The 65,839-nt window shown below is 37.6% G+C and overlaps 1 protein-coding gene across 1 annotated transcript; it reads right to left on the bottom strand.

The window, feature by feature from the left end:
- Nucleotides 1-10,485: 10,485 nt before the first annotated feature.
- On the bottom strand, nucleotides 10,486-50,525 carry TEX15 (testis expressed 15, meiosis and synapsis associated). The gene is given in 10 exon segments (XM_065900077.1): nucleotides 10,486-11,096; nucleotides 11,099-11,440; nucleotides 11,443-11,729; nucleotides 14,198-14,256; nucleotides 16,110-23,437; nucleotides 27,575-27,737; nucleotides 28,597-28,743; nucleotides 31,091-31,328; nucleotides 41,592-41,757; nucleotides 50,387-50,525. Coding segments are annotated over 10 exon segments (9,480 nt in total).
- Nucleotides 50,526-65,839: the final 15,314 nt, after the last annotated feature.

Raw genomic sequence — 65,839 nt, 5'->3', positions numbered from 1 at the left:
CTTCCACTGCAGGGGGTGCAAGGTTCAATCCCTGGTCAGAGAACTAAGATCCCGCATGCTGTGTGGCCAGGAAAAAAAAAAAAAAAAAGTCTGTGATCCTAATGTAATATTCTATGTATTTCAACCCAGACTTTTCCTATACATCACGTTGTTAAAATGTTACATCAAGCTTGGGGGACATAGGGCTTCCCCGGTGGCGCAGTGGTTGAGAGTCCACCTGCCAATGCAGGGGACACGGGTTCGTGCCCCCGTTCGGGAGGATCCCACGTGCCGCAGAGCGGCTGGGCCCGTGAGCCATGGCCGCTGAGCCTGCGTGTCCGGAGCCTCTGCTCCGCAACGGGAGGGGCCACAGCAGTGAGAGGCCCGTGCACTGCAAAAAAGCAAACAACAAAAACAAAAACAAAAAAAAGCTTGGGGGACATAAATATTTTTTCCAATATTAAACTGGCTGAAAACATATCAAGGAATATATCAAAGCAGGGTCTTGCAAAGATATTTGTGCACCAATATTCACAACAGCATTATTCACAATAGCCAAAAGGTGGAAGCAACTCAAATGTCCATCAGGAATGAATGAATAAAAATGTGGTCTCTACATACAATGGAATATTTTTCAGCCTTAAAAAGGAAGGAAGTTCTGACATGCTATATACAATATGGGCCTTGAGGCCATTATGAAATAAGTGAGTCACAAAAAAGATGAATACTGTACAACTTCATTTATGAGGAGTCTAGAGTAGTCGAAATCATAGAGACACAAAGTAGAATGGTGGTTCCCAGGGACTGGGGGAGAGGGGGAAGAAGGCATTGCTGTTTAATGGGTTTACAGTTTGTTTTGCAAAATGTAAAATACAAGTTCTGGAGACTGGTGGCACAACAATGTGAATCTACGTAACACTACTGACTGCACTGTTAAAGATGGTTAAGACGGTAAATTTCGAGGCTCAAGAGGGAGGGGATATGGGGATATATGTATACATACAGCTGATTCACTTTGTTGTACAGCAGAAACTAACACATTATAAAGCAACTATACTCCAATAAAGATGTAAAAAAAAAAAAGATGGTCAATTTCGTGTCACTACAATTAAAAATAAAAAGGGAGCCCTGCCAGGAATACCTTAACCAGGGATACGTTCTGTGGGATGAGCCTGTACTTCCTTTCGCTCCTGTGGCAAAGCCAGGGTTGGGCCAAGGGATGATGCCAAGTCACTGCCCTACACTGGCAGACCCTCAAGAATGTGAAGTCTATCATGTCTCTCTTTTTTTAAATTTATTTTATTTTTGGCTGCATTGGGTCCTTGCTGCTGCACACAGGCCTTCTCCGGTTGCGGCAAGTGGGGGCCACTCCTCGCTGTGGTGCGTGTGCCTCTCATTGTGGTGGCTTCTCTTGCTGCGGAGCACATGCTCTAGGCGCGTGGGCTTCAGCAGTTGGGGCACGCGGGCTCCAGAGCACAGGCTCAGCAATTGTGGCGCTCGGCCTTAGTTGCTCCGCGGCATGTGGGATCCCCCCGGACCAGGGATCGAACCCGTGTTCCCTGCATTGGCAGGTGGACTCTCAACCACGGCGCCACCAAGGAAGCCCCCTACCATGTCTCTTTATCAACTTAAATCATCCCATGGGAGGGGGGTGTGCCGTATGTCCCTCTCACTTCCCCATGATACCTACACCCACAAATGCCATATCAGTAGAATGCTTTATGTTATATTCTCATATGTGTTTCCTCCATCTAAAGACCTTATTCTCACCTTTCCAGCAGGTATAACTCAAACAGATTTTCAAGACTCACCTTAGGGTTGTCTTACTCATAAAAAGCATTCCTAAATCCAGTCGGATTCATTACATGATTAATTATATGGTAATCCTCTTAAGACCTGTACACCAAGCACTAGCATCTATCACACCTCACTTTATTTTCACGGTTGGTTTCTTGCATGCCTCTCTCACTCTACACAGACCTTCCAAGCGAGAAATGTCTCACTGATTTTTTAATTCCAAACGTCCAATCATACAGCTAAGCCCAGCAACAACAGAATGTGCTCCATAAAAACTGGTTGTTCGTAACTTGGTACTGTATCTACATTGAATGGAATGGATTTTCACTTCTGACTTTATGAAAGTAAACAAACTATTGTCATTCTCACCCTCAAATCTTTCTTTGGATTTTTTTGACTCTGACTTGTATCCAAAAGAAACACTCATGATGAAATGTCATTCATTAACAGATTATTTTTACTTTCTCATTTGATGGATACCAGTAGACGGTTATAGGAAAAATTTTTTTCATTATTGCAGGTTCCTGGGTCAAGAACCCAGAAAGCGGGGTAAGAAAATTAGTTTTTAGTCTGACCTAATATTTTACCCTGAAAAATTGGTGGAAGACCACAAAAGTAACCTAGCTGACTCAGCAGGTTCTACGCGTGCATTTTTCAATAGATGGCATATTTGAAACATTTTTTTTATGGTTGACCTGTAAGAAAGGTTAGGAGGGTGGGTGTATCTCTAGAAACTGTCACAGAAATTAATGGTCTTGAGATAGTTTTGAAAATAAGGAAGGAGGAATGGAAGGTAGAGAGCCTGCCTTTCACCAAACGTTACTGGAGGATAAGCTTCAGGATAGCATTTGAAGAAAGTGGGAGCACAGTCAATTTTGAGAAAATTGTCCTTTTCATTAATATTCAGATGCAGTTGTAAAACACCCTGGTTGAGAATCAGTGGATTAGGAGTCATTAGTTACTTGATTTAGCGTAACTCCCAATAGAAAAATACATTCACTTCTCAATATAACTAAAATAATCTTAGCCAAGGGACTAGAATTATTTGTATGCACATAGAGAAACTGTTTCTTAACCAAATGTGAAAAATCTCAAATTACTGTATTGCTCTTTGCACATTCTATATTCAAAATTTAAAAGAAGGGATTATGTATCAGGTTCACAAGCTGATGGCTGGAATTTAAAAAGCAAATAACATGTCAAAGGAGAGAGATTAAGACCAATCTTATATTCTTTTCAAACCAACAATATTGGAAATACTAACTGATGTTCATGACTTGAGGTGCAAAATATCTTGAAGGGCCTTCTGAATGAATGCATTCATAAAATAAGGAATTAACATTTTCCTTTATGGCGTTGATATAAAGATTAGTTGATACACACACAAGCAGAATAGCATACCTTTAACACAAATCAAATCATAGGTTCAGTAATTGCTGAGTGAATACAATCTTTAATTAACCATGCTCAATTAACTAGACCAGATTTCTCAAAACATAGATTCTCACATTTAAAAAAAGAAATGAAGGAATCCCTCGGTGGTCCAGTGGTTAGGACTCTGCGCTCTCACTGCCAAGGGCCTGGGTTTGATCCCTAGTCGGGCAACTAAAATCCCATTAGCGGCATGGTGTGACCAAAAAAAAAAAAAAAAAAAAATCTGTCATAGCTCTAAATTATTCTTACCTAACAAAGGAAAATAGACTTTAAAAATGAAAGGAATTACAAATCCTAAGATAAATGGAGTTTCCTGTGACAACAAATTAGAATGCAGTGTATTTTGAGATTTAAGGGTTCCACAGGATATTTCAAAGGAGACTTCTTACAAATACCAGAGGGATTCTTTTAACAGTTAAAAGATTCAGAAACAAGATGGTAACAGTAAAAACAGACAGCAGATCTTTCACCCCAAGAAATGAGTAAAATTTATATCCTCACAAAACGTTCCTCTCTTAATCTCTCTCTAATGAGTTCTTTTAAATCTTATTCCCACATGGCATTACTAATCAATGACCACTTAACTTCTCAGTTTCTCTTCATTAGCACAGCTAACTAAGAATTTGCAGTTACTTGGGGCTTCCCTGGTGGCGCAGTGGTTAAGAATCTGCCTGCCAATGCAGGGAACATGGGTTTGAGCCCTGGTCCGGGAGGATCTCACATGCTGTGGAGCAACTAAGCCCGCAAGCCACAACTACTCAGCCTGTGAGCCTACAGCTTGTGCTCCGGAACAACAGAAGCAACCGCAATGAGAAGCCCGCGCTGCAACAAAGACTGGCCCTCACTGGCTGCAACTAGAGAAAGCCTGTGCGCAGCAACAAAGACCCAACGCAGCCAAAAAAAAAAAAAACAAAAATTTGCAGTCACTGCTCCTAGAATTGTATCCATCAGATCTAAAGAATGCTTGTCTTCTAAGAATAACTTCATTTTCTTCCTCCACAATCCTTTTTTTCAAACTGCACAGATAATTGGGAGTTTATCATGGTACTCAAGCAATGTCAACATTGTATGAACTGAAATCAAACTATGCCCGTAAAAAATTTTAATAGCTTTAAAATACCACATAGACCTGAATGTAAGTTAATTTTTCTCCTAAAATTACTCCCATTGAAAAGAATATGGAGCCTTACTCTATTTTGAAGACTTAAACCCATTACTTTAAGGAAGGTCTTTGGGGAGGAAATTAGCTCGAAATGACTTCAGCCAAAAGTAATTTTAGATATGTTCACAGGTTTAAAAAGCATACATCTCGAAGAATTTAGAAGTGAGGATGATATGCTTTGGAAAACTCTGTCATAGGGCTCCAAAAAGCTCTGATGATGTCAAAGATGCATGAGAGGACACCGAATGAAACTGTTCTATGTGTTAAAAGAAGAATTTAAAGTATTTTTATATCACATACAATTGAAATTTAAATATTTATATCTCTAAAAGTTTATATATTTCAGCTTACCAAAAAACTTGTTTTGAGGAATCTTCTCATTGGGGAAATGGAAGTACAGCCTTACATTTGGCTATAGATTCAGAACCCAAGTTTTAGAGGCACTTTTACATTATGCATATTAACAGAAGGCAGACTGATGTAACTAAAATATATGAATATGAAAGTTAGTTTGATTACCTTATCAAAGAGGCTCCCCTGAACATCTCAGCTTACGGATCATCCAGTAATTCTCTATTACTTCGTTTTGTTTTGTGTATGTCACTTCTCACGATGTGAAATAAACTACTGTACTTACATATTTATTCCTTGTCTCTCTTGACTGGAATGAGAACGGCATGAGGGCAAGAACTTTGGCTTGTCCTATGAAACTCCGGGGAGGAATGAAGCTTGTCAGAGTCAGGGGAAAGGAAGGAAGGAGATGAAGGTGGAAGCAGCTGGAGTGGACGGAGTGTCCCAGCAGTTTATTTAATCAAATTCAGTTCTTTGTGGACTCTTTTTCTTATAATGAGTATACGTATAAACAAAAGATTATCCGTATATTTGCTCATTAGTCAAGAAACACAAAAGGAGAAAAAAAAACCCTGAAACTAGAAGGACTAGAAGGAATTCAGCTTATTCAGATAATTCTTCAAGTTCCAAAACAATATTTACAGACAAGCAGGTATTTTTAAAAATAACGTTCACTCAAATTTTAATTTGTTCTTTTTTTTATTTTTAGAACCAAGACACATACTTGAGGGGAAAAAACACTCCATTTTCCCATGTTCCACTTCAAAGTGCAGATTTTAAAATGTAACTAAGTATTTACAAGGTTTTTTTTTTTTTCCATTATCTTTCTTTCAAGAAAATAAAACTCAGGAAATAAAAACATCACAAAGACAATATCAACAGAATCTGCAAGTTGTTTAAAGCAAGCATCCTTAATTAGAATATTTAACTTTTGGTTTACCTAATAGAAACATTGTTAATACTAAACCCGTAATATCTTTCCATAACCAAACATAAAACAAATGGCTGAGGCAAAGTCATTCTTTGAATAACATTTGCTATTACTGCTTTAATACCTGTTCAGGAGTTCTGATTTTTACAGAATATTTCCAAATAAAACAACTATCTGGACCAAAAAATATGTTATTTTGATATTGCTTTAATTCTGTAGTATTTTTTCTAATTCCTGTTTTGTTCAGTTGCAGTTCTTTGCTTGACTTTCCCCTTTTAAGATCTGTTTGTTAGAGAAGAACCCTAAAGTACGCTGGACTCCATCCTATTTGGTTAATGTGATTAATGAGGCTTATCCTGGGGGATCTTAGTGTTTCTCTAAATTGAAAAATTAGCTACTCTATAATAAATGCAGCTGAATCACACTCTCTTTGGATGCCTGTACTAGATAACATAAAAAGTTTGCTAACACAAAAAGGCTGCGAAAACACTGAAGCTTTGCTACCTAGCTGTTTATTAGATTTAGCCAATGTAAATCTCTTATCACATTTTAGGGCCCACTAGCACTTGAGAGTCTATCCAGTTGTGAGGGATCTTTCTGACTTGGATCTTACAGAAACCAGGAATGGTTGCTGGTGGGCAGAGAGGTTGCTGAAGACCACGGTTACACACTACAGCCCTGTTGTTTACCGATGATTATTACTGACACTTTTTACTTTTTTCTTTTTGTTTTTTTACATTAATTTATTTATTTTTGCTGTGTTGGGTCTTCATTTCTGTGCGAGGTCTTTCTCTAGTTGCGGCAAGCAGAGGCCACTCTTCATCATGGTGCGCGGGCCTCTCACTATCGCAGCCTCTCTTCTTGTGGAGCACAGGCTCCAGACGCGCAGGCTCAGTAGTTGTGGCTCACGGGCCTAGTTGCACCACGGCATGTGGGATCCTCCCAGACCAGGGCTCAAACCTGTGTCCCCTGCATTAGCAGGCAGATTCTCAACCGCTGCGCCACCAGGGAAGCCTCAAACACTTTTTACTTTCGTGGAATGTTGAAAAGGAAAAAAAAATCTATGATCACAACATTAAAAAACTTGTATTTGTGCTGCATTATTTAAATTACTGAAATACAACTACACTAATGGCATAAGCTAAAGACATAATTCCCTATTATCTGCTATAAAATCACTAAAAGAAGCGTTTAAATTGTAAAATACAAATACAAAAGAAATAATCTTGTGGAAAGGGCCCTTATGGAAAAAGGTGTTAAAAGTGCTTTAATTTCAATATAATGATCTAAAACTGCTTCAAACATAAATATTTTAAAAAAATCTCTCCTCAAGGACAAACACTGAAAATATGTAAACCTAGTTCCCTATTAAAATATATTTTTCAAATAAAAATTAGGGCTTCCCTGGTGGCGCAGTGGCTGAGAGTCCGCCTGCCGATGCAGGGCACACGGGTTCATGCCCCGGTCCGGGAGGATCCCACATGCCACGGAGCGGCTGGGCCTGTGGGCCCGGAACCTGTGCTCCGCGGCGGGAGAGGCTACAGCAGTGAGAGGCCCGCGTACCACCAAAAAAATAAAAAAATAAAAAAAAATAAAAAAAATAAAAATTAGAAAATATTGGGCTTCCCTGGTGGCGCCGTGGTTGAGAGTCAGTCTGCCGATGCAGGGGACACGGGTTCGTGCCCCAGTCCAGAATGATCCCACATGCCGCGGAGCGGCTGGGCCCGTGAGCCATGGCCACTGGGCCTGCGCGTCCAGAGCCTGTGCTCCGCAACGGGAGGGGCCCCAACAGTGAGAGGCCCGCGTACAGCAAAAAAAAAAAAAAAAAAAAAAAAAAAAGAAAATATTGAAGTTAAAGGAATTTGTCACATTAGACACAGAATGGTAAATTACATAAAGTGTCAGGAATTATAAAATTATTGGTTTAATGATCAGTCTAAGTAAAAAAAAAAAATCCTACTTTAATCTAAGTCAAATGGCACGACACTATCATAAACAATGCATCAAAAAATATGAGACAAAAATCTTGTTTTGAAGATTTTACTACTATTGCTTACCCTTAATCATATTAAATGTTACATTTACTCTCCTTATTCCATTAGAATAATCCCAAATAAAATCTTATATAACTGTAATAGCTGTGATAGCAACTTTTCAAAAAAATTAAATTTCACAATATTGTTAATGTTTCTGAAGGCTAGGTAGGTACTGAAAAATAGCCTAGTACAAAGTCGCTACAATAACTGCATGGAAATTATTTTGGTATTTTAGATGCCAGAAATTGACTTCCTATTGCATTATATGATACACTTTTGCATCTAAACATTTTATCAAGGGCTATAAGGTTCATAATTTACCACATTTACGTTTATTTTTAAATGTTAAAATAAAAAAATATGTAAGTAAAAAGTACTTGGAAAAACTTGTTAAACCTCTTTTATTTCAGTAGACAAAAGAACTATCTTCAATGTCCTGGCTGAAAGCGTTCTTGATACCGTGAAACTGGAAGAAAAAAGAAAGCACAAAGATTTGAGATGAATTACTGAAGCAGATGGATGGTACGTAACAGGATAGTGGAAAGAACCCAGTTAAGTTAGAGCCAAAGAGATCAGAGTTCAAACTGCACATCTGCTCTTTACTAGCCATGGGATCCCAAGAAACTTAACAGTATTGCAGTATTTAAGGCTCTCCAAAGAGTATTTTCCTCATCTGTAAAAGAGCAATAACATCCCTGCATCTCTCCCATGTATCTTGTGAGAATTAAACAGAATAAAGGATGTAATGTGTCCCGCACACAGGGCTCTCTCAGCCCTTCCTTTATTTCCATTATGGTGCTGAATACAAGTATCATGAGCACAACAGCTGGAAGTGGGTCATAGGGATTTTCACATCTTCAGAAGGATGTAGTTCGTTGTAATACAACCAAAGAAATAACAACTAAAATTTTTGAGAATCAAAGCTGGATTTGATTCCAGATAGCTTTCTTAGCATCGCAAACAGCTTAATTATTAAGAACACAAGAAAGCTCAAACCATGAGACCTTTATGAAACAATTTCATTCAAGATTTCCTATTTCAAAAATTAAAATGTCTTTAATTTGTAGGTTTGCCGCATCTACTATGCTTGGTGCGCTTATCATTACAGCAGCTACAGCAATATGTTAATCAAAAAGGAAAAAGCAGTCATATACCTTGCCCCTGCTTTCTCACCTCCTTTATAGTTTTTCTTCAGGCTATGATTTAGCTGAAAAATTTCCAGTCCTGTTTAAACTCATTTAGTGGGGCAGGGAGGAAAGGAAAGGATACATAGATAATTACACCACCACAAAATACTCATATGTGAGAAATGCACACAAAAATACTGTGGAAGTAGAAGAGGCATTCTCACATGAGAGAACAGTAAGAAGTTCAATGTGGCTTGAATACAGAGTGGAAGTGGTGGGAAATGCGGCTGTCTATGCAGGGCTGTCAAGGGCCCTGTGTTCCAAGCTAAAGTATTTGAATTTTATCCCATAGGTTACAGGGCACCAGTGGCAACTCCAATGTAGAGACGCTGCTGTCAAAAGGTTTCTTAATTAGAAATAGAACTATACTAACAGCCTGCTTCTTGTCCAATTCAGGCTAAGGAATTAATTAATTCAATTAATTTTTTCTACTTATTAGTTTGTAAGATAACCCAGGACTGAGAAAGAACTTTTAAAAAAATACAATTCAGCACATTTATTGAACTCTAAATATTTTAATGAATACAAAACCTTGTTGGTTTTAATAGGTTTTCTTCCTTCTTTTATATTGCAGTTAATACCAAGTTGAGGCAAAAAGCCAAATCAAAGCTTTAAAAATATTTTTTGGCTGAATTTGCATGTGGTATTTTTTACCTTATATATATATACAGACACACACAACCTACAAAACTGATTTTCCTTGAGAAACAACTTTTCAATTTAAAGAAATTCCTTGCATTTCTCTGTTTAAGACATTAAGAGATGATTAACTTCATACACAGTACATTTTACCTCTGTTGGTAGAATATTTGGGTGCTAATGTAGTTTTTGCAGAATTATTAATAATTGTTTTAAAATTTTGCTTTAACTATGGTAAATATACATGACAATTTAATTAAAAATTATATTCTAATCATGATATTCCATAAACAGAATTGTGTTTCAGAGAAAATATTTCAAGTCCCTGTGGCAAACTACCAAGTTGTTCTACTAACACATTTCAATTAACTCCATTCACTTATGCCACGATACTATATTAGAATACTGTTATTAGATACTGTATTATCTGATTGAAGTTCCTTTTTCCACCTATTTACTCTATTTTTTTCCTTCATTTATCAAAAAATGTGTGTTCACAATAGGAAATCTAGAAAATAATGAACACTCTCCACAAACTCCAAATTTTATCACTCACAGGGAGACAAGTTAAAATGTTAGTGTACTTTATTTCCGTATCTCTATGCATTTCTTTATTTATGTAAGTAAATTTATACAATATAGTTTTTAAAATTGTCATTAAAAACTTTTATAAACCCTTCAATGGTTGCATATTTCAATAACTATAATTTACTTAACTATTATTCCTTGAAGTTGCGTTTTATTGAAGGACATATTCAGTGATATTACCAATTCTTTCTTTCTCAGTCTTTGACAACTAGTTTTCCACTGACAATGTAATTCAACTCTGCCTGATTTTAAACAATTCTACAAGTCTACACAGAAAAATGTGCCATCTATCACCACCTGCTGTAAATTCCACTTACATAAATGTACAAAGATAAAAGTGAAAACTCTACAAAGCAAGTACTAAACTTGTGAAACTCACCGTTAAGTCCAAGGAACTTCTGGAAGCACCTTCAAATCAGGAGAGCAAGGGTATGCAGTGACCGGTTGATAGTAAACATACTGTGAAAAAACTGGCTGCTGAAAATTGTAAACAGGCATTTGAGATTGAAAATGTCCACTCACTGGCACAAAGTCGTTTGCTTGTCGTTCCCCAGCAAAGTAACCAAAATATGGAGAGTACAAAAGATTAGAATGCGTATTTTGAACAGTACTTGTAACTGCAGTCAGCATCCCAAAAGGAGGTGGCTGTACTTCATAGGATGTTATTCCCTGGTATGTCGGGGTAATGGAACTGCCATTGCTGCTGCTGTAATGATAAACACACGAAGCAGAGTAAGGATGTGAAGTTCCAAATGACTGCTCAGAAGAATTATATACCGGGGTACATGCAGACTGTGGAATTTCATTCCAATATGTGGCAGCATTCTGAGTTAAAACTTTTGAGTTCTATTGTTCAGAAAAAGAGTGTTCTACTGTTTGATTCACGTTAAGGGTCGTGTTCTCAGATGCTTCAACAGGTGTAGTACTGGAATTCAATGTATCCTTCCTATGTTTTTCTTTTGACTCAGTTTTTGCAGGTTGTGTTTTATTTGCAGAACAGGAATTTTGTTCTGGACATGTATGGGTTCTGGAGAACTGGTGCATTTAGAATTTTTAATGGATGAATTTAATATTTCATTATCTTGAGGTTCAAAGTCAGTGTCATGCATTTCTAAATTGGTATTGATATCCCTCACAAATTAGAAAATAGGCTTTGAGAGCACTGATGCATTAGGCAGAAGAGAAGCATCAGTTTCTGGTTTTATGTCTGAGAGACAAGATTTCTCTGCAGGATCTGAGGAATTCTTAAGAAATTTCTGAGAAGTTGTCTCCTGGTCTTTTGAAAGTGTGCCATCTACACGTTTTTGGTCAGAAATTGCCAAAGGAGAACAATCTTATCACTTTTTGTTTCAGCAACACTAAAATTTACATTTCTTTCCTTCATGTTATTTAAGCTTCCCTGTTGTCCACTAAAATCTTCTGAAGTAGCAGATGAAATATTAGTTAAATCTATTTTGCCCTCTAACTTTGACATACACGTGTCTTTTAGGTTCTTTAAAGGTAAAAGTGAGCCAGGCACTGATAGCTGAATTTCAACTTTTTTTGGAGAGACATGGTTTCTTTTCAGATTGTCAGATGAACTTGGTCCTATTTCATTTTCACTTTCGGGATGAGATCTCATAGTCCTATTAAGTGTAACACACATACAAACAACTCTAAATATACAGAGTCACAAATTTTCAATATAAATATAGATTTGAAAATTTTATTTAGGAAAAGAATTCTTAAGATTCACATTTTCCTCTTTGTATTGGCATTATACAAGAAACATATTTCTCCAGTTTTCCTCCCTTGGTTTGAATTTAGATACTTTTCTTGCTGAAGGTGATATATTCCACATTTCAAATATATTTCCAATACATCTGAAAATACCGAGTGCTGCCAATATTGTAATAAATCATGTTATGCTTTGGACACTTCCTGATTTCAATTTTTTTGCAGTAGTTTCTAATTCATATACCTCCAACCTATTGACAATCTTCTTTACTTGCAAATAGCCATATATAGCTGGTGAAACCACTAGCTGTGACCCCTACCCCCAAAAGACTATCTTGTCACAAAGTATTGAGGTATTTTGTCTGTTCAAGGTCGAGAGTAGGAAAAGCAGACTTCAAAATTTTCTTGCCAAGTGAATATCCTTGGCATTCCTATCTAAATTTAGACAGTCTCAATCAGGGTGAAGGAAGCGTTCATTATTGAAGGTCTAGAGCCAGAGAGTTAATGCAGGTCTCCAGGGCAATTATATTTTTTTGGTGTCTCATCAAATTCTTCAAATTACAAGTGGAAAAGAACATGTTGAAAGAAAGAAGTAACCATTCCTCCACAGTCAAGAGAAATTAACCTTTGGCCTAGAATTTGTGTATCCCACTCACGAAACTAAAAGCCCCTATTTTACTTAACCCAGACTCCTTAAAAGGCACTTGAATGACAACCTACATCATCATCCAACCCAACAGAATACTTTGACAGTTTCCAGAAAGGACAATTTTGACTTTATCACATTTCCAATGATGTTTCAGTGATGTCTCAACCTTACAGATTGACAGCTGCCTGTGTGATCTATCCTTTTACCCATTCTCTTAGAGGATGTTCTTCCACGACCATGGCACCTTATATTAGAATTCATTTTCCTGCTAATTGAGGCACAGTTTGATTCTTTGAGCAGCAAATACTACCTGCACTTACAAAACTTAGTTTTGTAAATTAAGTAAAACAAATCATCTTAGTTACAAAACTAAGATGATTACAGAACTGGTTTATGTTATGCCTCTGATAGCCTATTCATCCTTATGCCACTACACAATTATTTAAAGAGTCATCTGTGCCAGGAAAAAGATTCTAGAAATGTAGTAAATTAAACATCATATTTAATTTTTAAAATAATTAATTTATTTATTTTTGGCTGGGTTGGGTCTTCACTGCTGTGCACGGGCTTTCTCTAGTTGTGGTGAATGGGGGCTACTCTTCGTTGTGGTACGCGGGCTTCTCACTGTGGTGGCTTCTCTTGTTGCAGAGCGTGGGCTCTAGGTGCACGGGATTCAGTAGTTGTGGCTCGCAGGCTCTAGAGCGCAGGCTCAGTAGCTCTGGCGCGCGGGCTTCGTTGCCCTGCGGCATGTGGGATCTTCCCGGACCAGGGCTGGAACCTGTGTCCCCTGCATTGGCAGGTGGATTCTTAACCACTGTGCCGCCACCAGGGAAGCCCTAAAGATGTTAGAGAAGCAAAACCAAATAAGACAGAAATGAGAATGCTTATCTTCTTTTAGTTCATATTATTCATTTTCCTTCATATGATGGAAAAAAAGATGGTAAAAAATGAAGCTTGTCATAAATTGAAAATCTTACAGAGTTGAATGAAACAAGAGATGGTCAACAAGTCCAGTGGTGCCACTTCACGTCAAAATGAGAAAAACATAAATAATGTAGTGGGTTTTTAATAAAAATAACTAATTCAAAAAGAATTTAAAGAACTAGCCTTTATTCTGAAATCATGTTCTTTCTATATATTGTGGTGTTAATACATCCTTTCATGAAACAGTAGTATACTTATAATATGTGAGTGTGTTTGACTAAGCTCCCACTTAGGAATAAAACTTGTCAATTTTTATCTTGTTAGCCAGTCTTGAAATTCGACAGGTCTATAAAATCCGCAAGTTTAAAAAAAAATCTAATCATTTGCCCCATTCTATGTCCTTTTTAGTAATAAGCCAGTCACTAAGCCCCATCAATTCATTAAATAATGTCTGTCAAATACGACTTTTACCTTCTTATTCTGTAAAGTGTCACTCTTTTCTAAGCCCTGGCTGACTTACTACTTTTAACTGTACTTAGAATCTCCTTACCCTTTAAATCACTGTGAAAACGCATTTCACAGGATATTACCTTTCAATCCTTACAGAATGAAATTCAAACTCCTTAGGCCTTACCTAAGACACTGCATAATCTGAACCTTCTTCTCCCTCCTTAGCTAACTCTTCTCCCCTAAGTTACATGTATAACCCAACAGAGGTAATAAATAAAGGTTTTAGTCTTGTTCCTTAATATGTGCTCAATTTTGTTTAGTTTTTCTTCAGACAGGGCTGATGGCAACTCCTACCTTGGATGCTTGAATGTTGCCTTTTCTCTGTTGATTTTTGTGACATCTTTCATGTTAACCTATGTTTAAAAAACACAGAGAAAACGTACATTGTTGATGGTTTAAAGTACAATATTTATTATTTTAATTATCAGACATTTGCAATTGCTTGTTCTGTCATCATCTAAAATGCACTGTCTGAAACTATATTCATTAATGATCCTCTCCTTCAAAACTCAGTGACTCTGCTGGACTTCCCATATTTCATAAATGTTTGGAGAAACTTTTTTAAAAAGCAATCTGCAACATTCTTTCTACCCACATCTTACAACACGTCTATTTATGACTGCTTCCTATTTTATGCCCTTTTTAATCAACCAGTCCACTCAGTGCCACTGTTAAGTAATGTCTGTCAAGTATGGATTTTCCTTTCCTATTCTGTAAAACAGCATCTTTTTCTAAGACCCAGATGACTTCCCACTTCTAACTATGCTCAAAATCTCTACTCCTTAAAATCACTGAAAAAACAGTTTACAGGACACTCCCCTTCAATACGTACAGAACGAAGTTCAAACTCTTCAGGCCTATATTTAGAACATTCTGTTATCTGAAACGATATGCTTCTCCATCTTTAGCTTACTTCTGTCCACTAAGTTAAAATGTTTGTTCCAGACTTAATGTTAAACTCATTTCTCAAATAATGTCAATAAGCATTGTGTCTCTGGTCACATTATTTTCCATAGCTTGGATACCCTCTTCATTTTTTTACCTTCATCTGATAACAGTTTTTCCTTTAAGGCAAAGCTTTGATCTGTGTCCTTCTACGAAATCAATGAATAAATCTGTTTTTTAAAAATTTTGCTTTTCTTCTCTATACTTACAACACCTTTTTAGTAATACCCTCATTTTACCCTTGATGTGGAGTACACAACTTGTGTTGTTCTTGTGTTTTGGAAGTATGTTTATAAACTGGTTGTTAATTAAGCATTTTCCCACAAACACAGTGCAATAAATGATTTGTTTCCTAGTCTCTAGAACTAAAGTTTAACTAACGAATACAATTAGAGTAAGCTGAGAAAGAACCCTGCTTTTCATTTTGCGTATAGGTCTCTCTTTCTTCGCTTCTGAAATGAGAAATTCTCAAAAAATTTTGAGTAGTCTCTGAGGGTGGAGTAGGGGCAATTATTAATATGGGCTCTGGAGCTAGACTGCCTTGTTTTATATGTAGGCGCTTCCGTTTACTAACTTTGTGACCTTGGGAAAGTTACTTAACCTTTCTATGCCTCAGTTTCTGTACTTTTTAATAAGATAATAACAGTGCCTACATCATAAGCATTCTGTGAAGAACAGAAAAAGTTAATGTTTGTACATTCATTAGAATGCTGCCAAGTATTTAATAAATGCTATATAAAATTTGTTAAATAAAATGTACTTATGCAGGACTAACTCCTTCATAATCGTCTATTTTAAAATATCTGTACTATTCCTCTGTGTGGATGATAATGGTCAAGAACACAGACTCCACTGTCAAGTTCTGATATCCACAACATTAAGTATAGCCTCATTATATAGAAGCTACTCAATAAATACTTGGTCACTTGCTTAACTCACATTCATAATATGTACTTTTCCTTTAGCCGTTATTAAAATTCACACCCTTCCAAGAAGTGTTTTCTAAATAAAACAATTAATTTGTAAGTTTAAAAGTAGACATTTGCAAGGCTCTCTCTCACATATACAATTCATTCACATCATTTTATAGATAACATGGATTGTTTAATCCAATAGTTCAGTTAGTAAACTCATTTTGCAAGGCAGTATTTAAAGCATCCTCAATTTTTACAATTCTGCAAACTACGTACTTGTTTACTTAAAGAGTAGCCTTGTTCTCAAAAAGAATACCTACACAGGTTTTGCTTAAAACATTTGTTACCTTTTGTTTTTTACAACTGGAAACGGTAGTATTTTCCTCTTGTTCCTGAGGGTCTTCACATTTGTCTACAGTGAAAGGTCGTTTTTTAGAGGAATTTGAAACGTTTTTCATTATGCACTGTGAAACTGAGGGCACCTTCACACAAGTACTGGACTTGTTGATATTCTTCCTAGGTTTTACATGAATATTCATTTCTTCCTTTCTCTCCAGGTGCAAAGTCTTCTTTCTGTTATGTCGCATTTGGCACAGGATAAAGGAAATGGTTAATTTAGCATTTTTAGCACATATTATCTTCATATCTTCAATAGTTTTCATGACTTTCATAACATGGGCCATTTTCCCTAAGTCCTTCCGAGGGGCAGCCATCACATTTTTGAGCAGGGTGGAAAACTGATTGTAGTTGTATTCTAACTCTGTCACAGTGCTTCCGTAATTTATGGATGCTATACATGGCACAAAGTCAATGTATGTGGAAAGAGAATACTTAGACTTCTTTAGAAGTGTTTTTATTTCTGAAAGTTCTTCAAGTTCTCTTGAGAGCAAATGAAGAGCATAGGAGCAATTAACAGCTTCATTATATTTGTAGATAATATCCAGATCGTTCTTAAGTTCAGAAATAGCAGTCTCTATCACTTTCCAAAGACAATCTGTTGAATTATCTTTAAGAAATGAGAAAGAAGTCATTTCTTCTTGGCACTGAACCAGTTCAGGAAGAAGTGACAAATCAAACCAAAGCATACCTCGAAACCTCTGTTTGTCTAGTTTCTTTGCCATTGAGTTTTTAAGAAAGTGAACTGTTTCTGAGAGCATGACGATTTCAATATAGGTTTCAATGGCCGCAGGTTTTAAAATTACTGCCTCATGGTTGCGGTTTTTCACCATGTCCAAAACATTTTCTTGTGTGATAAAAATATTATCTATGTTATCTTCTTGCAGTAACTGAAAGTATTTTTTTAAAATTTCTAAGTGATCGGTACATCTCAAAGTGAGTTCCTGTAGTTTTTTAAAGTCTGCAAATTCAGCTTGATCCAATATTTCACTAATACAACAGATATCTGGATGTGAAAGCAAAGTACTGTTAAACCTAGAGTTTTCTATGCTAATTGTTGCTTTGTTTACTAGAGCATTTGACTTTCTGGAAGCAATCATAGTATTCTCAAGCCCAGTACTGGAAATGCGTTCACTGCTTAAACCTTTAGACAACGTATCACATATCTTCTGCAACTTAGAAAAAGCATGTTGATTTATTTTGAGTAGTATTTCTTTGCTGTTCTTTCCTGAGTATTTTTTGCCGAAAGACTCTCTCTTTTCTTTCCAAACAAGACTTTTTGCAGCATCAAAAAAGATATGTTCCAGACCATAAAGAGATATTTTAATACTTACTGCCTCATTGCTCTTGATAAAATTAACTTTTGAGGAGATCAATTCTATAATAATCCATAGATGGTCTTGTTTTCCTGGACAGGAATCTTTTTGGGGAGAGTCCCCATATATATTGATCAGATTTAATGTACTTTTTCTCAAGGATTCTAGGTCTCCCAAACTATCTCCAAAGTTAACTCCACAGGTAAATGGAACAGAAAGAGAAAAGTCAAAGCAATCAGAACAATGTTTCATTACTGCCTCACACTCATTAATCTGTCGTTTGTATTTTAAGAACATGTAGTATGAACTGATTTCCCTTTTGGTTTCTTCAAACACTTCAACCAACTGATCATGATAGTTTTGCAACTCACAGAATGCGTGATATTTTAACCTGCCTTGAAAAGCAGGATAGAAGTTGGATTGTTGTTGAAACCCACGTGGTCTGCCAAGCAGTTCACTGTACAATGTCTCATCATACCAAAGCAAGCTTCGGAATGTTGGCTCACCTCCTAAGAGCCGTGTTTTGTTTTCAATGAACTGAATAGTTTCCATCATCATTTGAAGTTCTACCAAGGAGTCAAGAGCACACGGTTTTAATTTGCGTCTGCAGTTATACCACAGGTTTTGTTCTACCAACAGGTCTCTTGAAATCAAGATTTGTTTAAATGAACACTCTTGTTTTCTTTCAAAAGCTTCAACAAATAAAGGGAGAATATTTTGACAAACTTTAGTTTCTTCCTGTAGAATCTGCAAAGATGATGCTTCATCTGCCCTCTTCAAAATTTGAGCTATCTTAGCTATAGGAGCCAAATTATTAGTGAAGCAGTGTTCTTCTTTTAATTCATTCATGTATGATGTAGGCATCTTCGGAGGAGGAGAGACGTTGGAGGTTTCAGAGTGGGCATGTAGAAGAGGCATATGATTCATTCCTTTAATGCCTGGTTTGGAATTACAGGCTCTTCCTGAGTGCACTGTGGAGTCAGACTGAGAGTCATGACTAACTTTTCCCTCCTCTTTCTTTCTTTTGTTAAGCTGATTAGAAGCAGTGTTACTCAAAGAGACTGCCTCAGAAGCACCTTTAATGCTTAAATGAGAATCGATCAAGCTGTCTTTCACTGTTTTCTCACTTAAGTAGGAGGATTCTTCTAATGTCTTATTCTTTTGATTTTTGTACTCAGTCTTAACACTTGATCCTTCAGCCACGGTTTTGTGAAATGAATCTTTTGCTTTCTCTGCTTGTTTATCTTTCCACATTCTTCTGTCCTGAATGTCTTTCTTTGCAATACATTTTGGGGAAGAAGAACCCTTTATGTTATCTTTTAAGAGCAGAAAACTATCATGGGAAAATAGTTTCTTCATCATATTGTCCTTACTTTCTTCACTTACTGATGTGAAATCCAACTCAGAATTCTCAATAACATTTGTTCCCTTCCCGTCTATGCGGAAGCAATTACTTGAAGAGGAATGTTCTGTCTTTAGCAGCTCCTTTCCAGCACATCCTTGTTGACAGTGTGGTACAACGGTAGACACTGCTGAAGAATCTACAGCAAAAATGCTCTGTTTATTCAGGTAAGATTGTGAAGATTCTCCCTCACTGTCTGTCACTAGAGTGGCTGATAACAATTGAGGAATAATGTTACACGTTTTGCTTTTTATCAGAGTTAGATTTAATGGGTCCATAAGGAAGTTTCCTGTAATAATGCCTGGTTTGGAGCTCTCATTAGGAGCTGTCCATTTTTCTATAGGAAAATTTACTTCCAGGTTTCTTGTATAACCAGATAAAATAAGGTTATTTGGTTTGTTGATATCAATATTAAAAGCATGCGTCACACCTGATTCTAAGACTGAATTAACTGTATCAGTTTTCACCTTTGCGTGGGCTATACAAGTTGCATCATAATTTTTGTCCACACCAAAATTTACGTTGCTTTCTTTTATGCAAGTTAAAGATGCTGAATTCCTTTTACTTATTACTTCGTTAGCTTCAGAATTGTTTTCTTTTGTTGTACCCTTAATATTACCACGTGCTGAATGGTTCTTAAGCTTTTCGTATTTACTAACGTTAGATAAAAACTCTGCATCGATTTGATTTTCTCTTTTAGTTAGTTTCTCATCTGGGCAGTCTGGGGAAGAGGGACACCCAGTTTTTCTAGAAAAGGGCTGAAGTTCTGATGATCTGGGATTTCTCAAACTGCTAGTGCTATAAGCTGACTGACTTGTACTTTGGGACCTGGAGCAGAGGGCTAACTGTGATTCAGGATACTCTCGATCACAACATCCTCTCACGCGAATAGTGGTGGGACTCCTGGAGACACCGGGCACATTTTTCTCAGAAAGGCACTTTGTGACTCTCTCTCCACTTGTTTTATAAGACTTGTGGTTTGATACATGAGTTAATGATTTATCAACTTCAAATCCCAAAGCCCTTTTCTCTCCAGGCTTGTCGTATTTTCTTTTTGACAAAAATTGCTTAGTGGAGTAATATCTTCTTTCAGACACAGAACTATAACCTTCAAGGTCACAACTTTCCCAGAAATTATCGCATATTACTGTATAGGCTTTTGGTAAAGGACCCTTTCTTTTTTCTCCCACTTTAGCTATAAGCTGCAAAGACGTGTGAACTCTTCTGTGAGCTTTTTTTAAGTGACGAACAGCTCCGTCAAGTTTTCTGGAAAGACATCTCCTTTTGCATAAAGATGCTTCACTAGTTAGAATATCCGGGACACTCCTAATGTGTTTTTCTGACCGTGAAAAGGTTTCAATTCGTCCTTGGGATAATGAAGAAAAACGTTCCGACAAGTCCTGACTGGTTAGCCTCCTCCTATTCCCACAAATTTCGTGATGTCTTAAATCTTTATGTGGTATACTCTGGTCCCTAAAAGGTGTATGTGGCTTTCTTTGGCTAATTCTTGATTCTGTGTCCTTTTTACTTCCAGTATCATCACAATCGGTTTTTGACTTTGTAAAGGAACGCCTGCTTTCGTTATTTACTGTTGTGACATTAGAAGGTTCAGTAAGCAAAGGTCCCTTGTTTTGCTTTTCAGAAAGTGAGGTTTCAGATTTACTCACTAGTCCTGATTCTTGCCTTACATTACCAAATTCACCTTCTGATGGATGATGTGAATTTTCACCAGAACACTGGGAATGAATTTCAAATCGTGGAACTTCTTCCTCCTCCTCCTCCTTTATTTCTGATTTTATGGCTTCAGTTCTATATTTGCTGGAATTATCTTTCAATGCAAGGGATTCAACAGCAGAGCTGAACCCTTGCATAAATACATTAGTAATCCTAATTTCTAGATCAGGAAGTAAAATTGGGTTGAAGAGCTCTGCTTTGTTTTTTGCTGTAGAGAAGTAAAAACTACTTCCCTCAGAGCAACGCTGATCGCTATTCTCCCTCCTTGTGGTGCTTTTCAAAACTTCTGTCTCCCCATTAGTGCTTCCTAACAGACCTTCCCAACCGATGCGAGACTTCAGAGCCTCGTATGAGGCCCCGAAATCTTCATAGAGTACATTTCCATGGCTATGAGCGTCCTGTTGAAATAGAAAAGCACTGTCACTCCGTTCTGATCCTACTTCAATCTTATTATCCAATTTGATGCTTTGAAGAACTGAGTTGTCACTTACTGACTGATGAAATGAGTTGTGTAATTGATTTTTATCCATATCTGTTTCACAATCAGAAACCCTATATTTTACTAACAAACCAAAATCTGGACCCTCAGAAGAACAAGTTTCTTTAAACTGGTATCTTTGGTGATCTTTGAGGTTTGTGCCTAACGCCGGCACTGGAGCATCAGCTACCTGAACTACAGCATGTGAGGCTACATGCCCTGAAGAACCTGCAACCTGGGGAAATGTTGTGGAAACCAAATGCTCTACAGTCCTTCCAGTATCTTTTTCGTCTATGGCAGTTACGGTACCTTCATTTTCTAATAATGTAGATTCTGTGGACACATGTTTTTTTCCCCAAGTCAAATTAAATGTAGTAGAAAATTCTTCAGAACTCAGAATTTCGATGCTATTGTAATCTTTATTCTCCCTCCTTTCATCTACAGTGGTAAAATTTTTGTTTGCATGAAAACTCTGCTTCTCATCTCCATGTATATTCCCTATGTTGTTTTCTGTAGACAAAGCAATGTCTTCCACTTCAGCCTCATTCTGGTTTTCTTTATCATTATCTCTCTGCTCGCTGCAATCAACATTCAGGTGCACATCACTGTTCAACTGTGAATTACAGAACTGAGTGTGATCTTGACCTTTACTGTTAACTTGAGAATTTTCTTTGCAGTCTCTTTCACTGTTCGCTAAGGACACTGGATCATTTCCATTTCTCCTTTTAACACATATATGTTCTCTAGCTATGCTGCAATTTGCATTATGAGCTGTTTTAATGTCATGAGATGAAGTAACAGCCGGCAGTTGTTTGGCCTGGCGAAGGTCTTTTGCTTCCTGCAAAGCATCAGTCATAACGCTAACACAGTTTTGATCTGGTTCTTCCAATTTCAGTTCCATTCGTTTTTGAGAAATGGTAAAACTTGTATGAACGTTATCTTTGTACTCTAAAGAGTGCTGAGGATGCTTTTGTGAAAGGTTCTCCGGTCTTGGAGTAAGATGATTTTGTATTTCCAATACTAGGTGACCTAGCTCATACTTCTCCTCTGTGGTAGATGAGAAAGATTTTGGTTTTTCTAACCCCTGAGTAATTAATATTTGATCACAATTTTCCACCAAATAATCAAGATTCTCATTCTCTTTGTCGTCTTGATGCAAAGAAATGTAACTATCTACTGGACTGATTTTTGTTTTATTAGTAGAAGAATGATCACTTTTCCATACATTTTGCTTTTCTTCACGTTTGGAATTGTCTTCTGGCCCAGTGAAGTTTCTCATCTTTCCAATATCTTGAATGTTCTCACATATGCTTTCTTTGCTTTCGAGCGGAAAAAGCGTAGGCATTTGGTGACCAGTCTGATATACAGTTTTAAAATTAGAAGACTGTGGTTCTGGAGAGACGTCACTATTATATACTTTTGTACAAGTATTCACTGATTCGTAAGAGTCACGTGGCTCACTATTTTGTTCAATTAAAAGTGGAATGTTGCTTCTCTGCTGGGATCTCTGAGCTTTTTCTCCACTGTGTTCTTGGATTTCAACTTCTGAGACTACATTTGACACACACATTGGGAAGGAAGAATTGTCGTGGCTCTCACGCTGTTCTGTCATGGTGATTTTACTGGGCGCTGTACAGTCATAGGTCTTAGAGCCCATGTTGTGAGCCTGGGTTTGTGACTCATTCAAAGAAATTTTGAAGCAAGGGGCATCCAAATAATTAGTAAGAACAGTCTGATCACCAGGCATGACTTCAGATGACGAGGCAGGATTAGTTGGCATAGATGATAGGTTTATTTCTGAATTAGCAAAATCTAAACTCTTCTCCAATGGCAAGATCTCATTTAAACCTGTAATAGTATTATGTTTTCCCATGCTTTCTTTTCTCTTCATCAGTCTTGGGTCTTTGATGTGTTTTGAAGTAATAACTGTGCTTGAGCCAATATTGTTATGAAGGGGAAAAGCAGGAGCAAAACCACTTAAAACATCTTTAAGATGTGTCAAATTTAAGAGGTCATCATTATTAACACTTTCTCTGGTATCACTGGGAATAAATGAAGGACCTGAATCATATGCATGTACTTGAGAAGTGTCTCTACATTCTGCTGAATTGTGCTCCATCTGTCCACTGTATGCTTCAAGTACAGAAATGTTTTCATTTTGCACATTTCCATGGGAGTTAGAAATATCTGAGTTGTAAGGATTTATCTCTGAAGTTAGTGCACTGCATGAACAGTTTTCCTGAACAAATGGATCTATAGGTTTCCTGAAATGCTCAAAGATGACAGTAGCATCTTTTCCTTTTCCAATTCTTTTGGCCACTGTACAGTTATTCAGAGACCATGTTCTTTCTGTGGAAATAATAAGAAAATAAGGAAAAACAGGAACAAAAAGTGTTTCTTCAGGCAACTCTATTAATGCAAGTAAACTATGTCATAAGCGGTTTTAACTGAAAGTCCATCAAATAACCTAATGATGATTAAAGTATGTTCTCAGCAGAAAAAGCAAGAAGAGAAGAGGAAGAGTAACCGACCGATAAAGTATAAATGACATAGCATGAAATTCCGCCCTATAGACCCATTATAAGTATTTGCCATAAAAAATTTGAATTTTGACAAATACTAAGAAATAGAAAAATTAACTAGGAATAAAACCATGTTGCTCACAGACTAGGTAATTCTTATATTAATTAGATATTATTAGATATTTAATAATAGAATCTATACATTATTAGGTAAAATTGTCTCCCTCCACCTACTGTTACCTTGCTTCTTTTCCCTCTACCACAGGAGAACAAAACTGGAAAGGAAAGAGGAATAAGGTAAAGAAACAGGAGGGGGAACAGATCAAAAAGGCTGCACAAAATCCTTCCCAGGAGCCAAAGCAAACCACTACCCCTGCTCCATTATGAAATAAATATTCTGGCAAATAATAAATATAAACAAAAACCTGGAAAATAGAAGCAAATTTTCTTTTTATAATTTATAGAGATTTATTCCTAAAATTTCATGAAGCACTTCAATGTAATAACAAAGGAACTTATAAAAACACATATTTAGCAGGTAAAATGTTCACAAAGCATTCATAGCTAACTAATACCATGAAAATACCATTGTTAAAACAGATTATTAATGAGAAGTTGCTCATGAACAATATATGAAGTTATAATCATATCACTGGGAATGTACCATGAAGTTCTTTTTCACAGAATGTTAAAAAAATAGCTCTGCTGAAGATTTCTAAATTATATAACTATTGTGATTATCCTTTTAATTAGAGTAAGCTATAGTGGAAATATGTTCGAAAATACAGATGTGGGACTTCCCTGGTGGTGCAGTGGTTGGGAATCTATCTGCCTGCCAATGCAAGGTACATGGGTTCGAGCCCTGGTCCGGGAAGATCCCACATGCTGCGGAGCAACTAAGCCCATGTGCCACAACTACTGAGCCTGCGCTCTAGAGCCCGGGAGCCACAACTACTGAGCCCATGTGCCACAACTACTGAAGCCTGCGTGCCTAGAGCCCGTGCTCCGCAGCAAGTGAAGCCACCGCAGTGAGAAGCCCGTGCACCGCAATGAAGAGTAGCCCCCGATCGCCTCAACTAGAGAAAGCCCGCGTGCAGCAACAAAGACTCAAGGCAGCCAAAAATAAACAAATAAAATTAAAAAAGAAAAAAGAAAATATAGAGATGTAGTGCTTAAGCTGGAGTGGACAGAAAAAAAGGAAAGGTGGATCCCTATACCTCCTTATACTGAAATAAAACAAAATTCATTAAAAAATAAAGCCATAAAAATACTGGAAGAAAACATGGAGGGATAGTTTTATAATCCTGGGGATAGGAAAGTACTTTTTTTTTTTTTTTTTGCGGTACGCGGGCCTCTCACTGTTGTGGCCTCTCCTGCTGCGGAGCACAGGCTCCAGACACGCAGGCTCAGCGGCCATGGCTCACGGGCCCAGCCGCTCCGCGGCATGTGGGATCTTCCCGGACCGGGCACGAACCCGTGTCCCCTGCATCGGCAGGCGAACCCTCAACCACTGCGCCACCAGGGAAGCCCTAGGAAAGTACTTTTTAAGCATGGATGGAAGTCAGAAAACCAAAAATGAGAAATGATGTCAATTACATACACATTAAATATTTTAATAGGTCAAACCCATGGTAAAACTTAGAAAAATAAACTGGTGAAAAGCATATTCTGAATGAGACAAACTTAGTACATAATTACACATATATTGGAATACATAAAGAATATACAGATATCTTCAAAAGATTAATAAAAAGACTATGCAATAGATAGTTGGGCAAAGTACTTAAACAAGAAAATCACAGGTTAAGTAAAAACTGTCAACAAACACAAAAAGACGTCCAACCCCACTAAATACACAAGAAGATTCATATTAAAAAACCTTTTAGATAGCAAAGATTCTAAAGGGTAAGTAATTGCCCTTTTCAAGATAAAAACACTCAACAAACTAGGAATAGAAGGGAACTTCCTCAACAGGGTAAAGGACATAAAAAACCCCCACAGCTAACATCATATTTACTGGGGAAAGATGAACACTTTGCCCCGAGGTTCAGGAACAAGCTATACACCTAAGAGCAAAGAAAACACATGTCTACACCAAAACTTGTTCAAGAATGCTCTTAGCATAATTATTCATAATTGCCAAAAGGTGGAAGTGACCCACATGGTCAACTGATGAATGGATAAACACAACGTAATGTATACATGTAACAGAATATTTTTCCATAAAAAGGAACGAGGTACTGATACATGCTGCAACATGCAAGAAGCCTGAAAACACTGTTAAGTGAAAGTCACCAGTCATGAAAGGCTACTATTTATGACTTCACTTAATGAAATGGCCAGGCCAGGATAGGATCATTTATAGAGACAGAAAGCAGATTAGTGACTGTGTAGGGGTCGTGGGGGGCTTAGGGGAAAAGGGACATGAGAGCTTTCAATGGGTAAAGAGTCTCTTTTTTGGAGGTGATAATGATAACATATCACACTCACTAGGCTGGCAGAAACATTTTTTTAATTTAATTTTTATTTTATACTAGAGTATAGTTGATTTACAATATTGTGTTAGTTTCAGGTGTACAGCAAAGTGATTCAGTTATACATATAAATATATCCGTTCTTTTTCAGATTCTTTTCCCGCATAGGTTATCACAGAATACCGAGTAGAGCTCCCTGTGCTATACAGTAGGTCCTTGTTCATTATCTATTTTATATATAGTAGTCTGTATATGTTAATCCCAAACTCCTAACTTATCCTTACCTTTCCCCTTTGGTAATCATACAGTTGTTTTTGAAGTCTGTGAGTCTGGCAGAAACATTTTTTTTAAAGTATATGGGGCTTTCCCGGTGGCACAGTGGTTAAGAATCCGCCTGCCAATGCAGGGGACACGGGTTTGAGCCCTGGTCTGGGAAGATCCCACATGCCGCGGAGCAGCTAAGACCGTGCGCCACAACTACTGAGCCTGCGCTCTAGAGCCCGTGAGCCACAACTACTGAGCCCGTGTGCCACAACTACTGAAGCCTGTGCGCCTAGAGCCCATGCTCTGCAACAAGAGAAGCCACCGCAAATGAGAAGCCCGTGCACCGCAATGAAGAGTAGCCCCCGCTCACCGCAACTAGAGAAAGCCCACCTGCAGCAACAAAGACCCAATGCAACCAAAAATAATAAATAAATAAATAAATTTTTTTAAAAACAGAAGTAAATGTACTGGCAATGATGTAGAGTAATTAGGTAACCTGACACAACCACTTTTGAAAACTGTTTGACATTGTCTTTGGATTAAGTTGCACATTCCTGATGTAGATGTATACGCTATAGAAAAACTCTTGCACATATGCACTGAGATATGTACATGAATGTTTAAAACAGCAATATTTGGAATATGAAGAAAACTACAAAATGTCAAAACATCCCCAGAGGAATAGTGTATAGTCACAAAATTGAATAATATGGTGTGTGTGTGTGTGTGTGTGTGTATGTGTGTATACAAATATATGAGTGAAAATGAAGAAACTACAGTTATACATATCAGCGTGGAAGAATCACACAAACATAACACTGAGCAAAAGAAATAACGAAAATAGCTGCAATGGGCTTCCCTGGTGGCGCAGTGGTTGAGAGTCCGCCTGCCGATGCAGGGGACACGGGTTCATGCCCCAGTCCGGGAAGATCCCACATGCTGCGGAGCGGCTGGGCCCATGAGCCATGGCCGCTGAGCCTGCGCGTCCGGAGCCTGTGCTCCGCAACGGGAGAGGCCACAACAGTGAGAGGCCTGCGTACCGCAAAAAAAAAAGAAAAAGAAAAAGAAAAAAAAAAATAGCTGCAATGTAATTCTAGATATATAAAATCGAAAATAGGTAAAGCACAACTATTTGCTTAGATATTCATAATGTATTAGAAAATCATATTCAGAAGTTGTAAGACCAGCACAAATGCTACTGAAGTAGAAAAATATATGTATCTTACCAGCCCTCTTAGGAAATCCTGTTGAGAGGAGTCTCAAAGATGTCATAAGGTGTCCTTTATCTACTTTTTGACCAATAAATTTTACTGTTACTATTGCATATGGAAGACACTGCCTAGGTTTATCTACTGGCTTTGAAAGATTATTATATTCATAGAAGTATACCTAAAAGATAAAGAAGGAAGAGAACATTTTTATGCTGATTAATTTTTGCAGACTTGAATAAGCTCCTATTTTAAAAAATCTAGATAACTGCATGTTGTTATTTATTAATCAGCTTCCATACAGCCCCACTCTCCCTGGCTTCTTCAACCCTAGTTTTCCCGAAGAGGAATTTTTTTCCCCACAGCATATTTTTTCCTTGATAGGCTTCCAGTATCAGCAGAAACAGACACAATCTGTTTTTAAATAAAAAAGTATTTTTTCATTAAAACTTCAATGGTTTGCATATGCTGGGAACCACTATATTTTATTTGGGAGGAAAAGTCAATTAGAAAAATAACAATAGCTTAATACATCTTACATGTGGGGTATTTCTAAAATATTTATCCTCATTTAATCATATATATGATTATATATAGTATGTATTACATAATTTAATCTTCTATAAAAGATTAAAGGTCTACTAAGTGTCTCAGTAACATATGACAGAAAATTACTGTGTAGTAATTAGTCTACCATGTAATGACTAATACATAAGCCTTTTCTCCTTTTGCGAAGATCAATAACATTTCAAAGTAGCCTTGTTTGTTTTGCAAGTTAGGAATTAATCTATGAAACATCTAAATAAAAGCAGCCACTGTACTTAGAACGAAGTTAACTGTAAATCTGGAAGCCTCTTTATTAATGTTCTGAGATCACAAATATTAAAACAGCTTTTACTATCTATTTATTTAGGTCATATTATGGTGAATGAAGTAAGAGATTTCCATTTAATATTTTGGGCAGTTGTTTTAAGGCTTATATCATACAGTGTGAGGCATGTGACTTTCAAGTTGTCAAATGAACCAAAAAGTTAACATACTGCTGAACTGTAGGCTTGTAGTTCAATGGTATCTTTCAAAGAGGGGACACTTCTTGACATATGGCAGTCAAAGTTAGGAGAAGGATCCAAAGAAACTTTGTTTTTATCCACTGAAGGCTGAATTTTCTTCACTTTTCCAAAAAGAACCTGGAAAAAAAAAGGCAAAAAGAAGTTAAATTAAAATATACCAAAACACTTTAAACTCTCATACTAGGAAAGTAAAGCTAGCTTCTTTTTTAAGGAAAGAAATTCGAATGGAGAGATAATCCATGTCCCAGATGAATGGCATGACTTATTGTAATTATGTCAATTCCCCCTTAAATTAAACTCAAAGACTATAGTAGTTCCAATAAAAATTTCAGAAAATCCATTTGTAGAAATGAGTTTTAGTTTAAAAACTTCCCTGGAAGACTAAACAAGAATAACATATAAAATTTTGGAAACAATTTTTTGAAAAAAATTTGGGTCAGAAATAGAAAATGATGGAACAGGAAAGGTGACATGCACTTCCAGATATTAAATACTTTTTAAAAGAACGGTACTACCACAAAAAAAGGCAGAGAGGGGGAAAAAGCTGCACAAAACAAAAAGCCCAGGTAAGTCCAAGCATCTATAAAAACATAATATGATATTAAAAGCATCATTTGAAATAAATGAAGCAAAACCAGATTATTCAATAAATGGTGTGAACTTGAAAAAGATTAAATTCCTCTCGACCTATAAACCAAAATAAATACTAAACAAGGTAAACATTTAAGTAATATAAACACTGTAGAAAGAAATACAAGCAAATATCTAACCTCCAAGTGAGGATTCTTTTCTAAGCATATTGCCAAAAAACCATGAACTAAAAACAAATTTCACTGTAAAATATTCCAAAACTTCTGTACACTGAAAACAAATGAGTATAAAAATTTTAAAAACCATGAACTAATTAAGTGATAAAAGGTGGGGAAAAAGTGCAATTAATATGAAAACAACCACAAATTTTATTTCAGTCAGCAATTCTATTACTTTTATTTTTTAATATGCTAATAATCCATTCAAAATTGAAAACAATACTAAATGTAATGTGGTACCCTGTACTTGGATACTGGAAGAGAAAAAAACATTAGTGGAAAAACTGGCAAAAGCTGAATAGTCTGTATTAAATAGTACGGTACCAATGTTAGTTTCTTTTCATTTTATTTTATTATCATTTTTTAAATTGAGATATAATTGACATACACACTTAGTTTCAGTTTCTTAGTTTTAACAGAGGTGTTATAGTTATATGGAATGTTAACATTAGGGGAAGCTGGCTAAATTGTATACAGGACCTTTCTGTACTACCTTCATAATTTTTCTGTAAATTTCAATTTATTACAAAATAAAATGTTTATTTAAAAAAGAAAGCAATAAGTGATAAAACATTATACACAGAAGAGCCTAGCTCTCAACATTCACTTTAATGAATTGATAATGCTTATGAATCAACTAGAAACAAAGAAAGGAAAAACCAAGAAACTAGCAAAGGATATTAATAGGCAGTTCACTAAATATTGTCAATGAATATACGCAGAATGTTAAGCTCAGCAATAACTATGAAAAAGAATAAAAAACTGAACCAACAATGAGAAACTATCACATGTTAAGACTGGCAAATATCTTTTTAAAAATATAATACACAGAGTTGGTGATGATGTGAGATAACAGACATCCCCCACAGGCTGTGGAAAGGAATGTCAATTAGTATCACCTTTCTCAGGACAACTGGGCATTTCATATCGAAAGCTGTGAAACTGTACACATACCTCTGACTCCTAATTTGACACATAGGAATTAATCAATTAATTCTTAGCAAATAATCACAGGTGTGTGTAAAATGTACCTACATGAATAATCAAAGTAGTATTTAAAAGTACAAAAATAAGAAAACCAAGTAATTTATATTCCAACATTAAAAAATGTGTTGCACAAATTTATGGTAGAGTTGTACAGTGGAATACTATGTAGTCGTTCAAAAGGATATTACAGAAGAATATTTATTTAATGACATGGAAAATGTTGATTTTATAATCAATGAAAAAAGCAAGTTACATAATATATAAAGAATGTATTTTGGGGCTTCCCTGGTGGTGCAGTGGTTGAGAGTCCGCTGGCTGATGCAGGGGACACAGGTTCGTGCCCCGGTCCAGGAAGATCCCACATGCCGCGGAGCAGCTGGGCCCGTGAGCCATGGCCGCTGAGCCTGCGCGTCCGGAGCCTGTGCTCCGCAATGGAAGAGGCCACAACAGTAAGAGGCCCGTGTACCGCAAAAAAAAAAAAAAAAAAAAAGGGTGGGGAAAATTTCAAATGATGATGATGATAGTAATAAATAATTAATATTTATTTTATACAATGCAACTTTAAAACATTAATAATTCATATTGAAAGTAAAATACAAAAAAAATACATTTAGGTCAATTTAAAGCAAACTGAATATAATATTTAGTATTTGTTTTGTGCTACCAACCTTAAAAATTATAATACTTTCTACAGTAACGCTTCTACTGTGAGCAAAATTCAAGGCCACATCAACATGTCTAAATATATAAATTCCAAGAAGAGGGTTGCCTAGTATCTTCAATGTAGATGTTCTGGTACTTATTCCATTCTGATATATCTCAGCCACATCACTCTGAGGAAGTGCTAAAAAGCAGAAATGTTCTTCAAGTTCTCTGCCGTGTCTTCCACTCCCACGCATCTCTGACCTAAAGCAAACAGCATGTAATTAAATGAGAACATCAACAGAATTTTCAAGAAGATGAATACTTGAGCTAGCTTGCTACAGTTATGGTAACTATCCTATGGTAACAAGTTAGGCTGAAAAATCATCTAAGGAAAGAATTCAGGAAATAGTTCAATAACTACTTGTGTAGGCCAATGGAAATAAGGGCTAACATTTCCTGAATGCTAATGTCCCCAGCACTGTTAAGACTTAACCGTTACATGCATTTTGTTCTCAAATCCCCAAGAATTGAATTACTGCTATTATTGTTACTTATTGTCATTGTTACACACATTTTTAAAATGAGAAATATGAGGTTCAGAGGGTTAAAACTTGCCAAAATAGTAAAGTGACAGAGTCGTGCAAATTCTTGTCCCTTAAGTTCTGGAGCTAAAGTTCTTATTTGTGTTACAGAGGGAAGGACATGCGTTTCTTAAATATACACAGAGAGGGACACATAGACAATACACTTATACATGGTCAATTATTAGGGCCATTCTCTATTCTCCAGGGATCTAGGTCACAGCTGGGAGAAGCAAGCTAGAATTTGATTACAGGCTCCTATCCTGGCACTATGAAAATTATAAATCATTCTCAGAAAAGGTTATAATCTAAAGTACAGACACTGTTGAACTTTTACCCACATTCCACGAGAACCACTGAAACATATAAAACACCTATCCTTCTCCTCCACTTGGTGCACCAGGGAAGGGAGTTCTACATGGCCCGCTCAGGAGCAGCAGCAGCGGCAGCAACTACCACGGCAGGTGATGAGGACAGAGAGGTTCAATCACTGTGACACAAGTGTGATTCCAAAAGATTATCAGCAATGGAGAAGCTACAGAATCGAGAAAGTAATGTGCGTACCACAAAAGGAAAGCTGCTCTTGAAGACCACATGCTACCTGTATTTATTATTTCCTGGAACACCACTCAAAGAATTTGTATAAGTATACTATGCACATTAGTGTATTCATATTTATTTGCAAAAATAATTCACCTTTACAGTAGACAGGCCCATGGCAACAAAACACATGGCAACAATAACAAGCAAGACTAACCGATGAGATCATGACCATTTCTCTCAGTTCTGGAAATGTCAGCCTTAACTTTCAGCTCCACCGTCATCATTTCCTGCTCTTGTTTTTAGCTTGACGTTAGACTCTGTAAACCGCTAAGATCTCCATGTTGACTGTCAAGGTTTAATTCTCACGGAAGAATTACAATACTTTTTTCTGTTTTCCTAAGTTCTCATGTGGTTTTTCTTGGGATCTGGAAGGACTCCCACAACAAAAGCACAAAGCATGAGAGGGAGGGAGGAAATCAAAATATACGGTTGTAAGGTTCTTACAGCACACGTGAATCACATTATGTGAAGGTGTGTTGTGATAAAGATGTATACAGGCATACCTTATTTTATTGTACTTCACTGCATTGGGCTTCACAGATATTGCATTTTTTAGGAACTGAAGGTTTGTGGCAACCTTGCGTCAAGTAAGTCTATTGGCACCATTTTTCCAACAGCATTTGTTCACTTTGTGTCCCTGTGTCACATCTGGGTAATTCTCGCAGTATTTCAAACTTCTTCATTATTATTATATTTGTTATGGTGATCTGTGATCTGTGATATTTGATGTTACTACTATGATTCACTGAAGGCTCAGATGATGGTTAGTATTTTTTAGCAATAATGCATTTTTAAATTAAGGTGTGTACATTGTTTTTTTAATGCTATTGCACACTTATACTATAATGTAAACATAACTTTATATGCACTGGGAAGCCAAAAACATTGTGTGAATCTCTTTATTGTGGTCTGGAACTGAAGCTGTGATACCTCCGAGGTATGCCTGTAAAGTAAACCCTAGAGCAGTGGTGCCGTTGACATTCTGGACCAAATAATTCTTTGTATTACCTAGTCATCTTATTGGCTGAACATTATATCCTGTTAATGGACTGAGTAGAATGAAAAAAATACAACTTAATAAAGATCCGATCCAGGGCTCCAAAAACCTTTATAAATTCAAGTAGAAAATATTCCCTGGAGGTTTGTGTTAGTAATAATACTGTTAAAAACTTTGTACTTTTCAATTTATATTCAGAATTACACTTGAAAAAAATTTAGGACTAAATATGATTTACATAATCAAAATTACCAATTAAAAATTAGCCTTTAGAACTACTTCTAGGTCTAAAAAGGTTTGTAAAGGGTTGACTTTCAAAGTTACTCAGACACTAGGATCTATGTTAACTTGTTAAATGACAGTGGCTCTGAGTTTCAACAATACCATTTCAGAGACAATAGGTAAAATGAATCCCAATAGTCTTTTGTCTTTTTTTTTGGCCGTGCCACCGTGCGTGCCTTACAGGATCTTAGTTCCCCGACCAGGGACTGAACCTGCACCCTCGGCAGTGAAAGCACAAAGTCCTAACCACTGGACTGCCAGGGGATTCCCGTACACAGAATATTTTCAATAAATATACAGTTGGCTCTCTGTATCGGTTGGTTCTGCATCCATGGATTCAACCAACCATGGACTGCAAACTTAACTTACAATCCATGATTGGTTGAATCTGAGGATGCAGAACTCGTGGATATGGAGAACCAACTATGGGACCTGAGCATCCGCAGATTTTGGTATTTGGGACAGGTCCTGGAACCAGTCTCCCATGGGTACCAAGGGACAACTGTAAATGTAAAAGACTTAGATAAAACTCATATTGATGAGATGTTATATAAGTTAGCAAAGCACAATGAATGAGTGGTAGGGCTGCGCACTTACACCTGTCACCAACCTAAATTCCTGTGTGTGTACCATGGCAAGACCCTGCTGATAACCAAGGCCCTACAGCAGCATGTAGGCCCACATCCAGCCCTGTCTTCTGTCACTGGCCTGCACCACTAGGCTCACCTGCAGCTAGCCCTTCCACAGTGATGGATACCCCTGGCCCCCATCAGGCCTCCACAGCTACATGTCCATGGCAAGACCCAGCAGTCATAGTAATGCACACCAACAGCCAGGACCACACCAAAGCTGTCAGTGCACCTGCCATTGGCACTTGCCTTGATATCTGCCCTGGCCTCCATTGCTACATGTGTGTTTATTTGATTTCTTTTTAATCATAGAATTCTAAGTATTTAATCACATTTTGAGATAATCGTTTAGTTACAGTAAATGCTTTTTGCTTCCATTTTCCTTTCTTTATTTTATTCACTGTAAGTTATCTTATTTTTCCCAAGAGAGTATAACTTTAAAATGAGTTAACATGTTACATTTTCCTTTCTAACATGAAATTTAATTATATTGCATTTAATTCACGTAAGTGTTCATCTAACAAGTGGATTCTTAGATATTTTTTGAGTTACTAAGAAACAGAACTTCTCTTTTCCTTTCCCTTTGCTCCTCTTCTTCCTTATTCCTCTTTTTTCTCAAGTAACTTCCTCAGCATCGTCTTCTGCTCGCAGATTCACAAAGCTGAGTCCACTAGAGCTGGAAGAGGCTGTAATGATCCTCCTGTCCATGAGTTCCTGACCTGGGGTTCACTTACACAGGAAAAGTCCCAGGCTGGCTATTGTGGGGAGCCCCAAAACCTTAAAATTCTGTGCAAAGCTCTGTGTTGATGTGCACTTCCCTGGGAAGAGGGGCTATAGCTTCATCAAATTCTCAGAGGGCTCCCTGACCCCAAAGGTTAAATAAGTATCACTGATGAGAAAAACAATGGCCAAGATGTCAAAATAGCTCATCCAGGATCACATAACTATGTAGTGGCAGAACCAGGAGTAGAAATTTGGTCTCTGGCTTCTAGTACAAGGCTTTTTCTGCTACACTAAGAAAGCGGGCCTAGCTTCAATTTTTATGGGGTTGTTGATACACAGTTTACGTCTTCTTTTTTAAAATTTTTTCTTTGTTTTTTAAAAAGTTTTTATTGGAAACAACGTAAATGTCCACCAATAGAGGAATGGATAAAGAAGATGTGGTACAGATACACACGGAATATCACTCAGCTGTAAAAAAAGAATGAGACTGGGTCATTTGTAGAGACGTGGATGGACCTAGAGATTGTCATACAGAGTGAAGGGAGTCAGAAAGAGAAAAACAAGTATCGTATATTTGTGGAATATATGATAATGCATATATGTGGAATCTGAAAATATTGGTATAGACAACCTTATTTACAAAGCAGAAATAGAGACACAGATGTAGCGAACAAACATATGGATACCAAGGGGGAAAGGAGGGGTGGGATGAATTGGGAGATTGGGATTGACATATATACACTATTGACACTATGCATAAAATAGATAACTAATGAGGACCTACTGTATAGCACAGGGAACTCTACTCAATGCTCTGTGGTGACCTAAATGAGAAGGAAATCCAAAAAAGAGGGGATATACGTACATATATAGCTGATTCACTTTGCTGTACAGGAGAAACTAACACAACATTGTAAAGCAACTATACATGTGTGTTTATAACCAGCCCTGTCACAACTCAGGCACCTGCAACTGGCCCGCACAGCCGAGCGTGTGCATACAAACCAGCTTGGGCCACTACTGCTGCGTACTCTGGTCCTCTCCCTAGTTTATGGACCTGGAGGTGCTGCTGAGAACCCCAACAGCCATTGTAACCTCTGCAGACCCCTGGCAGTGCTTGCCAAAGACCACACAAATTGTCGATGTTGTGGATCCCAATGGCCTGATCTACTGAGTTACACCGTGATCCCCAAGACATGTAGCCACCACATGCCCCTCCACTTGGCACCTGCAGCACTAACCCAGGGTCACAGCACTCTCCGGCATGTCCCCACCCCAGGTGAAAGTCTTTTCTTAGCAAAGTCAGTCCATAAAGTCTCTTCTTTAAATGTGCAGACACCTATGCAAGGCTAAAGGACCATGAAGAATCAGGGAAACGTGACTCCACCAAAGAAACACAGTAAACCTCCAGTAAATGGCCCCCCAAAAATGGAGATACAGGATTTGCTACATACAGTTGTGTAGGTCATAAGTCTGACATGGGTCTCATGGGGCTAAAATCGAGGTGTCATCTAGACTGCGTTTCCTTCTTAGGCTCTAGGGGAGGATCTCTTTCCTTGTTGGCAGAATTCAATCACCTGCAGTTGGAGGACTGAGATCCCACTTCCTTGCTGGCTGTTAGCCAAAAGCGATCCCCAAATTCCAGACAATACCTGCGTTCATAACACCTTTCCTGCATCTTTAAAGCCAGCAAAGGCAAGCTGAATCCCTCTCATACTTTTCTTTCTTCCTTCAGTCTCTCACTCTTCAGTCTTCCTCTTAAGTTTTTATGATTAAGAGCTCATATCATTAATCTGGCCCACCCAGATTACCCAAAGTAATCACCCAAACTCAAGGTCTGTGACCTCAATCACATTTGCAAAGTCCTTTTTGTTAGGTTAAAGGCTGTGGGGATCAGAGTGTGGACATCTTTGGGGGAGCATTATGCTGGCTACCACAGGAAGAATCTGAACTTATTTAGTCCCTCAACAATATTAGGAACTCAAGTTTCTTTTCCTTGACTCTCTACACTGCTGTCCATAGCTTTATCTTTATCTCTGCCTGGCTCCTCTTGTGGTCATAAGAGAGCTGCCAGCAGCAACTAGGCCTACCTGCTCCCTTGCCCACAGACACCAATAGAGACACTGACTTCACCTTCCCAGGATTTCTAAGAAAGCCTCATACCGTGTTATACTGAACCATATTGACTATGCTTGTACATCAGTAAACCAACAAAGGCAAGGGGAATGGGACAAAGAATAGTTTAGACTAATTACACGAGACAGTCTAGAACTATTAGGGAGGCTGCAGCCCACTCGTCTGGCTCTCCTTTAGTCACGCCCTTCCTCCAACACTTACACTTTCAAAAATGCTCATGCTCACACGGAGCAGGTCAATCCACCTCACAAAATGGGGACCATCCAGTCTCATCGAGTTACTGCATCTAACTTCAGATCAATGATGTGAGTAACACGCCTTCCCTTAGAGCGGGTCTGGAGGTAGACTCATGTAGTCAACATCCATTTAGGCAGCGTATGGTTACAAGGTTAGGTTACCTACACGAAAAATAAATTGGTGAAGAAAACGTAGGGTAACCACAACTAAATTTAGAGAAGTGAAGAATGACACAATGGTCAGTGTTAACTGGCCCTTAGCACAAAGTATATCCTTCTAGAAAGAAATAGCTAGGATTCTTGGCCCTCAAAATTCCAAAGGCTAGGAACCACAGCATGATCTTGTTTAGACAATGGTTGTCATTAGGAATTTCAGTCTCCTGGCAACAAGCCTCTGAGACCCTCCCATTTCCCAAGGCCCTGAATTTAGAATGGTCATTACCCACTGCATTACAATTTGAAACTATCCATTTCTTTCCCCAGACTGCATTTAAAATATATCTTTATTGCGCTAAGTTGAGCAGTTCCATTTACCAGGTAGAAAATGCTTAAAAGGAGGTATCTGGGAAAGGCTGAAGGCAACAGATTTGTGCCTCAGACTTCTCTCTTGTTAAATCTCCTTTCTTTCAAACCCATATTCACACTAACTTTGGAAAAGATGAATTCTTTACTTCAAGCTAATCTTGCAAAGCTGATCTGTAAAACTAGGCCATAAGTACAAAGGATTTTCTTTTTTTAACCAAATCTGAATTTTAAAGGCCTCTTGGATCTAAGCAGGAAATGGGCAGGGCACTTCAATATCCTGAATTTTTTTGTACAAGTTCCCCCCAAACCACAGCCTCATAAAATATATGGTCTGTGCCCCCACATATCATCAACTTCCCATTTAGGAACAGTGAGACATCCTTACTGCCCTCTTTCCAAGTTAAATCCATATCTTAGAATCTTCCACTAGCAAGTGGAAGTACCAAGTTCAACACCAGTACCAAGTTCAATACCAGTTTAAATGCTATCGACTTCAAGTATGGAAAACCATTCAAACTGGCTTAAAATTGAGTTAACTTCTTCTTTTTTTATATACATTTATTTATTTACTTATTTTTGGCTGCGTTGGGTCTTCGTCGCTGCGTGCGGGCTTCTCTAGTTGCGGAGAGCGGGGGCTACTCTTCGTTGCAGTGCGCGGGCTTCTAATTGTGGTGGCTTCTCTTGTGGAGCACGGGCTCTAGGCTCATGGGCTTCAGCAGCTGTGGCACGCAGGCTCAGTAGCTGCGGCGCACGGGCTTAGTTGCTCCACAGCATGTGGGATCTTCCCTGACCAGGGCTTGAACCCATGTCCCCTGCATTGGCAGGCAGATTCTTAACCACTGCACCACCAGGGAAGTCCCGAGTTAACTTCTTACAACAAGAAATTCAGAAATCAGGCAGCCTTTATCAGTTGACCTATTCCACAGCTCCAGATGTTTTCAAGGATTCAGGTTTTTTCCATCTCTCTGTTTTGCTGTCATCACCTCGAGGGTCATCCAACTGGTGTCATCATTATTCCAAGAGTGCTGCCATCAACAGGTTGAGCAACATGCTTCCTTGTTCACAGCAGATTGGCTTCTCTTTTCCAGAGACGCCCCCCCTGCCCACAAGCCAATCTGTCCTCAGTGTGTCACTGGCCCAAACTGATTTAGTTCTGTACCCTCTCCCCAAACCAATCATTGATAAAAGTAGATGAAATTAAGCATGGATGGCTCAGTCCACTCATCTGGGGTAGAATGTAAACTGAGATGCCAAGTACAAATTTAACCACAGTGTCAAGACAGGTACTGACAATTTTTAAAATGATACCCTTTCACATAAATTTGAAATGTTTAAAGGTAAGTTATCTTAAAATAAAAAAGGGTCAAACTGATACAAATAGCACAATATACTTAAGAAGAAGTGAATTCAGTTCTCTTTTACCCATTAAGACCAGCTCAAGTTCTTAACTCTTCAGAACATCTCTCAAGACTCTTACGAAGAATACTCAATCCCTCATCTATGCACCTACCTCTTACTATAACGTTATTTTATATTTAGCTGTATGTCTTCTCCACTGGAATGTAAACTCTTTAAGGCTGAGGAGAAAACATTCATTTTTCTCTGAGGGTATCAAATACAACATCTGACACAGTAGGCACTCAAATGCTCAATGAATGACTTAATACACAGATGTTTAGATGGTTAACGTGTTTTTGCTGATTTCACACTTAAGAAGTGGTAGGTGCGATGTGGATAAAAAGTGGAGACTGGGGAGTTCCCTGGTGGCCTAGTGGTTAGGATTCTGGGCTCTCACTGTGTGGCCTGGGTTCAGTCCCTGGTTGGGGAAATGAGATCCCGCAAGCTGTGCAGCATGGCCAACACAACAACAACAACAAAGAAGTGGAGATTGGTATCTTTCTGGAGCTACTTGCTTTTGCTGAGATCACAGATTTATAAACTCCTCTAAGGGGAACAATAAAAAGAAAAGCTAGAGGCAGTCAATGTTATTAATACTTTCTCTTTTCATCTCTCCATCCTATTTTTCTCTTCTGCTAACCAATTCTGACTTTTCCTTTTATTTTTTTTTTACCTGTGCCTAAGACTACTTAAGGATACTTTCTACCTTCATTGATTTAAAACAATGAAATAAAAATGTAACTTAATTTAACAGTTAAGTGCTCACTGTGTTGCCAGACTCGGTTCCATACTACGGACACAAAAAACAAGATAAAACTCATAATGTAGTAAGGGAATCAGACAAAACCAACATAGTGTGGTAAGTCGTGTAAAACGAGTATAAAGTACTATGGGAGATAAATGAGTTTGTCTAATTGGGCAGACACCTAAGAAACCAATAAATCCTATACACATTAGTCATTCAGAATGTTCTATCAAGTCTTGTATTGTTGGGTAGTTGTTCTAACTTTTCTGTAATGTTAACAGGGAGAAATAAATGGTTGAAAATTAAGTGTCAGGGGGCATTATGAAAAAGGACACAATTTAAAAATGCCTAATATAACCAAAATCAAGGAACAATGCAGGAATTCATTTTTGATCACACTACTATTTCAATCTGGAAGGGGCAGTGTATGGCCAGTCCATTCTACTTTTGCTCAAAACTGTGATTTTTAGATGAAAAAATATGCCATCAACTAATTCTGTCATTCTCACCAATTCTCCCCAACAGACAACAAGTGGGATAGCATGTCTGAGTCAAGAGGCATTAATTCTAAAACAAAAAAAAAGAGACCAAAAACATTCCAAAATGAGTTCTAAGTGTGGGTCCATCAAACTATAGTTATGTTCTAAGTTAAAAATGCAAAATGGTGAAGGAGGCAAGTTCAGAAAATGAAAATGCTAAAACTGTGTTCACACAAGATCTAAACGTATTAAATACAAAATGTTTACAATGAGAACTCTGCATGTGCTCTTATTTTTTCTTACTAAGATAACATAATGGGGCTTCCCTGGTGGTGCAGTGGTTAAGTATCTGTCTCCCAATGCAGGGAACATGGGTTCGAGCCCTGGTCCAGGAAGATCCCACATGCCATGGAGCAACTAAGCCCGTGTGCCACAACTACTGAGCCTGCACTCTAGAGCCCGTGAGCCATAACTACTGAGCCTGCATGACACAACTACTGAAGCTCATGTGCCTAGAGCCTGTGCTCCACAACAAGAGAAGCCACCACAATGAGGAGCCCATGCACCACAACGAAGAGTAGCCCCTGCTCGCCGCAACTAGAGAAAGCCCGCGCGCAGTAACGAAGACCCAACGCAGCCAAAAATAATTAATTAATTAATTAATTAATTAACTAACATAATGGAATGTGCCTTCCCAAAAACCAGAAGGGGTACTTTTTAAAAGTGTCAGAAATTGTGGCTCTTGTGGAGTAGTTGGAAATAGGCAGATACAACTCCGCCAAATTAGAACATCAACTCAGTCTCTGAAGGATTGAGTCAAGAAAAAAAATTCCTTTCTAAATATTTTAAGCGCTATTTTATATTATGCAGGAGGCACAAGGATCTACAAAATGGCTCCTTAATAAATGTGCTGATGTATGCTTCTGAAAAACTTACAAAGATTAAAAAAGAAGGGAGTGTCCGAAGTCTGGCTACATTAATGTGCAGGAATTACTAACCAAATCCCACACTTAGCTTTTTACTATTACAGAAGGCTATGAGATGGCAACAAAATAAGGAATAAAACACCTCTGTACTTATTTTCTTAGTAATACTTATCAAATCTCAAGTGGCAGAAATAACAGATTCGTATAAAACCTCACATCAAAAACAAACAAAATCTCAAACTTCCTTAGGTCACAGTAACTTACCTCTTAGAAGTAAAATTTTTTTCCAGCTCTTCATTGTGAATCAGTTTTGTATCTCCAAACTGCCATGAAGACTGTAGATCACAGCTTACATCAAGCCGGCACTGATTAAGAGTATCGTGTATGAAATTATACTCTCTAGTATTGGTGCAACAAGGTGACAAGTAAACTAAAAATAAAGAAAAGGGCAAGTGGTTATTTGTGTTTAAAATGACATTGTTGGGACTTCCTGGTGGCGCAGTGGTTAAGAATCTGCCTGCCAATGCAGGCAACACCGGTTCGAGCCCTGGTCCTGGAAGATCCCACATGCCACGGAGCTACTGAGCCGGTGCACCACAACTACTGCAGCCTGTGTGCCTAGAGCCTGTGCTCCGCAACAAAGAGAAGCCACCGCAATGAGAAGCCCAATCGCCGCAACTAGAGAAAGCCCGTGCACAGCAACGAAGACCCAACACAGCCAAATAAATAAATAATAAAATGACATTATCGTACACCTGCACAATCACAACTGTGTATCAATATAAGACACAAAATAAACAAATATTTGGAATTTTCTTTAACCATCTGGAGGCATTTATATTTAAGATTCTATAACAGTAATACAGACTTCCTATACCTCGTATAAATGAAAATATGAAACTTGCTTTTCTCCACTACCTATAGGGAGTTCTTAAAAGTTGACGCAGATATACTAGATAGTACTAGAATTCAGGTGACTTGTTTTCAACTTAAGATGTACAGACTCTATAACATACAGTGCTACACAAACCTGGTAGCTACTGTTAGTGCATGAATATTTCTTGAATTTCCCCCAAATAAGGCAACCTATATACTAGTAAACTGGTTATTTTGACTTGCAAAAATACCAGAACATCGCTGTAAACTCTTGGCTGACGTGGTGGCATGACCAAGAGGCACACTTTGAGAAGACAATAAGCAGTGTTTTAAGCATTGCTATATTAAGTAGATGCATAAAAGAATAAAACCCTCAAGGAAGAGGACTCGGAGGAAACTGGGGAATACAGTTGATTCTTGTTATTTGGCGAAGGTATAGACTATTAAAGTTGCTGCCAAGAGTGAATTAGTGAATACTGAACTATTAATCTTAGGAGAAATACAGGGCTACGTTCCTGTCAGCCTCTGGTCACATTTTTGACAACTGGAATGCCATCTGCAGTAAGTTTGTTTGCCAACATCCCGGTAAAACAAGCCAGTCTCATCAGGGATGGAAACTTGCCACATAACCTTTTCCTGTATAACACTTAGCAGGTGTCTTTAAAATTCTCCCCCAGCCTCCTGTTCTGCAGAACCTGCCTACCTGCATCCGTTATCACCTTTTGAAATGTGTGAGTCAGCCAGCACTAGCCAAGAGGGACCTAACATTTTCCTGCCCCTGGGGACCATGACTGTAAGTCTCTTTGGCTTTTTGCCTCACAACAATGCTGCCCACAAGCTATTTATTTATTTGTGTGTTGGGTCTTCGTTTCTGTGCGAGGGCTTTCTCTAGTTGCGGCGAGCAAGGGCCAATCTTCATCGCGGTATGCAGGCCTCTCACTGTCGTGGCCTCTCTTGTTGCAGAGCACAGGCTCCAGATGCGCAGGCTCGGTAGCTGTGGCTCACGGGCCTAGGTGCTCCGCGGAATGTGGGATCTTCCCCGACCAGGGCTCGAACCTGTGTCCCCTGCGTTGGCAGGCAGATTCTCAACCACTGCGCCACCAGGTAAGCCCGTCACAAGCTTTTTATTGGTGGTCATTTCATGAATCTATAAATGTAGATTCCATCCTTTCCACAGGAAAGGAACCACAAATGTTCCTTTAACACTTTCTGGAGAGGCTTGATGTACAAACTGGCAAATTTCCTCTTCCTTTTCCTGAAGGTTCCATACTGTTGGTCAACAGCACTATAACTTACCTTACAGTGTGGCTTTTGTGACACATATTTTCTCTGTAAGGCACATCATAGACTCCTGGAGCTTAGGAACACCAGACAGCATTTCAGCATGATATGGTGGAGACCATTTTAAACGCAGACATCACCGACAAAAATGCAAACAACACAGCACTAAGTAGGTGACTAAATGGACACATTTATAATGAGAGCTGGAACAAGATGCAGAGCTCCGTTTCATCTGGCCTCATCTAGGAACGTGTGCATCAAGTGACTCAAATTTTTCACCACTCGCACGTGTCTGCAAATGACTGTGAAAGCACTGCTGCTGAGTACTGATGCTGGGGGTTACAAGCAAATTTTAGCAAGTAGGAGAATTTGCAGATATGGAATCTGTGAATAATGAGGAACAATGATATATATAATTTAAACAAATTTCCATGTATATGAATCTAATTAACATAACAATAGTCCTTTGTATTTAACAATCAACAGAATAAGTTACAATGGCAAAACTAATACAAAATATTACAATCCTCTGTTTATCAAAAAAACCTCATTCTTCATCCCCTTCCCATCTTAAATTCTATTATTAAATTGAAATAAAATTAATCCAAGTAAAACTAATTTTCGCTTTAATATTTTAAACAATTTAATTGTTACAAATTTTGATCATTTCATAAGATATATGATTTTGTGCATGTATGCCTGTGTTTAACTTCTTATTTTGAAGTGAATATAGATCACACAACATTCTTATAGAGGCCCTGTATACCCCTAACCCAAACTCCCCGGTGGAAACATGTAATTATAATAAAATATCAAAACCAGAAAAATGACACTGGTATAATCCATAGTCCTCATTAACATTGTACCAGTTTTATGTGCAGTTATGTGTGTGTGGGTAGTTCCATGCAATTTTATCTCATGTGTAGATTCATGTAACAACCACTATAATCAAGATACACAACTTTTCCACCTCTCATGCTACTCCTTTACATACAGTCATACTGGTACCCCATACCTCTTCTCTTCCTCTCAGTCCTGGAAACTACCAATCTGTTCTCCATCTCTGTACCCTTTATCATTTCAAGAATGTTTTGTAAATGGAATTTTGTACTTCAACCTGTGGAGACTGGCTTTTTTCTTTCTTTTTTTTTTTTTTTTTTATAAATTTATTTATTTAGTTTTATTTATTTTTGGCTGCGTTGGGTCTTCGTTGCTGCACGTGGGCTTTCTCTAGTTGCGGCGAGTGGGGGCTACTCTTTGTTGTGGTGTGCGGGCTTCTCATTGCGGTGGCTTCTCTTGTTGTGGAGCACTGCCTCTAGGCACGCAGGTTTCGGTAGTTGTGGCACACAGGCTCAGTAGTTGTGGCTTGAGGGCTCAGTTGCTCCGCAGCATGTGGGATCTTCCAGGACTAGGGCTCGAACCTGTGTCCTCTGCATTGGCAGGCAGATTCTTAACCACTGCGCCACCAAGGAAGTCCAAGACTGGCTTTTTTCATTCAGCATATTCCCTCTGAGATCCAACCAAGCTGTTGTTGTTCCAGTAACTCATTTTTTAAAACTGCTGATAAGTATCCCATGGTATGGATGCATCATACTTTAACCACTCACTCACTGGAAATCAGGGTGATTACCAATTTCTGGCTATTACAAATAAAGGTGCTATAAACATTTTTGTTTGGACTTAAGTTTTCATTTCTCTGGGATAAATGTCCAAAAGTGCAATTGCTGGGTCATATGGTAGTTGCATGTTTAGTCTTTTAAGAAACCATCAAACTGTTTTTGTTACCTGACCATCGGTTGCATGACTGATTTGGGTTCCCCATATTCTTCCTAGCTTTTGGCATTACTATTCTTATTTTAGCCGTTGTAACAAGCATGAAGTGACACCTCGCTGTGGTTCTGATTAGCACTTCCTCAATGGCTATGATGAGCATCTCTTTGTGTGCTTATCTGCCATCCACACCTCTTTAGTGAAATGGCTGTTCGTGTCTTTGCCTGTTTTCTGCTTGGATGTAACACTCTCTTTTCCCTTACTATTGAGTTTTGAAGGTGCTTTATATGTTCTAGATGAGAGTCCTTGGTTAGATTTATGATATGTAAATGCTTCCCCCCACTCGTAGCTTGTCTTTTCACCTTCCTAACAGAGTCTTTCACAAAATAAAAGTTTTAAATTTTGATGGAGTCCAGTTTACCACATTTTTTTTTTTGGATTGTGCTTCTGGCATCATGCTAAGGACTCTTCATCTAACCCTAGATCCTGGAGATGTTTTCTTCTAAAAGTCTTACAGTTTCCTGGGATTCATTTTGAATTAATTTTTGTGTGAAGTTTGGGTGAAATTCTTTTTTTTTTTTTTTTTTTGCCTATGGATAGCTTTCAATTGCTCCATGATATCTGATGAAAAGGCTACCTTTCCTCCACTCAATATACCCTTGTTAAAAATCAACTGAAAGGAAACCAACTGAGCATATTTGTGTAGGTCTATTTCTGGAATCTCCATTCTGTCCCACTGATTTAAGTGTCTATCTTTGTCAATGCCACAGTGTCTTGATTATTGTAGTTACACAGTAAGCCTTAGTATTGGCTACAGTAATTCTAAACACTTCTATTTCAAAACTGTTTTCGCTATTCTAGTTTCTTTGTCTTCTCATGTAAATTTTTAAATTTTATTTATTTATTTTTGGTTGTGTTGGGTTTTCATTGCTGCACGTGGGCTTTCTCTAGTTGCAGTGAGAGGGGGCTACTCTTCCTTGTGGTGCACGGGCTTCTCATTGCAGTGGCTTCTCTTGTTGCAAAGCACAGGCTCTAGGTGCGCAGGCTTCTGTAACTGTGGCTCGTGGGTTCAGTAGTTGTGGCTCACGGGTTCTAGAGTGCAGGCTCAGTAGTTGTGGCACAAGGGCTTAGTTGCTCTGCAGCATGTAGGAATCTTCCCAGACCAGGGCTCGAACCTGTGTCCCTGCATTGGCAGGAGGATTCTTAACCACTGGGCCACCAGGGAAGTCCCTTCTCATGTAAATTTGAGAACAAGCTTATTTATTTACAAAAGGTCTTGCTGGGATTTTGATAGAAACTGCAATAAATCTACAGATAAATTTGTGGAGGACTGACATCTTCATTATGTTGAGTCTTCTAATCAATAAGCATAGTAGGGCTTCCCTGGTGGCGCAGTGGTTGAGAGTCCGCCTGCCGATGCAGGGGACACGGGTTCGTGTCCCAGTCCGGGAAGATCCCACATGCCGCAGAGCGGTTGGGCCCGTGAGCCATGGCCGCTGAGCCTGTGCGTCCGGAGCCTGTGCTCTGCAACGGGAGAGGCCACAACAGTGAGAGGCCTGCATACCGCAAAAAATAAATAAATAAATAAATAAATAAATAAAATAAGCACAGTATACCTCTCCAATAACTTAGAATTTCTTTGATCTCTTTCATCAGCACTTTGTGGTTTAAAGCATAAAAATCCTGTATATATTTTATTAGTTTTATACATAAGTATTTCATGTTTTGAGCTATTAGAAATGGTATTATCATTTTGATTTTCATGGGTTCTTTGCTAGTATATAGAAATTCAATTTATTTTTGTATTTTGATTTTGTATTCAGTGACCCTGCTTAACTTGTTAGTTCCAGGGTTTTCTTCTTTTTCTTTTTTGTAGGTCCCTTGGGATTTTCTATGTAGACCATTGTGTAACCTTCAAACAGGAACAGTCTTATTTCTTCCTTTCTAATTTCTATGCTCTATGCTTTTTATTTCATTTCCCTGACTTTTTGTGCTGGTTAGAATTTCCAGTACTATGTTGATAGTAAGAGTGGTAAAAGAGAACATTCTTGCCTTCTTTCCCTACAGAGAAAACATTCAGTTGTTCATCATTAAGCATGATGTTAGCTATGGGTATTTTTTATATACTTTTTATCAAGCTGAGGAAGTTCTCTATTCCTAGTTGGCTGAGTCTTTATCATGAATGACTTTTTTGTCAAGTGCTTTTTCTGCAAAAATTGATATGATCATGTGATTACTATTATTTATCCTGTGAATACAGACTGACTTTCAAGTACCAAACCAGCCTTGCATCCCTTGAATAAAACTCTCTTAGTTATAGTATATAATTGATTTTATACCTTGCTAAATACAATTTCCTTATATTTTGTATAGGATTTCTGTGTCAAGGCTCATGATGGATATTGGTCTGTAGTTTTCTTTTTTTTTTGTATTAATTTAGCTTTGGTACCAGGGTAATATTGTCCTGATAAAATTATTCTCTCCTCTGCTATTTTGTGGAAGAAATTGTAAAGAATTTGTATTAGCTCTTTTCTTTAATGTTGAGTAGAATTCTCCAGAGAAACCATCTGGGCCTGGAGATTTCTTTTCCAACAGTTCCTGTGGGTTACTTGAACATTTTTAAAATGGCATTTTGATTTATTTATCGTGTTTTTATAAAAAACGTTTAATTCTGAGATAACTGCAGATTCATATGAAGTTGTGATGTATAATAGAGAGAGATCCTATATCCTATTCACCCAGTTCCCTTCAATGGTAACATCTCACTTTATAATTGCCTTAAATACCTCCTCTACATATACCAAGAATCACATTGAAGAATGTCATACTTTTTGTTCCAACTGTCAAACATAATTTAAAAACTCAAGAGGAGGACTGTCTATTGTATTTCCCTATATTTTTACTCTCCTTCGTTCTTCCGTCATTACAAATGTTCCCAGCTTTTTTCTTTTGTCATTTTCTATTTGGAGAACTTTGTTTAGCCATTCTAAACTAAGATCTACCAATAAAAAATTCTTAGTTTTACTTCATCTGAGAATGTCTACTTCAGTTCTATTCCTGAAGAATATTTTTTCTGGGGACAGTTCTTTTCTTTCTGCACTTAAAAAATGTTGTGCCACTTCCCCTGGGCTCCATGGTTTCTAATGAGCAATCTCCTGTCATTCAATTTTTTCCCCTATAAGTAACATTTAGTTGCTTTCAAGATTTTTTCTGTTCTTAGTTTTCAGAAGTTTGATTATGATGTGCCTTGTCATAGACTTCTCTGGGTTTATCGTGTTTAGGGTTTATTCAACCTTTTGATTGTACAGGTCTATGTCTTTTGCCAAGTTTGGGGAATTTTCAGCCAGTATTTATTCAAATACTCTTTCAGCTCTATGCTCTCTTCTACTTCTGGGTCTCTGAGGACAAAGACATTAGATCTTCTATTATTATTCCACAGGTTCCTGAGGCTCGGTTAATTTGATGTGTTCTCTGTTGTTTAGGCTGGGTAATTTCTGTTATTACATCTTCAAATCCACTGCTTCTTTCCAAAGTCTTCTTGATTCTTCTCTGGAACCCATCCAATCAGTTTTTTATTTCAAATATTGTATTTTTTCAGTTCCAAAACTTCTACTTAATTCTTTATTACATTTTCCATTTCTTTGTTGAGATTTTCCATTTTTTCATTTGTTTCAAGAGTGTTTGTAATTGCCTGTTGAAACATCATTACGATGGCTGTTTTAAAAACCTTGTCAGATAATTCCAACATGTTTTATTGTGATGTTGGCATCTGTTGATTCATCTTTTCTCATTTGAGTTGGGATTTTACTGGTTGTTGGTATGATGAGTGATTTTTTAAAATATCTTGGTCATTTCGGATATTGTTAAGAGACTCTAGATCATATTCAATCTTGTGGTTTAACAAGCCTCTACTAAAACTAAGCCAGCAAGGGACTGTGCCAGTAGGGAAAGGCTGGGGGTGGGGAAGACTCTGACTCTTTACCACCAGGATGTCCTGGCTCTCTACAAGGTCTCCATGGACACCATTGTTGGGGGGGGAGGGGTGGCTGTCTTGTTACCATGAGAAAGGGGTGCAAGTCCATGCTCCTGACTCAGCCTCCACTGACACTGTGGGAGGGGGACAGATGCTTTGTTACTGGTGTGTGTGACAGAGTCTAGGCTCCCCACTTGGCCTTCACTGACTCTACTCCCACTGAGACGAGGCAACTCATCACCACAAGGCAAGAGTGGAAACCCACTGACACTGAAGGGGCATGGGATAGCAGAGAAAGGAACGTATGAAGTTCCAAGAAGGGGAGAGGCACAGGTGGAAGGGGAGAGACACAGGTGGAAGTCTAGGCCCTCCACTTAGTCTCTGCTGACAAAGGTGTAGGGCCTATTTCTTTTTATTCCCCCTAGTGTTTTGCAGGAATAGCATGTTCACTGTCAAATAGGTTTCTATCATTCTAGGATACCCCATTCCCAGTCCCTGGCAAGACAGAACAGACTTTTCTTAGGGCTTTTTGTGTTTGTAAAAGTTGGCATTCCTGGGTTGTGGTCACCCAATCTGAGATGTGGAGGAAACAAACAGAAAATCCAGAGAACTTAATGCTACATCACTCCGTAACTCCCAGGGTCCCACACTGATCCATCTTCTTCTCTCCACCTTTCAAAGTCTTCTTATGTTTGTTTTATGTATGACGTCCAGTGTTTTTAGGTGTACTTAGTGGGAGGGATAGGAGACGTGTCTATTTTATTTTGTGTGGAACCAAAAGTACATGTGTATTTAAGGAATTAAAAGCCTGACTTAACCTAATTTTATGTAGAGTCAACCTAATTTTATGTAGAGTCAAAATAGAAGACGAGGGCTTCCCTGGTGGCGCAGTGGTTGAGAGTCCGCCTGCCGATGCAGGGGACACGGGTTCGTGCCCCAGTCTGGGAAGTTCCCACATGCCGCGGAGCCACTGGGCCCGTGAGCCATGGCCACTGAGCCTGTGCATCCGGAGCCTGTGCTCCGCGGCTGGAGAGGCCACAACAGTGAGAGGCCCGCGTAACATACACACACACATACAAAAAGAAGACGAGCATTAACTAAGAATCAGAGAAATGTAGTAACAGTTAAGAAATAATCCCATCTTCCATAGAAATATTACCTTTCTCAGCTGTCCTCCTGATCTTGGGAATGGTGAATTTTTTCAAGGGATTGACATCTATACCAGTAACAAATAAAGGTTCAGTAGTTGAGTTCATTTTCCATAGCATCTTGTATTTAGCAGTCTTTTTCATTTCCATTTTGCTGGTGGCCTAAAATCAACCCAAAGTTATTAAACAAAAGGTCAATAAATACATAAGAGGCAATGGCAGTAAAACTATTTAAAAGTTATTACATGAAATTGAATAAAGATATATTTTTGGTCACACTCACAACAGATTTCCATCTCAATTTGGCAGGTTACCCAAAAGAGAAAATGAATTAACAATTTTGGGTTTTATGCAATATAAAAATATTTATTTTGTAGGTTCTAATATACATTTTCCTCGCAACTTAAAGCCTGTGTGTTTCTGAAAAGCTTAATAACATCCAAACAACAATTTCTGTTAACATTTGGTTAAGCTCTTGCCAAGTATCTATTTTTTAAAGTGTTTTTCCTATACACTTCTGTGAATTGAATGATATTCTCTAAATTAGAATCTTTGGCTTTGGGAGAAACTTATGAAAGTTTTAAACCAACTATTGCATGGCTATCCCTACAACTGATAGCCTAAAACAGTCACTATCACTCACTGGCTATTGCTCCACAGTATTACTACCAATGGTTTAAGACATCATATATTGTTATACTACTAGTAACATATTCCTTTTCCTTCCTCCTCCTTTCAACCCTTTTCCCCAAACATACACACACATTGATTAACCTTTCCAGTAGAACTCATACTGGATATCAAAGGAAAGCTATGGTGCCCACACACAGAGAAATATATGCAAAGATATATTTTTCATACCATTTCATAATATGTTTCCTGGGCCTCCTGATACCTATCAACTGCTTAGTTCAAGCATTAGATCACAATCCAAATTAAGAGGTGCCAAAATTCTACATAAGCGTCACAAAGGAAAAGATTCTAGCGAAGGTTCACAAAGGATTATTCCCCACAATCCCCACTCCTTCACCCTTTATGAAAGGTGATCTTGCAATCAAACATGGATCAGAACAGGGAACCGGCCAAGACCTCTAGAAAGCGAAGAAAATCAGCCTTTCTCTCATCCAGTCACGTGGACAGACACTAGTGGTGTAGCCTACTAACAAGAACACCCTTAACACATACTAGCTCCAGAGATATTTGTCAAGACTGCCATGTTCATGTGGAAGTTTAATAAGGTGGAAAAGGGAGAAAAATTTACTTAGAATAACTTTTATTACAAAAAACTCTTCAATTCATCATGTTCTATACCTATTGCACGCAAAGGTATACAGCCATCAGTTAAATATACTTTATACTTGAAGAGTCTCGTGCTGTGACAATCAGTATTTTCTTTAACTACAGTAAGATGGGTGATATTTCAGCCACATGGTTCCTTAAAAAATGTTTCTCTAGTAGAATTTACTAATAAAGACTTCTGAAATTGACTCATTTTGTTCCTCAGTACAATACTTAGCCACAAAGTAGCTATGTTAAAAATCGTCTGATGAAAGACGAATATTCAGGAAACAATGTATTCAACGTCCTTCATTAAGTAAGTTGTACCCAGCAAGTTTTCAAGTATAATCTTTCAAGTAGGAATGATACCCCTTTTACTTCAGTCCAAACAAATCAGCCACATTAAAGTGGTAACAAACATATATTTTTTCACGCTTATAGATCACAGTCCCAGAACCACTTATTTATGTTATTTATTTTTATATATATGTGCAAAAATGTTATATATTGCAAAATATATACAATAGTCCTATAACCATTATCTATGTATTTATATATTATTTATTTTTCTATGTATAAAAATGAAATCACAAAGTTTGAATCCAGGGAGTTCATACTATGGCTGTGCTATGGGGTCCTGGATTATTCTAGGTGACAGTAAAGGGAAAAATCAATACTAAAAGTTTCAAGAATAGTTAATGCATAGGACACTGAACTTAGTAGGTCCTTAACAGATACTAAAACGGATGAACTAAAGATCAAACAAAGAAACCAAAACCAGAAAGCTTCCCCAACAACTAAAACATCTATTCATATAGGTCCTAAGAGCACGTATATTATGAACAACTATAAGTCAATACATTTAAAGATTACACAAAATAATAAATTCCAGGAAAAATTTTATTAAAATTGATTCAAGAAGAAATTAAAATAATGCATCATCCTATTACTACTAAAAGGAAGTTAAATTAGTAGTTACAAATTGATTCTAAAAATGAAAAAGATATTACTATATCATAAATAAGCCAAGTACATCCCAGAAATGCAAGAGAGATTTAATAACAGGAAATGGGTATACTTCATTTACTACATAAACCTATTAAAGGAGAAAAAAATCAAGTGACTATCACAACAGATGAAGAGAAAGCACCTAATCAAATTCTAAATTCACTTATAATTTAAAAAATAGTCTTAGTAAAGGAAACATTCATAACTTGATGACAGGTATCTGCCGAAAATTTATAGCAAACTGGTAAATGTCTGATGCACTACCTTTTAAATTTAGAATAAAACAAGGATACCACTATCTCTGCTTCCTTTTAACAGTGTCCTGGAGGTACTCATAAGGGCAGAAGACAAGAAGTAAAAGGTATAAAGGAACTAAAAAACTAAAGGGGAAAGGAAAAGGGCTTGGGAATTTCTGGGAGTGACAGAATGAGTCTAAGCTTGTAAGAGAAAGCTTAGACCCAAATAACAGATGAAGGATGAATTTTAGGTAAAAGATCATAATGATTCAAATTTTGGTTCTACTATTAATTAACTATGCTGTTAGGCAAAATATCTAACTTCTCTGAGACTAACTGTATCCATACCTCACATGATTGCAGAAGCCAGTAAAAAACAACTGCACACTATGAACTGTTAGTGATATCCTGAAGTCTATAATGTGGACCCAACTTACAGAGTTTGTCCAGAAGCAGTATTGTAAAGATAACTAGGTTAGAAGTCAAGTGATATTGGTTCTAATTTTCGATCTGCAATTAACCAATTAACCTCAGTTAATCAACATGTCACTAACTTCCTTTGCAGCGCATTACTCTGCTTGCATTATGAATGCTGATACATTCTTCAGAACCAGGTTAGCAGCAAAGGAATAAATCCCTTTTATGTCAAATAGCCAGTCTAAAGACTTAAGCCTCTTAAAGTTTATCTTAAAAGAATATTTGTACTGAGTTTCCTAAAACTATCATTAAAAATTAAGGACCAGGGCTTCCCTGGTGGCGCAGTGGTTGAGAGTCCGCCTGCCGATGCAGGGGACATGGGTTCGTGCCCCGGTCCGGGAAGATCCCACATGCTGCGGAGCGGTTGGGCCCGTGAGCCATGGCCGCTGGGCCTGCACGTCCAGAGCCTGTGCTCCGCAACGGGAGAGGCCACAACAGTGAGAGGCCTGCATACCAAAAAAAAAAAAAAAAAAAAAAAAAAAATTAAGGACCTGAGGGAGGGAGACGCAAGAGGGAAGACATATGGGAACATATGTATATGTATGGCTGATTCACTTTGTTATAGAGCGGAAACTAACACACCATTGTAAAGCAATTATACCCCAATAAAGATGTTTAAAAAAAAAAAAAAAATTAAGGACCTGAATGCTTGAGACCACTGGTTATGGATTAGAGATTACTAAATAAACCTGCAAAATCTTTTACCCGCTTACTATCAAAAAATCTTGGGCTTCCCTGGTGGTGCAGTGGTTGAGAGTCCGCCTGCCAATGCAGGGGACACGGGTTCGTTCCCCAGTCCGGGAAGATCCCACATGCCGTGGAGCGGCTAGGCATGTAAGCCATGGCCGCTGAGCCTGCGCGTCCAGAGCCTGTGCTCCGCAACGGGAGAGGCCACAACAGTGAGAGGCCCGTGTACCGCAAAAAAAACAAAAACAAAAACAAAAAAACTTTACAGAACTTGGTGTTTCAATTGAACAACTTAGAGAGCCCTAGAGTTTCTTTACTAAGACTCAACTGCTATCAGTTATGAAAAGGTTTCCTAGTATAACACAACTCAAGATGACTGTAGCTACATGAAGCATGAGAAAGTTTCTTTTTCAGTTCCCGTTCAAACTTCCACATTAATCAGTTTGTTGTTAACTTACCTTTAACATCTCTAAAAGTTTGCTAATCTCTTTTTAACAAAAACAATGACTCAGTTTCAGGATTTTCTGGCAAATGACACTGTTCTATTTTTACAATTACCTTTGATTTGTTCCAAATAATACAGATTTTCTACTTATTTTCCATCCCAAAATATACTTAAGTTAAAAATAAGTCTATTATAAAATATTAAAGACACTATTCTAACGGTGATGTGCAGATATGGCAAAGATCATCCCTCTTCCAGTAATCTCAGGAAGGAGTTCCTGATGAATAAATAAATGACAAATAAATAATGTTCTTGAAACCTGAGTCACAAACACATAAATTCTAAGTTCTTCAGCAGAGTTCTAAATGGTTAAGAGTAAGAATTACTTCTGATAAAAGGTTAAATCAGGGCTACCCTGGTGGCGCAGTTGTTGAGAGTCCGCCCGCCGATGCAGGGGACACGGGTTCGTGCCCTGGTCTGGGAGGATCCCACATGCCGCGGAGCGGCTGGGCCCGTGAGCCATGGCCACTGAGCCTGCGCATCAGGAGCCTATGCTCCGCAACGGGAGAGGCCACAGCAGTGAGAGGCCCGCGTAACGCAAAAAACAAAAAAAAGGTTAAATCATATCATACATATGATAAACTACATACACATTTAATGAGATTAAATCAAGAATCCCCCAGTTAATAAAACTAGAACTACCATATGACCCAGCAATCCCACTACTGGGCATATACCCTGAGAAAACCATAATTCAAAAAGAGTCATGTACCACAATGTTCATTGTAGCACTATTTACAATAGCCAGGACATGGAAGCAACCTAAGTGTCCATCAACAGATGAATGGATAAAGAAGATGTGGCACATATATACAATGGAATATTACTCAGCCATAAAAAGAAGCGAAATTGAGTTATTTGTAGTGAGGTGGATGGAGCTACAGTCTGTCATACAGAGTGAAGTAAGACAGAAAGAGTAAAACAAATACCGTATGCTAACACATATATATGGAATCTAAAAAAAAAAAGGTTCTTATGAACCTAGGGGCAGGACAGGAATAAAGACACAGACGTAGAGAATGGACTTGAGGACACAGGGAGGGGGAAGGGTAAGCTGGGATGAAATGAGAGAGTAACACTGACATATATACTCTACCAAATATAAAATACCTAGTGGGAAGCAGCTGCACAGCACAGGGAGATCAGCTCAGTACTTTGTGATAACCTAGAGGGGTGGGATAGGGAGGGTGTGAGGGAGACGCAAGAGGAAGGGGATATGGGGATATACATATGAATATAGCTGATTCACTTTGTTATACAGCAGAAACTAACACAACATTGTAAAGCAATTATACTCCAATAAAGATGTTTAAAAAAAAGGCAAAATTAAAAAAAAAAAAGAATCCCCCAATTAAGACAATATGATGTCAAAATGAAATATATTTTAGTCCAACTTTTCACTTCATAGATCAGGGGTTGGCAAACTATAGTCTATGGGTCAAATCCAGCCCATTACTAGTTTTTGTAGGGCCCACAGCTAAATGACTTTTAAAAAAAAAAAGGAATATTTCATGTCACTTGAAAAATTATATGAAATTCAAATTTAAGTGTCTGTAGTAAGTTTTACTAGACTATAGCCACACTCATTCACTTACCTATCTGTCTATGGCTGCTTTCCTATTACAATAGCATAGCTGAGTAAATATGACAGAGACCCTACGGTGCACAAAGACTGAAATATTTACCATCTAGCCCTTTACAGAAGTTTGCCAACCCCTGTTATAAATGAAATAACTAAGTATCAAAGAATTGGAACAATAAAAACTAGGTCTTTTTTTTTTTAATGTCTTAAGTTAATCTTTTTTTAAAAAAAATATTTATTTATTTATTTTTGGCTGTGTTGGGTCTTCATTTCTGTGCGAGGGCTTTCTCTAGTTGCAGCAAGCAGGGGCCACTCTTCATCACAGTACGCGGGCCTCTCACTATCGCGGCCTCTCTTGTTGCGGAGCACAGGCTCCAGATGCGCAGGCTCAGTAGTTGTGGCTCACGGGCCTAGTTGCTCCGCGGCATGTGGGATCTTCCCAGACCAGGGCTCAAACCCATGTCCCCTGCATTGGCAGGCAGATTCTCAACCACTGCACCACCAGGGAAGCCCAAACTAGGTCTTATGATTTCCACTTTGTGGCTTTTTCTTCTATACTCCCATTGTCTCAATTATCTCTCCACCATATTCTGAATTTCATTCCTACCCACTTTGCTTCTCTGTATCCAGCCCTACAGCATTTAAACATACTCACCTGATGAAGTAAAAAGCGAAACACACAAAACTTGCCAGGGTCAGAAAGATTTGCCCTTATCTATATCACCTCCTACTTCCTCCTCAATCTATTGTGATTTCCACCTTCATTACTCTACCTAAACAGCAATCTTTGTTACCAATGATTTCCACGTGAGTCTCTCATCCACATAGTATGTTTCTGGCTCATAACTTACTTGGCCTCTCTATCTTTGAAACTTGTGACTGATCTCTTCCTGAAACACTACGCTGACTTGAAATAAATGCCCTGACTTCTGTGATGTCATAATCCTGATTTTACAGCTGCTTCTCAGGTGGTGTTCTCTTAGTCTCTTAGCAACCCATCTGTTTTAACCTGACCTTTATTATTGTTTTAATTAATTTTCATTTTTATAAGATAAATTTTAAAATATCCTCTTAAATTTTCTTTTAGTATTTTTTCAAACTAATCTTCATAAATAAAAATAAAACTTTGTGTTTTTAATTTGCATTTCTTTCATTATTAGCGAGACTGAGTCATCCTGTTTATTTTTTCTGTGAATCACTTGTTCCAATCCTTTTCTCGCTTTTTTTTTTGTTAAAATGGTCTTCAGTTAATGATTTATAAGGACTCTATATACACAATAATTAGTTTTTGCCTGTCATAAGTGTTGCAACATTTCTGTCTTTTAATTTTGTTGATGCAATTTTCCTCCCATAGCAAAACTTTAATTTTTGTGTTGTCTGCTTTCTGAATATTTTAGTATACTGGATTTTTATACTATCACCAGGAGTATATATACCCTCACTGACACGTGATACTTGCAAACTTTAATTTTTGTCAATCTGATGCAAATATCTCATTGTGGTTAGTTTGCACTTCTCTGGTTTTTTTATGAGACTGATCTTCTACTGGGTATATTTATTGGTCATTTGTGTTTTCACCTTTGTGAAATGCCTGATTAAGTTTTTTCCCACTTAAAAAAAAATTCCTTCCTTTTATTTATTTATTTAGGCTGAGTCAGGTCTTAGTTGCTGGCACGTGGGATCTTTTGTTGCAGCGCGTGGGCTTCTCTCTAGCTGTGGCGTGTGGGCTCCAGAGCACATGGGCTCAGCAGTTGCGTTGCACAGGCTCTCTAGCTGTGGCACGCGGGCTCCACAGCACATGGGCTCTGTAGTTGTGGCATGTAGGCTCAGTAGTTGCGGTGCATGGGCTTAGTTGCTCCGCACCCACGGCACGTGGAATCTTAGTTCCCTGACCAGGAATCGCACACGACTCCTCTGCGTTGGAAGGTAGATTCTTAATCACTGGACCACCAGGGGAGTCCCCCACTTTTCTATAAAGCTGTTTATTCTATTTAATGTATCTGTAAGGAATCTTTTTGAGATACTAACTCTTCACCAATTATACTTGTTGCAAATAACTTCCCCTACGTTTTTTAAACTTGCCTTTTCACTTTTTGAAGAGAAAAAGTTAATTTTTTAATGTAGTCAAAATTATGAAATTTTTCTTTATATTTGGTGCTTTCTTTTTCACTTTCGATCAACTTTGAGAAATAATTATCAAAAGTGGCCAAGATGGTGGAGTAAAAAGACCCTGAGCTCACCTCCTCACGTGAGCACACCAAAATCACAACTATCTGCAGAACAACCATCAATAAAAAAAAGACTGGAACCTACCAGAAAAGATCTTCTACAGCTGAAGACATAAAGAAGGAACCACATCAAGACCACTAACATCAGGGACTTCCCCAGTGTTCCCGTGATTAAGAATCCGCGCTTCCACTGCAGGGGGCGCAGGTTTGGCCACACAGTGTGGCCAGAAACTAAGCAAAGACCACTAACATCATACTCAATGGTGAAAAGCTGAAAGCACTCCCTCTAAGATCAGGAACAAGACAAGGATGCCCACTCTTGCCACTTTTATTCAACACAGCTTTGGAAGTCCTAGCCACAGCAACTGGAAGAAAAGGAAATAAAAGGAATCCAAATCGGAAAGGAAGAAGTAAAACTGTCACTGTTTGCAAATGACATGCTACTATACATAGAAAACCCTAAAGGCACCACCAGAAAACTACTAGAGCTCATCAATGAATTCGGTAAAGTTTCAGGATACAAAATTAATATACAGAAATCTGCTGTAATTCTATACACTATGAATGAAATATCAGAAAGAGAAATTAAGGAAACAATTCCATTTACCACTGCATCGAAAAGAATAAAACACCTAGGAATAAACCTACCTAAGGAGGCAAAGGATCTGTACTCCGAAAACTATAAGATGCTGATGAAGGAAACTGTAAGACCACACAAACAGATGGAAAGATATACCACGTTTTTGGATTAGATGACTCAATGTTGCTAAAATGACCATACTACCCAAGGCAATCTACAGATTCAACACAATCCCTATCAAATTAACAATGGCATTTTTCACAGAACTGGAACAAAAAAAATTTTAATTTGTATGGAAACACAAAAGACCCCGAATAGCCAAAACAATCTTGAGAAGGAAGAATGAAGCTGGAGGACTGCTCCCCAACTTCAGGCTCCATGACAAGGCTACAGTAATCAAAACAGTACGGTACTGTCACAAAAATAGACACAGAAATCAATGGAACAGTATAGAAAGCCCAGAAATAAACCCATGCACCTGTGGTCAACTAATCTACGATAAAGGAGGCAAGAATATACAATGGAGAAAAGATGGTCTCTTCAATAAGTGGTGCTGGAAAAACTAAACAGCTACACTTAAAAGAATGAATTAAAACATTCTCTACCACCATTTACAAAAATAAACTCAAAATGGATTAAAGACCTAAATTTAAGACCAGATACTATAAAACTCCTAGGGGAAAACATAGGCAAGACACTCTTTGACATAAAATCACAGCAATATTTTTATGGATCCATCTCCTAGAGTAATGGAAACAAAAATAAACAAATGGGAACTAATTAATCTTAAAAACTTTCACACAGCAGAGGAAACCATAAACAAAAGACAACCTACTGAATGGAAGAAAATATTTGCAAATGATGTGACCGACAAGGGATTAATTTCCAAAATATACAAACAATTCACACAGCTCATTATCAAAAAACAAACAACCCAATCAAAAAATGGGCAGGAGGGAGACGCAAGAGGGAAGAGATATGGGAACATATGTATATGTATAACTGATTCACTTTGTTATAAAGCAGAAACTAACACAGCATTGTAAAGCAATTATACCCCAATAAAGATGTTAAAAAAAAAAATGAGCAGAAGACCTTAACAGACATATCTCCAAAGAAGACACACAGATGACTAATAGGCTCATGAAAAGATGCTCAACATTGTAATTATTAGAGAAATGCAAATCAAAACCATAATGAGGTATCACATCACACTGGTCAGAATGGCCATCATCAAAAAGTCTACAAATAATAAGTGCTGGAGAGGGTGTGGAGAAAAGGGAACAGTCCTACACTGTTGGTGAGAATGAAATTGGTGGTCATTATGGAGAACAGTATGGAAGCTCCTTAAAAAACTAAAAATAGGGTTACCATATGATCCAGCAATCCCATCACTGGGCATATATCTGGAGAAAACTCTAACTCGCATGTACATGTACCCCAATGTTCATAGCAGCACTATTTACAATAGCTAAGACATGGAAGCAACCTAAATGTACACTGACAGATGAATGGATAAAGAAGATGTGGTATAAATATATACCATAATGGAATACTACTCATAAAAAAGTCATAAAAAAGAATGAAGTAAATGCCATTTGCAGCAACATGGATGGACCTAGAGATTATCATATTAAGTGAAGTCAGAGAGAGAAAGACAAATATCGTATAATATCATTTATATGTGGAATCTTAAAAAATGATACAAACGAACTTATTTACAAAACAGAAATAGACTCACAGGTGTAGAAAACAAACTTATGGTTACCAAAGGGGAAAAGGGGGGGTAAGGATAAATTTGGAATCTGGGATTAACAGACACAGACTACTATATATAAAATAAGCAACAAGGCCCTACTGTATATAGCACAGGGAACTACATTCAGTATCTTGTAATAACATATAATGGAAAAGAATCTGAAACAGAACAGATACATATGTGTAACTGAATCACTTTGCTACACATCTGAAATACTGTTAATCAACTATATGTCAACAAAAAATAAAAATAAAAAAAAGAAATAATTATCCCTAAGGTCATTAAGATAATCTCCTATAGTCTCTTCTAAAAGTTTTATAGTTTTGCCTTTAAGTCTTTAATCTGACTGAAATTCACTTTTGTCTAAGGTAAGAAAGTAGGGCTCAGTTTTTCTTAAGACTATCAAACTGTACTAGCATTGATTAGAACAATCTTTCCTTTCCCTGTTTATCTATAATGCCATCTCTGAGAAAAATCAACTTTCTATATACACAGGAATTCTATGGTCTCTGTTCTGTTCTACTGGTTGGTGTATCCTGCACCAACACCATACCATAATAAATCTTGATATATGTCGGGGCATGGCCAAAAGAAAAAAAAACAAATCTTGTTCTTCTGAAGCATTTTTGCTCTTAAAAACACATTTTAAAATGAGCTTGTCTAATAAGGAACCTTGTTTAGGTTTTAATTAGAATTTCATTGAACCTACCGATGATCAATTTTACAATATTGCTTCTGTTTTTATGTTTTGGTTTTTTGGCCCTGAGGCATGGGGGACCTTAGCTCCCCAACCAGGGGAGCTCCACACCCACTGCATTGGAAGGTGGATTCTTTACCACTGGACCACTAGGGAAGTCCCCAATGATCAATTTTAGGAGGAATGACATTGTTATATTAGTCTTCCTATCTGTGAACATGATATCTCTCCACTTACTCATCACTAATATCTTTCAACAAAGTTTTACAATTTTTTCCATGAAGGTTTTACACGTTTTAAAGAATTTACTCCAAGATACTTTATAATTTTTAAATTACTACACTGTATACCATGTCATGTATTTTTCAGATTTACGTTTTATTCACTAATATGTTTTAAATGGTGTTGATGATAATGATAATAGCAAAGGATAACATTTATCTATAACACTTACTAGCTACCAGTTATCTAAGTGCTTTAGATATTGACTGATCCATTTAATCCTCATTATATCCCTATGAGATACCATTATTTTTAAATTAGAAAAACAAGTACAGGGAAGTTAAATAATGTGCCCCAGCACACAAAGCTAGAAAGTGCTGAATCTGGAATTCAAAGCCAGGCAGTTTGGCGTCAGATTGAATGCATTCAACAATGAGGCAAACTGACTTTCAGTGAAACTGATTCCTGCATATGAACTATCCAGCAACCTTGTTAAGTGCCTACTAATTCTAATAATTTCTCTCCATTAACAACTATATCCTCTACGAATAATGAAGGACAATATAATAATGACTTACAGTTGTGTTTCTTCCTTTCCATTTCTTATACCATTTAGTTCTGTGCTTGCCTTATCTTGCTGGCTAGGAATTCTAACATACATCAAATACGTGATAATGGCAGGCATCATTGTTTTTTTCCCTTGATTTAAAATTTTTTAAGGGAATGTTTTAAATCTTCTGCAATTGAGTGATAAATGTTTTTTGGTAGACATGCTTACAGCATGTTACAACAGGTTAAATATTCCTGGGTATAAAATTCTAGGCTGCCTGCTATTTTCTCTCAATACTCTGAAAACATTATCCCACTACTTACTGTCCTTCACTGCTCTTGTCAATGAAATTGCCTGTCATTCACTTATGGGCAATCTTTTTATCTGGCAGCTTTTAAATTCTTCTCTTTGGGGTTTTGCATTTTCATAATGATGCTTTAGTCTCTTTTTTTTTTTTTTTTTTTTGCGATGCGCGGGCCTCTCACTGCCGTGGCCTCTCCCGTTGCGGAGCACAGGCTCCGGACGTGCAGGTTCAGCAGCCATGGCTCACGGGCCCAGCCGCTCCGCGGCGTGTGGGATCTTCCCGGACCAGGGCATGAACCCGTGTCCCCTGCATCGGCAGGCGGACTCTCAACCACTGCACCACCAGGGAAGCCCTAGTCTAACTATTTGATGGACTTTTTGTATCCAAGGTTTCGTATCTTTGACAGTTATATAAAATTCTCAGCAACTTTATCTTTGTTGCTGTGGCATTGTTCTATTTCCTCAGAACAGGACTTTTAGTTAACTATGTTCAAACTTCTACCTTTATTCTTCATGTATCTTAACTCCTAATTCATATCATTCATGTTTTTTCCTTAGGCTGCATTCTCAGTAAGTTGATTTAAAATAAATGAAGTTGGTTTAATACACACCCACAGGAAACAAAGGTAGAGATAATATGGTATCTGAATTTGCTTAAAACATATATAGTTTATAACTGCTGAAGCTTAAAAACAGGCACATTGCAGTATTTTATTCTCAGGTATGTTTGCATTTTCCATAATAAAAATAGAAATATAAGAGTGCTTGGTTAAATGTGCATAAATTATCCAAAAGAAGTAGTTGCCTGTGGAGAAAGGAACATTAGATGATTTAGAAATGGGGAGGAGGGAGATTTATCAGTTTCTGTCTTTATTACCTTTTCATTTTTATCTTTGTAAATGTATATCCTCTTAAAAATTGAAAAGACTTCCTTCACTATTAGTGAAGACTCCCTTCACTCCCTCCCCATAGCAACAAAAAATATAACATACCTAAGAATAAACTTAAAAATGGACTGGGCTGACATGAAGACTTGTAAAAAAAAAAACAAAAACCACACACACAAAAAAAACTCTGAGGGTTATAAAAGTTTTGCTTAAAAGCATAATATGCACTTTATCTTTGAGCAGAAGTATGTATTATATTGAATATGCAAAAATCTTCCCCTATTAAGCCTTTAAAGTTGATTCAATCTCGAAGTTGACAAAAATAATATTAAAGGTCATATGGAAGAAAAAAACAGAATGAAATTCTGAGAAATAATTAGAGGAGGAAAACTGGCACTATTAAATATTAAAATTTATTTAATAGTTACAGCAATTATAATTAGCTAGGTACACTACCACTCAAATCCAGATTCTATTAAAAAGAAAGAAGGGATCATGAATAATAGGCAACTTGAAACTGTGCAACAGACTTAATAATAAACAATGGAACACCGGGGTCAGGAAAAAGACCAGAAAACCCCATGCTTTTTAAGATGCTATTATTGGTATTCCAAATCAGCAGGAAATCTATGGTATTGATTAAGTTAGGGTGGAAACAGCCGATTCTAACCAAAATCTCTAAGAACCACTGCCCTAGAGATGCTCTTGCACATGTATTCCTAAAGGTAAGTAATCTTCCAAGCAGCACTGTCACTGAACAACGAACTGAGATGTCTATCACCAACCAGCATAAATAAGCTGCAGTATATATACCAGGAAATACAACACACGAATGAAAATGAATGAACCCCAACCATATGAAACAGAATGCCAAATCAAGTTGCAAAAGATTAAAATATGATTCCATTTATATAAACTTTAAAAAAAACAGGCAAAACTGAATAATCTGTAAGAGTGGAAATATGACAGCAGGCAAAGCATTAGCTCAGGTGTGTTAACAAACTTGTAGAGTCTCCATAGAAAATTTTCAATCCTACATAGGTGAACAACTGAGGCTAGAAAAAAGTACATACAGAAGGGTTTAGACAAACTTGTGCTTAACAGATCTATAGTGATATCCTTCCTCCTCGTCACCATTCATTCATGGTGATCCATAATGTAGGCGTGATTGATGACTGATAAAACTACTGTATTATTTTTATTCCAGGAAACATTTTTTCAAATTCCCATGCTTTTCAATCATTTATTAAAGTCAATATGAATTGGAATGTAGTATTTTTATCTCCCCCACCAAAAGATCACTATTAGGTTAATAGTCGATATTATATCAAGTAGCAATCTATAACAGAAAAAATATGACAGAAACAGAAAAAATATGACAGTTACATAACTGAGTGGTAACTGAATGCTGCCAAAAGAAAAATCTAACCACTAAAAATGTACTATTTTTCAATAATCCCAATTCCCTTTACCATTCCATACTGTACCTATTATATTTTATACATTTCTTCAAGTATTATACTAGGCTTCACCCTGACCAGCCCATTACTGACAGCAAACAGAGGCCTAAATGTTCCAGGAGGAACTGCGTACAACCAGAATTATCTTAGTATATTAAAAACTTACCTTTTAATGATTTAAGTGAGTTTTACATTTTCAGATTTTTACATCAATCTGAATTTTTAAGTTTGTTAAAGAAGTAATCATAACCCTAAAAATAGTTATAATTACTCTGTGTTCATCCTAATTGAAAACATTTCAATGTTCTAAAATTCACTGATCTCGTGACATGTAGAGAAGGTAAGATCAAATCTCTAATACGACCACTGATATCATATACTGAATTATATAATAATCTTATCAATATACAAAGGATACTTACTTTGATCAAATACTGTTGTCTTTGATAGTTTTAGCTATAATCACCACTGAATATGAAATTGGTATAAAAAGAGACATGGATTGTGCAACCAGAAACCAGCTGGTCTTATTGGTAGGACTAAAGTTTCACAAGTCCAATAACATCAGTAAAAAGAGGGCTGGGGTGAAAAGAGACAACATACTAAAGTTATGGAATCCTTAGCTCTTTTGCTCTTCCTGGCTCACAGAATGTCAGTACTACAGAGAATGCCCTCTGCAGGTATGGAAGGGCTAAAGTACATATATATTTAACATGTACCCTTTTGTAGAAAGCCACCATAAGATGTGCTTTGGGGAAAAAAAAAAAAAAAGAGAATGAATCTAAAATGAAGATGACATGGGATAAAAAAAAAATGAAAGGTTCCAAACAGGGTAGTAATCTTAGGATGGATGAGAGTGGCACATAACTTCTAGGAAGCCACCAGTCTAGACTAAAGCAGAAAAATGGAGGCTCTAAGAGACAATTCTCCTGGTCAAAAAGAAAAAGGAACTTATATGTCTTAGCCAATAAAAACAAGACTGACAAGTTATGGGTACATTTGCAG

Source organism: Phocoena phocoena, chromosome 21 (genome assembly GCF_963924675.1).
Source record: "Phocoena phocoena chromosome 21, mPhoPho1.1, whole genome shotgun sequence".
NCBI classification, from domain to species: Eukaryota; Metazoa; Chordata; class Mammalia; order Artiodactyla; family Phocoenidae; genus Phocoena; species Phocoena phocoena.
Note: the sequence above shows the minus strand (reverse complement) of the source record. Positions and strands in the feature narration are given on the sequence as shown.